This window comes from Melopsittacus undulatus, chromosome 3 (assembly GCF_012275295.1).
Source record: "Melopsittacus undulatus isolate bMelUnd1 chromosome 3, bMelUnd1.mat.Z, whole genome shotgun sequence".
NCBI classification, from domain to species: domain Eukaryota; kingdom Metazoa; phylum Chordata; class Aves; order Psittaciformes; family Psittaculidae; genus Melopsittacus; species Melopsittacus undulatus.
In genome coordinates, this window is record NC_047529.1 from 77,862,077 (window position 1) to 77,933,951 (window position 71,875).

General features: G+C 40.4%; 1 protein-coding gene across 1 annotated transcript; it reads left to right on the top strand.

The window, feature by feature from the left end:
* The first annotated feature begins 741 nt into the window (after nt 1-741).
* Nucleotides 742-59,946, top strand: CNKSR3 (CNKSR family member 3). The gene is made up of 13 exons (XM_005150072.3): nt 742-902; nt 30,317-30,480; nt 37,933-38,135; nt 39,837-39,924; nt 42,078-42,119; nt 44,036-44,155; nt 45,892-45,951; nt 48,595-48,663; nt 49,385-49,531; nt 52,411-52,544; nt 54,903-55,111; nt 55,586-55,675; nt 57,150-59,946. Exons 1-13 carry the CDS (start codon nt 851-853, stop codon nt 57,446-57,448), a joined length of 1,677 nt encoding a protein of 558 aa, XP_005150129.2. The 5' UTR covers nt 742-850; the 3' UTR covers nt 57,449-59,946.
* The last annotated feature ends 11,929 nt before the right edge of the window (nt 59,947-71,875 follow it).

A 71,875-nucleotide genomic window follows, 5' to 3' on the forward strand; every position in this document is an offset into this window, starting at 1 on the left:
GTAGGGGTAATACAACCAGTAGCAATTCCTGTTTCTGGTGATAATTACTGTTTCTCCTTGCTTGCTCTCTGCTTGGGTTCTCTATATTTTCCAGACTAGTCTTCACACCTAGGAAAGCTGCAATTGCATCTTGGTCTAAAGAAAAGAGAGATTTGTGTCACTGCATCATAGAATCATAGAATGGTTAGCGTTGAAAAGATGAGATCATCTAGTTCCAACCCCCTGTCATCGGCAGGGACACCTCACTCTAGACTATGTAGCCCATAGCCCTGTCCAATCTGGCCTTGAACACTGCCAGGGATGGAGCATTCACAACATCGTTGGGCAGCCTCTTACAGTGCCTCACCATCCTCACAGTAAAGAACTTCTTCCTTATATCTAACCTGAACTCCGCTTGTTCAAGTTTAAACCCATTCAACTTTGTCCTATCCCTACAGTCCCTGATGAAGAGCCCCTCACCGGTATCCCAAGACACCATCCCAAGAGCAGTGGCTTTCAGACATGAAACGCGTAAGGGGTCTCGTAGCGTGATCTCATCTACTGTGCTGGTACCAAGCACAGGGCCCGGGCCAGACCCGGAGCAGCCCTTACGGACGGTTCAGCCGCCACCGCCCGCCCTGGAACCGTCCATAACGCCTACGCCGGGCCCGGTCCGGGACAGCACCTGGAGGCGGGGCAGCCCCGGGGCGGGGCCTGCCGCTGCCGGCGGGAGGAGCCAGGCCGGGGAAGGGGAGGCCCGGAGCGGCGCTGCCGGGACGGCAGCGTGAGAGGGGACTAGTCCGCGTCCGGAGGAGCGCGGCTGCGTTCTGCAGTGGGGGCTGGTGTTGGCGCCGGCGGGGTTGATCTCACCATGGAGCCGGTGACCCGGTGGAGCCCGAAGCAAGTGGTGGACTGGACTAAGGGTAAGAGAGCGCCGGGTGGTCTCCGCGGGAACTTTCCGGTGTCTTGCTACGGGGTGACCCGCCGCCCGGAGGGGTAGCGCTGGCCCCCGCCGCTCCTCTCCCCGGAGCCGGGCTCCTCGGCGGGGCGACCGCGTGGCCGGAGGGGCCTTAGCCAGCGCCGCGGCGGTGCCGGCCCCAGTCTCGGCTCCGTGGGACACTTGCGGCTTGGTGTATGTGAGGAGGCGGCGGCTTACCGCGCCCTCCTGACTTGTCTGCTTACCTGCTAGTGCACTTGTGCGTGTGTCGGTCGTGTTTGTTTTGGTTTGGTTTTGGGACACAGGGAAAGGGGGAGGTGAGTTTTCCGCCGGCCTGTGTGAGGGTGGCTGGCTCGAGGCACATATATGTGTGTATATATATATATGTACATATATACAGTGGGGTCTCCCCAGCTCTCGATCCCCTTCTACTGTTGTGCTTGCATATCTGTATCGCATCTATATGCTCACACAGAGATAGTAACTGTTCTTCTTCAGGTAGTTGGTCCATGTGAGTTTACTTCTAGCTTTTCAAAGAAACCTACTCACTGGTCGAAGAAACTTTCGATGTTGTAAGTTAAGCAAAAGCTGTATGAACTAGTTCAAGTAAGCCAGGACTCTTGATCCTGTTTAACGGTGATGGGATTAAAACGCAGGGCTCCCGCTCGGAGAGTTGAATGTCCCCTTCATCCGTCTGTTTGTCCATCCATCCCCCCCACCCCTCATTTCTCGTCTCTGTGCTTGTTTCTCTCTCTCTCCCGCCTATCAAAACTTCCTGCTCTGCTTCGAGGTTTGTTCTCGATGTTGACAGAGGTGTGTAAAGCATCAGCTGGACTGATGGGCGAAGAAGGCACTTGGAAACTTGCACCCAGCTTTGGGAAGACCTTTTTGGTGGGAGAGAGAAGGTGGGGACAACTCAGGCACTGTGTCACGGGCTGCGCCTGTGAGGTGCCCCTGCCCTGCTGTGGGGAACCTCTGCAGTGACGGGTATCGTCGGGGTTTTTTGAAGGCAGATTAAACTTCAGGTTTGTCAACTCTAGTTGGACCCTGTGTTTTCTGAGTGCCCAGTGGGATATTGCTCTTGCAGTTCCCTCTCCACCGGGAATAAATTGAAAGGGAAATCACTTTGAGTTAGGTGGCGGATTTATGACTTTGGAAGGGTACTTCTGTTTTTTCGTAGGACTATGTTTTAGTGTGATTACCTTTTGTTACATAAAGTATTTTCACAGGCTTTGCTGGAGTTGAGGTCGATGTGAAGTTAGGAATGTTTTCAGAGGGGAAAGTTTCCCTGGATTAGAAGCGGCACTTACTTATAGCAGCCATTACTCCTCTGTCTCAGGACCATAATGCTGATTAGACTGCGTGCCTGTGGTCAGTACTTGGCAGTAGTTCGGCTCAAGACCGAGGCAAATTTGGAAAGCAGGCTCATGTTTTCACACAGAGTGAGATGGATACTCCCAGCCCTCCTGAGCGTGAACATGTACGTGAAGGGGCTGTGCCAGTAAGGTACCATCCAAGCAGCCTTTGTGAGAAGAGAATTCCACACAAACGTGCTGTGAAGTTATGCGTTAACATATAAATAACTTCTCCAGAAAGATCTCTTTTCCCTGATTGGTGTTGGTTTAAACAGGAGTGCATTGTTCCAGTGAAATAAGCTTTTTGCTGTGGCATGTGGAATATTTATATAATGCTTTTCCTTCATTGTGTTTTTTCTCTTGGACGCTGAAAGTTTGTTACCTTGCCAGATTAAAGACTAAACCTGCTAATCATTTTAAAAGGTTTTATTATACTTCAGCATGCTTGGCTTGCTCTCTTGCATAATTTATTTTACTTGCAGGTTCCTTGAACAGGTAACTCTTTAGCTGGACCCTCAATTAGTGTTATGCAGAATAATTTGAGGGCTGACTAGTTGGGAGGTGGATCTTCTGACTAATGCAAACACGTGTCCTTTGAAATGCAAAGGAATAAATTAAAGGCTGCTGGTGACTTTCGTTTCTGCTCCTGTTTGTCAGTTTCTAGGTAAGCTTTTGACCTCTGGTGTACAGTGTCATTTTATGTCACTCCCTGCATGACAAGACTGTAATAAAGAAATGAGATGTGGAAACTTTTTCTTTATGGTTATACTTTCATCTCTGCACGTTAAAATTGACACTTTAATAGCTAGCTAACAGCTTGGTTAGCATAATGTTTCATAGTTTATTTTTAATCTGAAATGGTTATTAACTGTGTAGTTCACAATCACCGGATCTTATGTTTGACCAAAACCTAACATTCTGTATTTTGTCTTATGAGTATTAATTCTCAAGGTTAATTTCGTAAAACAAGTTTTTAGAGGAGAGCTTATACCATTTGTTTTCTTACATGTGCCATATAGGAAGGGGGTGATACCATGATCTTCACTGAACCAGCCAAGCTCTGGGAGAAAGTATTTGACTAGTGGTATTTGCTGCCTGTAGTAAGTGCTGTGGTGCCATGGAGATGTATTCTAGAAGAATGACATAAATAACTGGTGGGAGATGCCAGTTCTCAGTGGGGAGATTGGTTTTGCAGATAATGATTCATGCTTATCATACAACAATAACAACATCTTGGAAAATGCAGAGTGGCAGAAATAGGTGGTCTGACTTAATCCATTTTAATGTTCAATGTAAAGCTGAGATATTTCTCTAGGGTTTTTCTTTTTCCTTACAAATCTTTGTATAATCAAGCAACTGTAAAATGATTTATAAATATATATAACTTTTCCTAGCCACAAGAAGCATGAAAACTCCCTGCTATTCCATGAAACAAGCCCCCAGAAGCAAAGTCCAAAAGTAAGCTGCTAACTGCCGTAGAGTTGGCTTATTTGCTCTTGGTGAACTTGGCTTTTTTTATTTTTAAAGTAGCTTTTGAACTAACTTTTTTAACAAGGTAACTCTTATCCTGAAGAGTGGTGCCCTGGGATTTTTTTTTTTTGAGCTGTTCACTCCTAGGTAAATAAATACCATTTATCTATAATTTAAAACAGAACATATCAAGGAGTAGTAAGCTGAATGTGAATGTTTTTAGATTTTTGTAGTCAAGTTTTAAATAAAAAGTGCTCTGTTTGTTGCTACCAACAACAGCTGGTACAAAATGCAGTTGCTTGTCCTCTCTTGCTAATTCAGACTAGAATGCTGCTATTTTTTGTGAACAAGGGTGTTTTTTCTGGCAGAGTGCTGTGTACCAACAGTAGCAGGCTATGTAGCTAGTAAGAGTTGGACTAGCTAAACCAAAGCTACTGAGGAAGAGTTGTGCTTTTACTTGCTACCAGTTTTGTGTGTAGATTAAGCATTTCTCAAGCTTTGACCAAGGATGTAATAACTTTTTAGCTATAGCATCAGGTTTTGAAAACTGTATCTTATATTTTTATACGTACCTCCTTGATTTCTGTCTGGAAGAAGTGATGGTGTAGTTATTGGTTTCTCTTACAGCATGGCACAAATTGAAATAGCGTTTAGGAGCCATATTTGGCCATGAAAGGTGGTACTTTGGCTAGGATGCTATGTTGATTTGACTTGTGGTTCTGCTGGCATGGAGTTTATGTTCTTTGAATAATATAGCCTGCACTGTTTTCCTGACTACACTGGCAAGATATTTTTTTTTTTTTTTTTTTATCATTCTATGGTTAACCTGTGGTCTTGGTCCATTGCAGGCTGAGATTCTTACAAGCTCATAATCCTCACCTGTATCTCACAGCACTCCCTTGTGAGCCTGTGAAACTGAATTCCCCTAGAGGCCCTCGAGAGATTCCTGGAGTTATTCAGGTTATTGTGGGACAGATGTATGCGTATGGAAGTTGTAGCATATTTGCAGTACACTGACAGTATATGTTTGCGAGCTTGCAGGTTTTTTGGCTGTCCTGAATGCAGAAGTGAACAAGAACCTGTGTACTTCCATAGGGCTGTGCAAATGGAAAAACATCTAGCACAGAAGTGATTTACTTTTACTGGCATAGCAACAGTTTGAAGGGAACAGTGTTATGATGTGGAGGAGCCTTCTCTGGTCTCAGAAAACCCTGGCTACTGAAAACCCTGCAGCTAAGGTCATTCCTCAAAAGATGTGAGGTGGGAGGAAAGCTGTGTATGGGATAGTCTCCTGTGTGAGAAATGTCACTGTCTTATTGGAGAACATTGATGTGCTTTGTTTGCCGTAGCCTGATCCGTTTCTTTCCCCACCCCCAGGCCTCACATACTTACGTGAGTTGTGTCTTCAAGCCAAATTTTACACGGTAAAGACAGTTTGATGCACTTGTGATTAGAAGCGTCTGTTGTTGTGAGGCTCTGTTACAATTTGGCCTTTGTAGCTGTAGGCTCAGCTTACTGGGGTTCTCATGTCTGCTTTGGCCTCTTTACTGCACTCCAGGTACAGTTATTCCCTTCCTCTGTACTTCATGGATATCACTCCTGTGCCTATTATATAATGAAATACTCAGATTTCCATTCCTGCTAAAGCTTTCAGGCAACCATATTTATTTATAGGGATGCTTGGGAGAAGATGGGGATATATGCTAATTTATTAACAGTTAGCAATTAACTGTGAAAGCCTGGTCTTCCTTTTTTTTAGAGCTATCTTTCTCACCCAGAGAGATTAACTGTGTGTGCTGGCAGCTGCAAACTAGCTGGAATTTAGGAAGGGTGATGGGTAATGCATAGCACTGGAGTTATTTTTTAGCCTTTTCTTTTTGGGTACCCTCAAATGAATGTTTTGTTCAAACTTTTTTTGGAAAATAACGGTAAGAACCCCCTGATTGTTTCTTCAGGCAGAGTACTTTGATTTCAGTGAAGAAGAGTAGAAAGCTGCCTATAACTGGAGCTGCAGAAGAATCTCTTTCCTCTGTTTACCTGGATGGCTAAAAATACTTGTGTAGAGTATTTGTTAAATAGGTTAGAAAGTGACATTGAATAATCAGTCTTTGTAGACCTCAGCTGAAATTCTCCATATAGCTGTCCTGTAATGATTTACAAGAGAAACCTGTATATACTAAATAGATCTATTTATATTTGTGGAAACAGAGTAAAAAAACTGCACAAGTTTGCGTTACTGCAGTCTTAAAATTATTCATACATTGTTGTCGAGATCAGTGAATGTAAACCAAAATTTGCCTCCATGTTCATGTGTTTAGATTCTGTTATCCTGTTTTTTGCTGCATTGCACTTGAGCTGCTTGTGGGTTCTGTGGATTTTTTTCTTCCCCCTGATCTTTTCATGTTCACAGTCAGCTCTATTTATTTGCCATTAAGTTTCTGTTTAAACTATTTTAACCAAACATCAGAAAGCCTAGGAGTTGAATGCTGTCAGCATAATATCTGGAAAAGCAACATTTTAAATGCTAAAATCACAATGGGTGTTGGTGGAAAGTTGACTGTAGCCTTTGTGGAGGAATGCAGTGTAACTCTGCATTTTAGGCATATGATGTATATTTAGGTAGTACTTGTACCTAGGTTGTAGTGTTAAAAGCAAGTATGTTTGCTTGGTGTTACCCAACTAGACATGTAAAGTGGTATACTTATTAAGAGAAATTTCTTCGAACTGCTCAGTAGAAGGTACAGAGGTTGGCCAGTGGGTTAGTTGCTTTTTTCCTTTTACCTTATAAAGCTTTTCCTTCCTTGAATGACAGGAAGTCATTGGTATCTGATATCTATCGGAGACTTCTGTAGGAAAAACCTCACTTTAGATGAAATGTATGTGTGTATCAGAGTCTCATAACTCTTGTTATGGATACATTCTTTTCCTTGCACTTCTGCTTGGGAGCCCATATTTTCAGCATGTACATCCTCTTGGCTGAGGATCATGCCTCTCTAGCTCACTGCAAGAGCTAAGGGAAGACACAGTACAGGGCACCGGATAAAATGCATGTTGAAATTTGTCATGATGTTTTTTTTCTTAAGTAAAAGACCCTGACAAAAAGCTGTTATCCAACACAGGCTACTAGATGAATGGCAGTTATGAGGGATGCGTGCATACAGCCTGTTAGCAAGTATTCAAAAGTATGTGGGGGTTTTTGGGTGGTGTTTGTTCTTTCCTTTTGATTTTTTTTTTTTTTTTAATCTAAACGTTGGGATTGCCTGGTGTCAATTATAGTCTAACAGATGAGCTCCTTTCAGGCACTTCAGAGAACGACTAGTGACAGTTATGATTTGCAGGAGAGGTGGTGAGACTACTCAGTTTTTTGTTTTGCTGTATCATCCTAGGACAGGATTTTCACTTAGAGGCAAGCATCACACAGAAGGTATGTTAGTAAGTCTAAACAATGCCTCTGTGAATTTAGTGGAAAAAGTTTTTTACTGTTGCATTTTTTCCATAAAAGTGATACTGGCCTTAATTTGTACCCTAGAGTTTTCTGAGAGCACCAGTTAGGTCTCACCTCCCTAGAGGAGTCGTGTTTCCACAGTGTCTCCTCATTCTGCCCTGCACATACCCCAAATATGTAAGCCCTGTCAAAAGGAGGAGGTTGTGAGGTACTCACATTTTTAAGGCTAACCTGGAGAAAGGAAAGGAAGGGGGAACAGGAGTTAGTGGAGCTGAGGCCTCTGTAGCAGCCTCTCATGTGTTTGTGGTAGTTCTTCAGGACTCGGCTTATTGCGACTGCAGGATTGCTTATAGATTTTAGTGTTTGTCCACAGGGCTGCAGTAAGAGATAAGGAATTCAAATAAAAATGCTGCTTGACTGTGGTTTGCTGTCTGATGTTAGGCAGAGTAGACAGTCCTTTTGTCATTTGGGCTCTCCTTACCAGTGTGAGGTGACTTTGTAGTCTGAAGCTATTATCCAGATCCCTGGGCCAAGCTTCCTTTGCACAAGGAAATTGCCTGTGGGTTTCCATATGCCTGTCCCCATTTTGCAGGGTACAAGCAATAACATTTCACAGCTTGGGGGATCTGTGGGAGGTCCAGTGAATCAGACTGATCTGTTTCACTGGATTTAAACATTAATTACCTTTTAAAATAGATATTTATGATATTATGAAATGTAGGTAATTTTTATCAAACGTCACACATGCTGGGCAAACCCAAGCGTCTGTGTTTGATTTGGTGAGGTCAGATCACAGACCTCTGTAGCTTTGGTCTACAGGGATGCATTCAGTATCTGGCCAAATTATAATATTGCATCAGTGCCAAGTTAATATAATTTCTTGTATGTGCTTCTTTCATATCCTTTAACATAAAGGTTGTTCTTTGTCACTGTAATGACAAAATCTCTAGGTTTTTTTTTTTTGACTGTTTCTTATACTGGTAGTTAAGTGTAGGTAAGCAAAGCATCTGGTGTGCTGTTGCAATCAAAGCTTTGTGGTATAAATATGATCTTATCTTGCTCTTTGATCAAAGGAAAGAACTCCATTTAAAACTTAATTGCTACTTATCCAGGGGTAAGGCTTCTGCTAAAGCAAGTGTTGGTACACGCTTCTAGGCTAATGATCCTGATGTCTCTGTCTTGTGTTTGCAAAATGAATGTTGCTTAGGTTGCCATCTTGTTATCATTAATACCTTATCTCACAGTCTTGTATTACTGGAATGAAGCTTGCTGGGTGAATGCTTTATGAAAAGCTCTGCAATATGCCCATTTTGTCATTAAATGAAAGATGTCTATCTGGTAGAGATGCTTTCATAGCCAGAAGAGAATGAAAGGGCTCAAAGAGTTACCTCCTATGGATATATTAGTGAGTCTAGTTGGGCAGACTGGTTAAGGGCTTCTGTTGGGTTTTGTAGTTTATAAAACAGCCTTATCTAATAAGAGAGAGGATTTCTGCTTTCAGTTGTGATACTACTGCTGTTGCTTGTTCTGAAGAAGCTTTATTCTAAGCTACAGGTCTTTGCAGTTTCTTCTCCTGACCTAGCATTGTGAAAGAGCTGTGTCCTTGCTGTGGTGGCCAGGTGAATGTGTAAATAGAAGAATGAAAATCTTACCAGTCTGTTTAATTGGGACAGCAATATCCTAACTCCAGTACTTTGAGAATTTAATTTTGAGTTGGCTGCTATCCCACTGCTGCAGGAGGCAGAGACTTACCTGAGCAGGTATTGGCACTGCACTTCTGAGGAGATGTGTGGTTGGTGATGGGGGCAGGGAAGGAGAAAGGAACAATAAGGGATGAAGGATTTTACTTCCCCCCCCCCCCCCCCCCCCCCCCCCCCCCCTCCTATGTAGGACTTTCCCTGAGCAAGGAGGGCTATAAGAACAAGTTCAGACATGCCTGAAGAATGTGGACTGAAAAAACATGTGCAGGGACCAGGGGATGGAGCCATGCCTGGAGAGTGTTGTACAGGAAAAGTGGGAACCTAGTGAAATACAAATACCTACCCTGACATGAGTGGTTTTGGTGTGTGGTGTTTTTTCTTTTTTGGGTGTACTTGTGTGCTTTCTTTTTTCTTTCTTTTCTCCCCTGAACAGTTCTAGTGCTGATGTGTATGCACTACTTCACTCACCCATCCTTTGCAAGGTGCAGGAGTCTTGATGTTAGTATGCTGTTAGCTTCATCAAACAGAATTTTAAAAGGATTATGGCAAAGCATGAAACTGTTGTCATTCCTAGTGCAAGCTGTAATGGAAACTTTGGAAGAAAGAGGAGACAAAAGATAAATATGCTGTAAGTTCTGTGTGATTGTATTGTTTTTCTTTAAAATTTGTAGCATTCCGTGTAGTGTTTGGATGTAGGCAGTACTCACCAGAAGATGTAATATTATATGTCTTGTGAAATGTAATCCTTGTGTAAACATAAAAGCATCATATTTTCTTGAATTTGAAAACAATCTTTCATCTTTTCTCTGACTATACATACTTCACACTATTTCAGACAATAACACTACATAGATAAATCTGTATGTGATCAAAACAAGAATCTGGAAATCAAACTCCCCCTAACATTTTTCTTTCTTGCTGTTTTTGGTTGTATATTAGAACAACATGTGTTAGACATCACTGGACCAGATTAAAATGGACTGGATTAAAAAAAAATAAAGAACATGGTTTGCGCTCAGTTGTGATTAGGATTTAACAATGATGTTGGAGGAACATCTAATGTTGGCCTTTGACTGAGGAAGAGATTCACTGCTTATTTGGGAGAGTGGGTGTGGGTTTGATGCAGCAGTGCAAAGCTGAAGCATTAAAATAGGTGGATGCTGTGCTTCCATAGCAGGTACCCCCTGGCAGTGGAGGATCTGTTTTTTATGGCTGCTCTTAAGATAGTAATCAGAAATTCTTAAATGTTTTGCAGCTTACTTTATTAGGGCATGTATACCAGACTGATGCTGGCCAGTAGGATTCTGTTGAGTTATGGACCTCTTGATTCAGGCTTTAAAAGTATTAAGAGAAGATTATTGGAGTAGAGCCTTGAAAAACAGTCTATGGAGGCTGTTGAAATGTTCTTTTGGTGCAGTTCTTGCCTTGATTTAACCTTAATGCATCATTATTACAGTGTCCCTGGTGCTTTGCAGTCTTGATTCTTTTAGCACCCTTCTCAATAGGAATTTGCTGTTATTTTCATTTTAAAGATAGGGAGTTAACATTCTGAAGAATTTGGGGTGTGCCTACCTTACATAGTGCAGGTCCAACTAACCTCTGAAGTAGGTTATTTATGTAGTAGAAACAGCATTAGCATGATTGTCTTGGCTATTTTCCAACCCTAACAATTTTGTGATTCTATAATTTTCATCCCCTAATGTAGTTATATTACTTATAAACTGAAATGTCTCTCTGGGCTACTTCAAGTATCCATTCATGGCTCTGCATTATGGAGCATATGGTGAAAGTAAGTGATTTGCCTCTGGTCATACAGTGGGTGGTATTGAAGTCAGGATTAAGACATGATTAATTTAGATGTGCATATTCCTGTTACAGTCCTTAAAGCCTAGAGAGTAGCTCAGAAGATCTTTTACTTGGTGTCTGTTTCAGAGCAAGTTGAATCATGATCTGGTCTCCATTGAGTACTGAGTATCCCATTATTGAGTACCATGGGAGTTCAAGCATGTCAGCCTCCAACCACTTCCATCCCATTATGTTTGCAGCAGAGGAAGAAAACTTGCAGGCCCTGGTTCAGGGTTGTACTGACTGGGTTCTCCTTTCTCCATTGGTCATCTGAGAACTGCTGGGGTGCAGGAAGTCATAATGACAAATGCAGGGTCATGCTCATTTAAAAATGTGTGTGCTTGCTTAAAGTAGAGCATGGCTGCATTTAACATTGTTGGAATGCTACCAGTCAATAGGCATCTGATGTACAGAGTTGACTCTTGTCAGTTGGTTGTGATCTGTACTGGGAGAGCTGTAACTGTATCTTGTGCTATTCAGCATCTGGTGAAAAGTTTGGTGTATTTCAGCTCACAGTCTTAAAATATTGCATATGAGGGTAATAACAGATGCAAGAGTGATAATAACCAACCTCTTTTGTCCTACCTTGTAAAGCTCTGCAGAGAGGTTAGCAGCACCACAGTATATTGCATGAAAAGATATTATGTAACAAGTGTACCTGAATCAGAGATAGCTGATACTTTTTGGATCTCTGTGATACACTTAGAAACACTTGGACAGCCTTCTGGGACTTGTTCGGATCCTTTTTACAGCAGAAAATAATCCAATATTAGGTGCTATCCATGGTGGGAAACCAATTGTTTGTTGAAACAAGGCAATTGACAATTGAATACAGGGATGTGGCCATAGTACCACTAGCAACATTGTGTGTCAGCTTTTAGTGTAGTAAGGTTAGTACTGGCTTCTCAAGGTTGTATATTTGGAGAGGAATTCCAGCTCCCAGTAGAGCCAGTCCTGTGCCATTCATGCCTGGAGACTTTTGTTGGGCTGTCATTCACAAATTCTCAGATTGTCAACTTGTATGTATCCTTACAGGTTTTTCTCAAATTAACATGTCTTGACTGCTGAGAAACATCGAATGGGTTGTGTGGTTTCTAACCCATGTGTAATTGAGCATAATACATGCAAATTTATTGTCCAGTATCATCCTCAATTTTCCAAGGGTTAAGAGTGTGTAGAAATGACAGTTGGAAACTTTAATTATCTCCTGTGGCTCTACTGAATTATATTTTGCTCTTGAATATGCCTCCCTCTCTTTGGCTGCTCTCAAAAATCTGTTAACTTAAAAAACTAGTTTCCTATTTAGATTTTAACTATTTTCCATTCTGCCTGCAGCAGCTCCTTGCAGCTTTGCTAGCTGTATATGTAAGAGCCCTCCCTAGAGATGCTTCTGGCACCTAGGAATTACGCCTTTGCCCAGAAGCTCCACCAATAAAGATGTATTCTGTAACAGATCTTTCAAAAAAACCTCCAAACCCAAATTAGCTGAAATGTGGAGAGAAAGAAGCAAATAGCCATCAGCTGAATTGCTTGACTTCCTTACAAATATCTGGTGGTGTCTTGCTGTGCCTTAAGAGTATCAAGAAGACTTGTTTGGAGCTTCAGCAAAAGATCAGAAGTATCTTGTCACTACCCTATGTAGAGAGTGGAATATCTGCTCATGCTTTTGCCTCTTCATAATCACAAAGTATTGTGTGAGGATGTCAGATAGGATGGCTGAAATAGCTATAAGGCTTTTTCCTGCCCTCCTTGATCCACTTTTTGTCCATCTCGGAAGGAGGTAGGGCTCCTGGTCAGGTTGGTGGTATTTTGGATGTAAATGATTCAGAGCCCTCAGTCAGCTTGGCCACCACTGATCCTATGCCTTTGGCTTTCTGATAGTTGGGGTGTTGCACTTGAACTGTGATGAGGTCTCTGCTATTTTAGGAAGTGGCATCATCACTGCACACCTAACTAGGACTGTAAGATGATGTGGAGCAATGAAAATGTGTCAGGCAACTAACTGAAGCAATTGCTTTAGATGTTTAAAACAATTGCAAAAATATGGGGAAGCTGAGACATTTGGTGATTGATTGCTCAGTTAACAAACCTTGTTTTTTTGGCAGGGCCTGGTTCAAAGAAAGCTGAGATGCTTCAGCAGTATGTTTTAAAATGCCTATTGTGTTTGATGCCTCAAGGCAGGTCTCTCCTGTCACTGGGACACTATCAGCAAGTTTTAGTGCTGCAAAGTATTTGTGTGTGGTTTTCTTTTTTTGTTTTTTACTAGCTAGGTGAGCTAACTGTACCAGTCTTTTCTTCCCCTCTCTTTGCAGCCACCTGTATTGCTTCAGATGTATGCTGGCTGAATTTGAACTCAAAGGTCCTTGTGGCCAGGCCTTCTCCTGCACATCTTCCCTCATCTGTTGCTAGGAACCCAATGGCTTTACATGAACACCCTTTAAGCTTTCTAATCCTTCTCACATGGCTGTGAAGCTCTCCTCAAAGCTGTCAGCTGTGACTGGCATCAAGCTTCTGAGCCTTTTGCAGGTGAAGGGTGATGTCTAGTTCAGTGAAATAGTTGCCTGTCTCATGGGAGACATTCTTCCTCCTATGTTCCTCTCTGTTTCAAGCTCCCTGTAGACAGGGGTTGAGATTTTTGGTTTCTGGTTTTCAGGATCCATTTGTAGAACACACCTGGCTCATGGAAGGAAGCACTGTGATACACTATTTAAAACAATGCAAACAAAAACTTTAGGGAATCTAGAATTCCTGATGTAAATGCTGTGGGGATTTTAAACATGAAATAATGTGTGCATCCAAGTCATGACAGCATCATGTAGGAGAATTCAGTAGTGACCCCATGGGATCTGTTCATGATGGAAAAAGGAGGCATGCCCCATCAGCATTTTTCTGCTAATGTCATTCAACTTGCTGGGACATATTGATGTGATTAGCAGGTGCTGATGATGGCCAGTGACTCTCATGTGCCTGTATTTACACCTCCCTGGTGACTGTAAGGTGCTGGCATAAATGTTTCGTAATAGTGTAGGAGGTTGTCATCTAAAAGGCTGACTATCTGGCAACTACATCAGCTGTTGCCTTACAGCAAACTGCTCCTTGACTAGATCATGGGTGTAACAGTAATCACAGTGTTAGCAAGGGTGCATACACAAAGGAGAGGCAGATGTGAGTAATGTACCTTGCTGCAATCAGCCAAAACAGTTCCACATGGTGTTTTGAGAAGGTAGCCAAACCAAATTAAAAGGATCACCCCATTTCTTCTTGGGAGCCAAGAGGCGGGCAGTTTTGTAATGTTGCTTCTTGTTTTCACTGTGGGAACAGGCATCACTGTTAATTATCAGAGTTCAAGAAAAGGAGCTCTTGTGACTAATGAACTACTCCTTCAACCACAAAAACCTTGAAACTTTTAAAAGGCAAGCTCTTAATTGCATGTTTGAGATGAAGGCCCTAGGGCAGGGGGTTGTTGCGCTGTATTAACCACATAAAGTTGTCAGGCACACAAGCTTCATGTCTTCATGTGCTAGAGACACAAACAAGTAATGTGGAATATACTATAACTGAGTTTTTAGAAAACAAAATGTCTTTGTGCTTGACCTGTTTGCTGAAGGATAGTACTCATTTTTAGGGCAAGCAAAGGCTTATTATTATTATTTCACCCCATTTGATAAGGAATGTAAAAATGTCACTTACTGCAAAGATATTCATCTGTTTTCCCCATGGAAGGGACCTAACTTATTAAAGTTGATAAGCCATGGTAGCAGCCAAATTATCTGAGAATGCTTCGAAAGGAACAATGCTTTTGTGTTGCCTTACTCCATGTGTAATTACTGTGATTAATATTCATATTGCATATGATTGAGTTCTGTGCTTATACTTACTCCCATTTTATTCCTTTGGAAGAGAATTGTACAGAAGTTGTTAGCAACAGTAAACCAGATGTGCACAGGCTTGGTGATGGGATGTGTGGGCTGATGGAAGTCCAGCTCTGGTTAAAGTGGGCTGACATTTAGATTTTTGTCTTTGAGTGGAATAGGTTGGTTGTTTTTTAGCTTGGGTTCTTGCTTTGCCAGGGAGTTTTGCTATGCAGTTGTCTCTAAAGACTTCCCTCGCTGGAGGTTTCAACATGGAGGTGAAGTGAGGCTGGGTGGGGGTCTGGTTCTTCCCCTCTGTCCCACAGCTCTCCAAACTCTGCCAGTTCCCCCTCTAGGAAAAGCTGTCACCTCTGGTCTACAGGTAAATGCATATTTTCAGTTTGTGGCTTTCATTCCAGCGTCTTTCAGCATGTGTGCATGACAGGGGGAAGCAGTAGTTGAAGTTTAGTGTCTGCAGACCAAGATGTTGATGACAGTTTTATATCTATTAAAAATGTGGGGGGTGGGGGAGGGAGGACAGGGGAATAAATATCTGTCTTATTTCACATGAGTGGGATGGAATGTCTAGAGAGACTAAGTTTGTGGATAAGAAGGTTTTCATGTCACCTTGTTTGTTGTAGGACTACAATGCTCTTCTGTTTATTGCTTGCCTTTGAGACACTGCTACTTCTGTCAGTTTGAAATAAACACAGCTAGGAAAATAATGCAAAAAAAAAAAAGTGTTTCTTGCTGAAGCAGTGTGACTGTTTGAAGGTCAGTTAAATGGTCTCTGTTGGGGGAATGTCTCAGTTGAAATTTTCAGTAGCAATTTCTCTTCATCTTTCCTCCTGTGGCTATATTTCCTTTTATTCCTGGTATTTTCCTGTTATGTGGTCTTCTTTCCCAGGTGGTATTATGTTACGTGGGTCTTACTTGGATAGGAGCAGCAGCACTGTTTCCTGGCTTTTTTATAACTGTTTATCAGAGGATTTGGGACTTTTTCCCTCAGTAATGAAGATGCTTATAGAAGTGATGAAGTGCAGTAAATATTTTGGTGAATTGCATTATTCTTTGTGTGGGGAGCCCTCATTCTTTTCTAGCTAGTGGCAAGCAGAAGACAGGAGTGCCTGGTAGCCTTTGTGGTGACAGTCTGGAAATAAGTTTGTACTTCACAGCTCTCTGCTGAGGAGTCTCCATAACTTGTGGAGAGGGCATTTCTGGAGTTGGTGTTTTTCTGGAGGCTTTGGTATAGAGCACTTGTGGCTGGTGCCATCCTCTTGGTAGCAGTCTCTTGATTGGGGATGTGAAGCCAAGTCTGCATAATGAAAAAGTATTTGTGTGAGATATTGTTTCTTTGCTGCTGTTTTGATAACTTATAAAATCACCCTCCTTTCTCTATCTCCTCCCACTCTTTGCCCTCCCTTGCTATTCCTCACCTTCTGTAAGACCTAATGATTAACTTGGGTGTAAATAAGGTCACTACAGTGACTGTAAGGGAAGAACAAAGATGAATAGTGATCAAACAGGCTTCCATAAATAACCATCTTAAAAGGCCATCACTGCATAATTAACAAACAGGAGTATCTTAGGGGTTGAAGAAGATCAATCTGGCTGCGTGTTCTTTCTCCACTTACAAAATAGCACACTGAGTACTACTTCTGAATTCACATGTCCAACTATGTCCTTGGGCACAAAAAGCAATTTGACATGATTTGGAAGTCTGAAAATTTGATCACCAACTGGAGACTGCTACACAGTATTAACCATGCAGCACCTCAACTTGCAGAAGTCCAAGCTGTGGAAATACACTCTAGCTTCAAGAGAGTATTTGCTCTCGTTCGGTGGCTTGGAGATCAGGGTCTATAATACTTGAGATTAAGTATGCATCCAGGAGAGAAGCTCCTCAGGCAGCTTTAATTTGGTCAAAACAAGCTAATAACTTGTGTTAGTTTTTGTAACTACAAATGTATTTAACAAGTGTATTTAAATAAAACTGATTTAAATTTAAATTAAAATAAAATCTTATTTTAAATTATATTTAAATAAAACTTATGATATTTCTCGATTGAATGTAATAGCGTTTTTTCGGTAGGTGAACTGCTTCTAATTTTCTTGCTTTTCAGTTTTATACAGCCTTTATGCTCATCAGAAGCTCTTTTTAAAAGTTGCACCATTTTTGTAAGATGGGAAAGGGAGAGGGGGGAGATAGAAAAGAAAGTATTTTTTTTTTTTACAGAAATTTTGTAACCTTTTGTATGTTTTGAATGAATGGCTCTAGTAAGTCCATTCTGTGATTACAGTAATTATAACTCCTTCAAAAGGTCAGGGGAAGAGGAGTGGATATCATATTTCAATTTTCCACTGGACAGTTATGTTGAGGACAAGATAGGTATGTGTTAGAATAAAGTGGGTAGGCTTCTTCCAAATTTGGATTTCAAGGACCAGCAAAGCTCTGAGAATTTTACAGTGCTTATGAATTATAACTTAAGTTCTTCTTTCTACCCCATTCTTCTCTTCAAATAATGACATAAATCACTCAGTTTCACATGAAACTTTGCATTTATTATTTTTCATTATTTCTACTCTTTTTACTGATTTGCAAAAAACACTAAAATTTATAATAGCTGGTAGTGGACAGCATAAAACCTCTGAGCACCAACAGGATTGCTGCTGTTTAAAAAATTTAGTGCTATTAGGCAGGTAAATAGAGGAGCAGTAAGTAGAAGAAAAGTAAGAAATGTGTAAATCACCCTAGAAATAGAAATTGGGAGGGGATTATATTTGATATAAACAGATGCAAAAATTATTGCACCCACTGACTTTAGGACAGTATTTGCATTTGTTTGTTTCTAGCCTGTTTCCAAGATTTCTTTGTAATAAACTACTATGTTAACAATAAGTGCAGTCATCCCTCTTCTGCTCTTGCAGTTTCTCTAGTGCATCTTCATAACTAAGGCTAGTGGTGTTATGTTGGAGAGTTTTGTTTGTAAGATTTTATTGTTAACAGGTGTCTCCTGTTGTTGTCCAAATAAACAGCCATATCCTTCTGAATATGTACTTGGGGTAGCTAAAGCAGGGTCTACTGCAATATGCTCTGAATCAACATAAGTATGCAAGAAGTATCTATGGAGTTTATTGGTTTATTAAAAAGAGCAACCAAGAAGAGTGAGGAAAAGCAACCTTATTATATAATGTGATGCAAAAGTTTAATAGGGGACATTTTGATCACTGCTCTTAATACAGCAGCAGGACTGTAGGTTATTTTTGGTGCTTAAAGTACTGTTACAGGTTCAGGGCCCCATTGTAAAAGATTATGTGCAATCTCCCGCATACACACACGTAGACAAGTAGCACATGCTCCCCAGGGACTAAATTATGTCAGACATTAAGAATGCAAACCATTTATAGGATTTTCATCCCTCCATGCATCTGTTTTGCAAATACAGAACTTAGAGCCTTAAGGGGAGATTGTCCGCTTCATACTTTTATAGAAGTAGGGCTGCTAAATGGCTAGTTTATCACTTTATTTAAGACATAAAGAATGGATAGTAACAAAAAAACTCAGCATGAGGAAACTGTTTACAGGGCATCACTGGTATTTTTATGTGTAGCCAGAGAATTGTTAAATGTATGAGAATAACGAACTGAAGAAGCATTGCTTTGAAGTGTCAGTAGGCAAAAAGGTAATACGGATGGAAATACAGGTGGCTGTGTTTTACTGAGGCTAACTCTCTGAAGCAGAAATATTTCCTTGTTCAGACAGCTTTGATTTTTTGACACCTTGCAGTTTCATCATTGCAATGGGGCTGATGTAAACTGTGTGTCACTCTGAATACATTAACATTACAATAGAAATTACAAGACTTTATAAAGGGAATGCCTTATTAAATTGTCCAGGAGCGCTCCCATATCTGGTGCTGCTGTGCAAATTGTTTTTAAATTTGGCTGTGAATTACTTTGTAGTAATAATGAAGTTAGGTGAGCTAGTAAAGTACAGTGATGGGGAGCTGCCTGTTGGCAAGTTTAACTTCAAATGCCTGCTGCTTGGAAAACTGGAGCAAGGAGATGAGGGATGGGATGGAACCTGCCAAAGGACATACTCCTGAGTAAGAAGTGAAATGTTGCTTTACTTTAAGCAATATTATACAAAATGACTGATGGTAATAGCACTTGGGACCCAGAAGACCAGTGTGACTAGCAGCCTGGGACACTGATGTGACACAGCATAAGCCAGTTTTGAAAGCTTGGGCAGTATATGCACTTGGTGAGTTCTGAGTATTTTGTACGGAGAGAGAAGTGTCTTGTGGGAGGGATTTCATTGTTAGGTCAAGTACAAATGGTGCAGAGGCCTTGTCCATCTATGTCCCATCTTCTCCGCCCTCACTGCCCCTGGCCCAATACTTCGGAGACAAATAGAATTCTCACCTACACCTTGTAGGACCATGTATTAACATGCTAGCTGTATAAGCATCCATCCGACACCAGTGTCACTGTCCTCTGTTTTGTGATGTAAACTGCTTCTTGTCCAACATGCCATAAGTCATTAAAGTGCCTTTTTGTATTCATTAAGTTCATGGATCCAAATACAGCCCTGCAGCACTGGTTCCTCCTAAATTGCACCTAGATTGTGTGTTTCCCATATCCTGTTCCTTGCATGGTGTTGTTTGCTGCCAGGCTGTGAATTAGTGCCTTGGGAGTGGTGTATGTTGGTCCACTACAAAGCCTGTCCAGGCTGTGGTTTGCAGTGTTTCTCTGGTGCACTGGTGTGAGTCCCAGAAGATACCCAGACACAGCTAGGGCACTCAGTGGGGCCCCTCATCACCTCTGTTTTGGCTTTCTGTCAACCCTTTTGCTGTAGATAGGTCCTGGAAGGTTTTCAGGCAAGGGGGTTGTAGTATGGTGAAGGTGAGAAAGAAAGGGGTTTAGGGATGCTGGAGTGAGAAGTAGGATGGATGATGGGAAGAATGACATGAGAGAGGTGGTCTTCATCTGTATGTGACTTCCGAATTGTGTCCTAATTATGTAATTTCCACAGCTTCCAGAGTTTTTGCCTCATGAGGCTTAAATGATTCCATATTCCTGCTATGGATTAAGCTGTAATATGCATTTCACATGAACAATAAAACAAAATTAAATTTTTTCATTTAAAAAAAAAAGTCTGGTTCCTGAAATATTGTGGATGACACCACAGCTAGCATTAAGACTATTTTAGGTTCAGTACTATTATACTTTCGTAAGCGAAATGGTGAAGTGTTTTAAAGGCATGTTTTGAGTAGAAGTTGTCCTGTAAAATGAGTGTGCTAGAATAACGGTATAAAAAAGAAACCACCCAGCAAATTCAGCATGGTTTTGTGAGATGGAAAATTCTGGGAAATGTATTCCTCTGTGGTTGCATTGATTTAGTGAAAACATCTGCTTCTGTTAGTAGCAGAAATGAGATATCTTTCAGGCTTCTTTTTGGAGCTGTTTAATGGGTGTGAGGAAATACACCTTTCTGTAACTGGGGTCTGCAGTCAGTCCAGTGTGGAATAGCATGGGGGTCTCACTAAGTACAAGTCATGTTTCTGACAGATGACCTCTGCTGGCCATAGTTGTGCCACTTCCTGCTGTTCTTCTCCCATCCCTCTCCAACTTTTTGCCCTAGTCCTTTGCGACAATTCCACAGCAAAGGCAGCAGACCAGGTTGTGTCCTCCCCACATATTTTCCCAATTTACAGCCCACTATACTAGCTGAAGATATGGCTGCTGCTGTTGAGCTAATAAAGGTCCTATTGCAGTGGCTGGGGCACAGGCAGTTCTGCAGCTTGCCTTCTCCTGTCAAGATATTAAGTGACTGGGACAAATTAGTTTCTGGTGGTGCTTTACCTCAGTTTTGGATAAAAGTGCATTGACAGTAACCAGTTATTCATCTCTCTATGCCATATGGGATCTAAGGAAGTGAATGTTCTAAGGTCATGCTGTCTACCTGCTTGTGCCCTCTTTACTGAGAGTAAGGGTGTTGGACCAGCCTGAAGATGATGAAATGGCATTTGTTCTTCCACCTCAGATCTTGTTGCCACCTAGCTGCAGAAGAGACTAAGTCTGTGATATACCCATGACTGGTTTGTTTCCAAGGTAGTTACCCCATGTGCTCTGTACAGGAGAGGGCATATGGTGAGGTAGATTGATTTCTTACAAAGCCCAGCACTGTACACTGCGAGGGACAAAGGTCTTGTCTGTATATCTTTCTCAACTGCAGCTTTCAGGGGCTCTGCTTTCATTCCTGCCAAAATTATACTGTGCCTGGGCAAATCTGTTGCTTACATCAATAGAAAAAGCTAGTTTTTCAGAGGGAGAGAAAAGCAGACCTACCTTGACTACAGAAACTGCAAAATCCTGTTTGAGGATAATTTGAAACGTATTGGCCAGCATGTCTTAAAATGTATTTAGTATGAACAAAAAGCCTTAGTGGGGTGAGGAAAAGGAATCTTGGAATCATCCATTTTTCTCCAATTACGATTTTACCACTTGCTTTTGTTTCCTGCTGGAGAAAGAGTTAGTGGTTCTTTGAGCCCATGTGCATTGGGAAACAACTTCTGAGCATCCAAGAGGAGTGAGGTTTTCAAGCCCAGGATAGAACAGAGTCTGCACACTGAAACTTCAGTAAAAACTGGTTATGAGTTTTGACACAGTATGTGAGAATGATGTCACTAACAGCCTGTAGGACACACTAATTTATTTTGATGTATATGGAAGAATTCTACAGTCATTGCTTGAATGAAGTTAATGAAGCCACTCTATGCTGGTGTAATGAAGTAACTTCTGTTGCTGCTCTGTTTAAGCAATACCTTTTGATTAGTCATCGAGATCAGCTGCAAGCAACAAAATGAGATAAAAGAGAATTTTCAAGGGTGTAGGAAAGAGCTGTCAGTGTTTTTAGACCTTTTAAGTAATTTCTCACCACAGCCATTTGATCGTCTTTCTTGCCTCCTCTAATGGGTGCTTGTGACTTTAAAATCACATCGAATGATAACTTTTCTGCTGTACTGAAAGATCTGTATTTACTGATATTGTCAGTCATGTCTTCACCAGCAAAATGATTTTGTTAGGTTGTGACAAACGTGAATGTATGCTCATTGGACACAGTGGCTGTCAAAAGAGTTTGAGCAAATCAGTTAAAGAACAATCCTTTTTAGTAGCAATTGAGTGTAAATGTTTCTGACATGCAGTAGTCCACTACAATATGCAGTATCAGGCTGTGTGGCTTTAAAATAATTTAGATATAATAGCAAAAACTTAAAGTGAAGAAGAATAACAAGATGTGGGTCATACTTGCTGGAAGTGATTCTATGGCAGTGGAGAGCCATTCTAAATCCATTTAATTATAGCTATTTTAAATGCAAGCAACAGACAAATAGGCACACCTTTGCATGTATTACTATATTGGGCAAAGAGATGTTTTCTTGTTTCAATTTGGAGTTTATAGTAGTTGCTGGGTGCTACTTGAGCAATAAATGTTGATTGAATAAGTGCCTCATTACAGCTACAATATAGATTCGTGTTGCCTTGCTCATGTGGCAGTATACCCAGGGGATGAATGTGAGTTGTATTTGCCACAGGCAGGATATTGTTTTTACTGTGAAGTCAGGGAGGATATTGTCAGCAGTGTCCCTGAAGACATCTTGTGGTATTGGCTGGGAAGCTATTTGGGCTTGTCTGCCCCAGGCAGGTGTGTTGTCTATTTTAATGTGTTTAGCATACATTTACTGAATGTTGGCTTTCATCACATGTTCTGTTGAAACTTAGGGTGCCAGGTCTATCTGCAGAGAACATATGGATATTCTCTGCTTCAATCTCACTTATTTAGTTTGCCAAATAAAATCTGTTAAAGTACAGAAGGATTGCTTTTGCCAAACGTAGCTGGTCAGTGAGTGATGCAGTTGTGCTTTGGTTTTCTCTTTTAAGAATAAGTGTTGTATTTTGTGAAGCTACTTCATGATGTGTGGATTAATCCTTACAGGCAGAGAATGTACATAAAAGTTGGCAGGAAAGAACTATGTGCATCGATTATATGTTTCCCATCCTTTATATGTCTCTGGTCATCAGTCCTCTTCTGGTGGTGGTTCTGTTTGTTTTTTTTTTTTTTTTTCCCCCTCTAGAAATGCCAACACAGCTCACTTGTCAATTTCTAAAGCATTAAGTTTTAATTTTGCCTTTAATTTGCAGCCTTGCAGCTATGCCATAATAAGAAGCCCCTACAGAGAATAGGAGAAATAGGTTTGCCTTCCCCCACCCTTTTTTTTTTTTTTTTTTAATTTCAGAGTTCACTGGAAAAGAGTTGTGAAAAAGAAAGAAAACTCAACTTTGAGTTCTGGCTGAAAAGCTTTTGGAATGAAATAGCATTAATATTTCATTTATTATAGATGACTTTTCTTTTTCAGTCTATTGTATGCTGCCATTTACTTATGACTTATTTTGCAGTCCTGATATAAGTTCACTCATTGTTAACTGAAGGTACAATTTCTAAATTAACTCTCTTGTAATTTCCCACTCACTGTTAATATCTCAAGTTGTATTGCAACCCATAACAGCAGCTGTGTGATTCATTGTGATCTGTTTCCTAGTATTGCTAGAACTTTGGTTATAGCTTTGGTGTATATTGATATCACAATTCAAGTATTAGTGTTCAACCTTTTCCTTCACCCCACACCCACCACCTTCTATTTGTCTGTATAGAATTTTTGCATTTGGGGAAAAATCTTGTGTCACTATTACAGTGAATACCAACACCACTGGTAGCTTTCACTACCAAAGAGGTAATAATTTTCTTAAGTCTTAGGATAAAAGTAATTAAAAAGGAGTTGCTGTATACATTTTGGTGCTGTGTATGGTGTAGCTGTGGAAATCCTGTGTCCTGTGCTGTCTACCTGAGTATCCCATCCTGAATGTTTGCGAAAAAGGGATACATTAAGGAGGATTGTAGGAAAGATGTTTGTTTTCTTCTGTAGGCTTCCTCAACCCTTCAACCATTTCTGTTTGAGTATTCCAGAGTCAGACATGACTTCTGTGATGCTGTCTTTCATGAACCTTCCCCTGAACTCCAATAGATGTTGAACATTTGTTGCATACTGCTGTGTGAAGAATCACTCTTGTATTGCTTGTTTGGGCCTGTTACATGCTAGCTTCATTGGCTCTCCCTAATTCCTTTATTCAAAGAGATGATGTACAGTCAGTGTTCTTTCTGTTTTTCTGGGCTGCTTCTGGCTGTGTAGGCCTTCATTGTGTCCTCCTCCTCCCTGTAGTCTCTTTTTCTGTAATGACTCTTATCTTACTCCATGTCTGCTTAGTTTCCTGAAAAAATTATGTGAGGGAAACCTGAGTGGGTTTTTCTGTCTTCTCTAGAGAGAGGTCTTGCCTTGCAAAGTTCTTGGAAGGGTTCAGCAAGTGTGTGGATGATAATGATTTTGATTTTCTTAACATACTTCATTATTGACTTTGTGAAGTGTTGAAGCTTATAGCTGTCCTCAAATTTACAGTCTTGGAACACGATAATGGGTGCTGTTGGAATGGTCGAAGTCAATAGCTTTGTAGGGAGGACTGGTAAAAAGTACAGCACAGCATAAGTCCTGTCAGTCTGAGATTGCGTCTATATGGAACAACAAAAGGTTAAACACAGTTTCCATCACCCTCTGGTCAAGATGGTTTACAACTCAAATTTACCCACCAGTTCTTTTATTACAAGGCAAAGCTTTCAGTTTTGCATTCAAAAAGGATCTAAGAGAATTATGGGTGGATTTGAATGGAATGAATTGATTTATTTTGAGGTAGTGTGAACGCATGTGTATGTAGTCTGTTTTTCCAGGCTAAATATGTTAGTTGGAAATACTGAAAATAGGAACATGTAGCAAAAAGATCTCTGTGCAACTGTCAGTCAGAGGGGATTACAGAGGGGACAGTAAAGCATTCATCAAAGTTGAAAGCTTTGCCCTTTCCCTCTGTCCTGCTGTGACCTTCAAGAGGGAGCTGCCCTTTGCATCCCTGATGGCAAGCAGAGGCGAGCAATTTTTGTGGTTCCATCCGTGTATGAGCTGGGGGACAGACAAGAAACTTGTACCTTTCTGGGAGTTCTAAGCAATGCTCATCTTCAGCAAAACTAGCCCTAATGCCTGGTGAGGCAATAGGTTGTGCCTGCTTGGTTAGGATGCAGATGATTAAACAGAAAAGTGAGGAGTTGCGTACAATTGACTACCTGAGAATTTATTTTATAAATAAGCTGGCTCATGCAGGAAATGTTTTGTGCTGTTAATAAGCAGCTCTTGCTCTTCAATTCTGCAGTGGTTTTTTTGTTTTTTAATGATTGATATTTCAGATGGTGGCACTGTTATAAGTGATTGTGAAACCACTTGGATTAAGGAATTGAAGGAGGAAAGTTGTTTTACAGTAATTCAAAGATTTCTTGAAAGCTTTTATTTTCTCTTGGCAAACTTGAGCTCTTTTCCGGCCCCTACATGTGGCTCAAACCACCTGATAACTAAACTTTTGTTTTGAAAACTTGTAGAAAGATAAGTGCAAAATCAGTCATGATAGCTAAAAAACATTTAGGCATGTGGGTCCTAGAAAGTCAGTTCTTACCTAGGCTCAGATTATTACTGGATTAAGCTTCCACTGACTGTTCTAGATTTAGTTTTATCATCTTTTTAAAGGATTTTTAAATTCCTGTCTCTGTCTGTAATATTGCAGGAGTAGTATGGCATCTGTGGTGTTACAATAGAACAACCTTCCCACTGTGTTCTGTATTAAAGAAAACTGCATGTTTGATTTTTTCTCTTTGAACTTTTCATTTTCTTCGTTTTCACCCTGTACCTGTCTGATGGAAATGCTTCAGCTTTTCCCAGCTGTTTTGCAGATCCTTTCCCCCTACTTTAATTTGCCTTCTTAGGTGCTGGTTCTTCACTTATGAAGAACCATTTTCTTTTTAGTGTTCATTTGCTGCCTTGATTCCCTCATGCTTTTTCTTGTTTAATTTCTTCCAGTCCTGAAATAAACGGAGGAAATGAAGGAAGCTATCGCAATAAATTATAAAATCATGTGGAATACGAATGATAATACAATAGCACATACCATAGGGTATGTTAAAGGTTCTACTAGAATAGATATTTCAAAGCTTAGGGGGATAAATTGAAGGTGGTGTGTGCAAGGAGTCTTTGGAGACTAGAAGTGGTAACTGAATAGATCCGGGAGACCAGAATTAGAGTGACTTTCTTAGGAAGGTCAGATTCTTGAAATATTTGAATGTGTATTTCTTAATGTGATGAGGCAAAAAAGGCTTCAGCAGTCCTGCCTAGCAAGCTGTCCAGGGGAGCTCCTTGAATGGATGGGGGTTGTAATTGAACCTCGGTGCTACCTCAAGGCACAAGGTGCTTGCAGTTTGTTAGAGACACCCAACAGAGAAAAGTACATATTCATAAAAGAAGGCCGTATTTCATTGAGACAGTGAGAGATGATCCCCATGGTGGTGCTATGTGAAACAGGTCTTGTACTTATGAATTATTCTGTACAAGTGGCTTGTGCTCCTCTTGCTGCCTCACGACAGCTTTGGTGTTTCACAAGCTAACCTGAGACTCTGTTCAAGTTCCTGAACTAAAGGAAAATGATCCCTATCACCTTCCAGTTCCCTTTAAATGTTCCTTCCTTAGTTCCTTGCCCTGTTTATCTCTTTTCTCTTCCTTGCTTCCAGCCCTTCCCTGCCTTGCCATGTTGGAGTGTATAGACTCTAGTTTCACAAGAGGAGAGATTGGGGTGGTAGGAGGAAGGAAGAGGTGGCAAATCAGCTGGTTTTGGACCTGTGGCTGTAATACATTGGTTAACTGTTTTTACTGTTTTATGGTAGGTGAATTATCTGGTAATGTCCTGCACAGAAGTGAGAAAAAAAACATGGAGCTACTTAATGACTCAGCTTATAAAACACACATTTCTAGTACTTTGGGATATGTCATTGCCGGATGGCTGACATCTATCAACAGTAGAAATGTTCTCTCTGAATAGTAAACTGATAGTTATGGCTTGGACCCAGGCCTCGCCCTTAATACCCTCAAAGTGTTTTTTTTCCTCCCCAATTCTTATTCAAAATAACTTTCTTAATCTTGGAAACAGACTGAGATAGGTATCAGTGGAAATCTGTAAGCGTAAGCCCTGTCTTAGTGCTTTTGCATGAATGCAAGGTATTGAATGTCTTCTGGGGTGCTTTGCATAGTTGTGGAAGGTTATTTTAGACACAAAAGTCTAGACAGTTCTTAGTATCTATTGCACATCTCTACACCTGCCAAAATTTGGGAGTTTTTTTCAACTTGCACTGCAGTTTCTCGGAAGGGTTTCCATGATAGGAATAACACTAACTAGACTATTCTTTCTCTCTCCCTTCCCAAAAAATCAATGCTGCTATCATTGTAAAACTTCAGTAACATTCTGCAATTGCTATTTGTCTTCCCTCATTCTTGAAAAATTATGTAAGTAGGAAGGATGTTATCTTTTGTGCTTGGTTTTGAGATATGTGCAAGTAATATTTCTCGTATGCAGTTGAGACAATTGCTTTTTAAACGTACTTTGAGCATAAAATTAATGGATTGGACTTCAGAAGGGCTCCTGAGTGGGTAAAGGACAAATATGGACATCTTTTCCAATGTCAGTCTTAACTGTGGTGTTAAAAAATAAAAGAGAGAGAGAAAGCTCTTTTTCTTGCCTGAACCTCTGAATATTGCACTGTTGACGGTGACCCTGCGTGTAAGAAAGTGTCTTTCTGAGTAATGTGGGCTTTTCAAGTCACCTAAGTTTCTCAAAAATATCCAGATTTTGTTAAAGGGTAATAGCAAATCTGTATGAGGCTCTGAAGCTCAGAGAAAATACATGGAAAGAACTAAGATGTTTTGATGAAGGAAAAAAAAATGACCAGTGGCATTTGAATGATAACGTTAAAAATGTAAACATTCTTTTATTTAATTTATTGAACTGATTTACGAGGGTTTTTTCCTCCCTTTTTCTTTCTTAACAAAATAGGAATTTTCTGGTTTGTATATGATGTCTAACCATTTTGTTGATATGAGAGAAAATTAAACAATAGACCATACATGTGGTTACAATCTCAATTAAAATGTTTAAGATTTTTCCAAGTGTTTCCTAGTAAAAATAATAACACTGATGTTAGTAAGCTCATCTTAAACCGTTAGTGAATGCTTGCTATGAGTGTGTGGGTCTGTCCTCACTTCCTGCTTTGCATAGTTTTTGGTCATTTTAATATATTTCTAGCTGAGCTGCTGTGCATGTGTGTTGGCTGTTTTGAATTAACATTTGTGTGATTTTTTTTGTGTTATTTTATGTAATATAGTTGTATGGTGTGAATGCAAAAGTGCTTTTTGTAAGGTCTCATTAAAAATATTTGAGGTAGCTGTTCAAGTTGTAAGAGACTTTCAAGGAACAGGCAAGCATGAATTAAAAAAAGCAAGCTGAAAGCCATACTTTTATTTCTTGGGTGTGTGTGTGTGTAATCTAACTCTGAGTCTTGTGTTTTAGTATGGAATGAGGATCTAGAAAGTTGAGTCAATACACAGAAAGGATAGCAGGCAAAAGCAACCCTGCATCCAGAAAACCTTAAAGCAGAAAACTTCATTGCATGCTGAAGTGTTTTATTTTAGGTGTTTGTGTAATTCTTAATGGAAACTACAGGCTTACAATGGCAAATGGTGGGAAACAGGGGTCTGCAAGACAGCAATAAAAATTGGGAATGCCAAATATGTGCACTGTATGTCAGCCCTCGTTGAGAATTTGTTTTGAAAAAAATAAATTGTTAAATAATGAAGGCCGGAGCTTTTTATTATTTTTCCTGGGAAAAGAGTTTGTATAGCCTAAGGGGGGACTTGGTGCCTGTGGGAAAGAGAACACTGGGCTCAATTTTCAAAATTTATGTGGCCTTGCCAAGACAGATGGGAAGAAACAAGAGTGAACCCCAAACAACTGTAGCCCTGGGAGACTCTGCTCATCTTGCATGCGAGTTTTCCCATTCATAATTATGCTTGAAAATCAAGCTGTGCACACTAGTAGCTCTGCATGTGGACAAGTCAAGCTTGTTCAGCCAGATTTTGATGTACTGTAATAATTATGCTTGCCCGAGTCATGTAAAGAGGTGACTGTTAAGTGCCAGGGTGTCTGGTTTTATTAATTTCTGAGTGAGAGTTAAAAGGCAAATGATGTGTGTTAACTAAGCCTGTGGCTTTGAAAATCCTTAATCTACAGATCTGCTGGGACCAGACAGTGCAAGGCAGTGGTGACTGCTCGTGCTGCTGTTATGAAACGAGATTATTTCATGCTGCTTCTGGAAGCCCCTTGTGATTTGTCTTGAGTGTTTTCTTGGCAGTAGCATGTGCAGTGAGTGCTTGTTTTCCAAGCTGCTACTGTGGCTGCATGAGTGGAATTGGGTGCCAGTCTTCTAGCTCTAATTTCCTTGTAGATCAGGATGCTGTTCATGTTTCTCATCTGCACAATTCAACATCCTGTCCATGTTAGTGGCTTCCTTTTAAACCAGCATCATAGATAAACATCCTTTATACAGCTGAAGGTTCAGTTTTTGAAGAACTGAATGGTCAAGCAAACATAGCTGTTGTGAATGCTACAAAGTAGATGTTGAATGTGTATTCTGAATTTTTGCTTGTCAACTATTTACAGTGACCATAGTGTATTTCTATAAAACAGGCCTGATTAGATTTGTTCCTCTTGCTCAAGCTAATACGTTGAAATGCAACAGGGCATCAAGAGCCCTGTATCATCTTAAAATAACACATCCATCCAATTTTTTTTTCTTAGATTGTTGCTGCTCACGAGATCTTTAAGAACAGAGGAAATAAGAATACACAAAAAAACAGGATTAACACATGAAGTTCAGTTAAATAAAACAAAACAAAAACCAGAAATACTTTCTTTAAGCACTGGGGGGAGGATACTATAGAGAGCAGGATTATAGAATCACAATTTAAAGTGAGGATTTGAGGGATATTGCTGGGACAAAATACTCTAACCTGTTTTAAAAATACTTCATAGATACAAAAGGATAAGATTTCTTATTAGTGAGTGCCATTAATCCTTAGTGAGGAGAAGGAGGAATGGCTGATTCAGGAAGCTGAAGAGTCTCGTAAATTGTGGGACTAATGAGGCTTGAGCCAAACATAATTTTGATTGCTTTGCCTTTGATTGTTCCATTTTCCTCTCATCATTCATTCAGCCCTTTTATGTATAAGTGGATGGGGAATTGTGGGGTTTTGTGCTTTTGTTTGTTTACTTGTCCAACTAGAATTTGGGCAAGATCTTTGTTCTTGCCTTGCCCTGTTGGATTCTTTTTTTTTTTTTTTTTTTTTTGCTGTTGTTGCTTTGCTTGCCCCTCAGGGTTCTGGGTTACCCTATGCAGAAACCAAAAGGACATTCTTACCTGATAACATTGATCCAGAAGGAGCAGGCAGCTTGTGACCCAAAGATCCACATAACCTGCGTGCTTTGTTTTTTCTGCCCCTGTGGTATAACTTCAGTTGCACTGCAAGTTTATTTCATCGTTTGGCATCACATATTATATGAACTTGCGATCTGTGCCTTTTGCAGGGTTTGTTTTTGTTTTTGTGGGGTTGCGATTTGGTGGTGTTTTCTTCCCCCTCTCCCACAATTAGAAAAAAAGACAAATCTGTAATCGCATTTCCTTCTCTCTTGTGTTTTGGTAGGCCTGGATGATTGCCTGCAGCAGTATGTCCATAAATTTGAACGGGAGAAGATAAATGGTGAACAGCTGTTACAGATTTCTCACCAGGACCTTGAAGACTTGGGCATCTCAAGAATTGGACACCAGGAACTGGTTCTAGAGGCTGTGGATCTCCTGTGTGCACTGGTTAGTTAAGTGGTGAACAGATATGCAAAGAATTTCTTAAAGAGCTCTTTTGGGTGAATAACAAAGGCGAGTCTGATAAAACTGGAATACTTGTCTTTTGCTTTCTGTTACACATCACGGTAAAAGAAAACATTAAAATTTGTTTAATTCTCACAAGCTTTATATTAATGGCTCTTTAACTTTTTCCTCATAAAAAACAATGCTAATTAATTTGATTTCTCATGTAAAGATAAAGAAATTAGTTATCTGAGTAGCACTGTTAGATCTTCTGTCTTCTGTTAGTGAACAGAATGATTAAAATTTCTCTTGAGTTGAGTGAATTTGTCAAAGAAAACGGAATATATACTGTTGAAATGACAGCTGTTAATGATTCCTTGTATCAGGTGAAATGGATTTAGGACAATGCTGTAATCTGAATACAAAGCGAAGAAAATGTAAGATGAGGGAAGTTTTACTAACTCAGTTACAGTTGTAATGAGTTCAACTCCCATTGGATTCAGAAGTTAAACTGTTCCTCTGTCTTACTCCTGATATATAACTGCACAGATACTTTTAAAACAAACACTCTGGAAAGAATAAATACATTTCAGATTGTTTTGCTAGTGCAGGCTTTATTTAAAAGCTGTAGTTTGGAGACAGTCTTGAAGATATGTTTGATGTAAGACAGCGAATGAGAGCCAGAGGTATATATGATTACATCAGTGAGAAGGGTGGGAAAGGCTGCCTGATGATTCCTTGGCCAGCACTGGCCTGCCTGCCCTTCATTAGGCAAGATCTGCAATGCCTCAACATACTCTTCTTAAAATGGAGATTCCTTATTGCCTTTGTAATATGTGCTTTATTTGCTGCAGAGGTGCTACAGGGATCATTTGTACTCCATAACCAGAAAAAAAATTGGAAAGCCTGAAAGGAGTGTATTTAAGGAAATCGCTTCATACAGCCTGAAATGTTTCCCAAGGAGTTGCTCTTATATTTGAAAAACACTGTATTTCCTTTCAATATTTAATCTATAACAAAATTTTAACATTTAACTTGAAAATCTAACAGAAGAATGGAGTTCGCCTGAAATGCGGTTCATGTTGTGGGAAGATGGAATCATCTATCAGGCAGTTGAGGGGATCTGTACCATGCTGTACACAGTCCTGACTCAAGTAATGTATGTGGCAGCCCCCAAAGGCACTTTTTTTTCTCTGACTTTTAAAAAAATATTAGCATAAAATGAACAAAAGCTGGATGAATGCCAGAACCTAAAGCTGGGTTTTATCTCCTACAATTTCCTTCTAATTTCCTTTGTAGACAAAAGTTCTGACCTCAGACTCATTTCTGGAAATCCTCTGTGAAAAGCAGCTCAAGTTAATGTATTAGACAGAATTCATGTATTGCAGCTGCAATGTCCTTGTTCCCTATTAAGAGGTGGAGGAAGAATTCCTGTGTGTTAGACATGCCCTTTTTCATCTTCTTGATGCCCCTTCCCTCGAGTTTTTGGGATTGTTATATAAATTCATCATTGATATTGTTCCTGAGGGGATGGTTTGTTTTAAGGTCTAATGACAGCCATTTTCTTACTTTGCTGTCTCTTTGTGTGAGGGAGAAAAGGCTTCCCTGTTCCGTCTGTATTAGTTCTTTGAAAGTGGGTGTGTGTATTGACATAATTTAGTGTTTTGTTTTTTTCTTTTTTTTATGTGTGTGTGTGTATATGGTAACATTTGCCTAAATTTTGGAGCCTTGAAAGCAAAGGAACTATTTTTTGGGATTTATTTTTCTGCTTCTCCAGTCATGGAGTCCTTAAGAAGAATTTCCCTTTATCATCTAGTTTTGCCTTGGCAGTTTCCTAGCTGAACTTCCTTCAGATCAGTGCTTTGGTTCCCTTACACAACAAGAATGGTTACAGCTATAAATGCAGTGAAGCAGCAGTCTTGGAACACCTTTCTCCTGCAGTTAACTCTTTCCAAGCATTGACCATACAGACCTTTTTCCCAGCCTTCAGTAGATCAGCTGTCAAAACACGGTGTGAAGGTTCTCCTTTCCTGGAGAAAAACCACCCAATACTCATTTTTAATTTTTTTTTGTTATTATTTTTTGGCAGTTACTCTGCCAAGCTGAAAATATGTCTGCAGTTATGGTGTCTGGTGCTCTAGTAAGTAAACTCTAGAACCAGGATAGCTGAAAGAGAAATTAATGCATTTTTCTCTGCTGCTTTGTTTGATGAGGTAGTGTTCCCTCATGTCCTCATAGCAGTGGCTGCATGTGCAACAAAGCTGCAGCTGAAGAGGCAGTGGGATAGTGTGTGAACAGGGATGAAAAGTGAAGATTTCATGTGAACGCACATGTGTGTAAATCTTGAGCTGGTCTGCTAATTTTCTGAACAGGTGTTGAAGGCTTATTTAAGGAATTTAGAGGATGTATCAAAGAAACTGAATTCCTCAGAGGGTAAAAGGAAACATGAACTTGAGGATCTCCATCTTTTTATTGACAGTATTTGTTCTGGGGGAGAAAAAGGGTAGGAGGAAGACATTTCTTAGTTGACTGAGGTATTTGGGGAAGGGGAAACAAACATACATAAGCATGCTTATTAAACTCGTGCAAAACCACAAAAGCAGTGGCAGGGATCCAGAAAATATGCTTTCTCAGCCAAAAACTGGGACAAGAAGCATCTAGAGTGGTGGTGAAAACTGAATATTATTCCCTGATGAGTAGTCTTGCCTGTTTGGGCTTAATAAATATAAAACAATGCAAGCATTAACAGGAAACTGTATGCAAATATTTTCCCTTTTAATGTGTTGTTTGGATTAGGGTTGTGAATCTTTATTGACGCTATATGATGGGAGAATTTGGAAGCATAAAAGCAGCTGATTTTTCTTGAGGTTAGAATTAAGAGATACCAGTTTTAAGCAGTCTTATAAACAAAAACAAACAACCAAAAGAAGAAAAAACTCCAAGGCCAAGAACAAAACAACAACAAATCCCAAACCACCCCCCCCCCCCAAAACAAAAAAAACCAAACAACAAAACCCATAGTTTTTAGTGTTGCACCTTTGATAATTTCACTGGCAGTAATGCACTGCAAATATGCTGACAGAACAAAAAATCCCTTCAAAGCATAAAATAGAACATGCATGCATGAAGACTTTATTAGTGGCTAATCATTGTCAAAATCACCTCATCTCTGCACCACCTCATAATATTTCAGCTTTCTAGAGGTCTCAGCTTCAAACTTAGTGATGTTTGTTGGGCAGTTTGTGACTCCAAAGGATTCTTTAGAATGCATTTTTGTTATAAGGGAGAGAGCAAGAACTGGGCGACTGTGACAGTGCCTTGTGTTAACTCTGGTGTTTAGTACAAAGGCATGCAGTGAGACAGATCAGCTTTTGAGCGGGCATTCAGTCTGTTCTTCATTTTTTCTTCCCCCAGAGCTGGTTTTCAGTTGGGTGAGCCAGCAGATCCAGCTCATCACACTGTGGCATATGCACACGGCAGTGAAGGGGAAGGGGATGTTGCCCCTGGGCAGTAGTAGAGCCTGTCACAACTGCTGTGCTCTTTTGACTTCAGTTAGCCACGCTATTTATTTATTTATTTATTTAAAATAGTTGGCTGCTTGACCTTAAGCAATTATTTGGTCAGTGCTTTTTCTCATTAAATGGAATGGTGTTCAGAAAGAGCATGCTCTTGTGTACCTGCACTCCCTTGTGCATGTGTGCATTCTGTCTCTCCCTCCAAGCCCCACATGCGGCTCCGTAGGTTAATGAGTAACAAGCTGGGAATGTTTGACATAAGGCGCTCTTGACCGCTGGCTTCAGCCTGTGTTTTGATGAAAGAAACTTTGATGTCTGAAATTGGGAGTGATATGAAAACGTAACCTTCAGTTCATGAACAACATCTAAAACCTTTTGGCTGCTTAAATAATCTGTTAAATATTGTAGCCTCAGTCCTCTAGAGGTATTTCAAAAAAGCCTGCTAAGTTCTGAACTTCAACTGTGTGCTGCTGAGAAGGCTGCTTAGTGTGCTGCTGTGCTATCAGCGTGCCTATCTGTCCTGAACTGGGGCTACTGCTCCACAGCAAGCCAAATTAATTCAAGTCAGCTGCTGCCTTCTATTAGTGATCTTTTGTGCTTGCACCTACCTGACCCTGAAGTGAGCTATTTCAGGGAGCTAAACCAGGTGAGAGCACACTGCAGTAAAAAAGGGAATAGATGGTTTTGAATGGTTTAGTTCCCCAGACCAGCCCTCCCAACAGACTGCACACTGCAAGGGAAGGAGCAGAATAACAGCAGGGATAAGCAGATAGTGTCAATTTGCATGGAGATATTGCTATATCTGCTGAAGGTGCATAATGCTTACTGTGTATTACTTCAAGCAGGTTAGAAGACCGGCTTACCTCTGGGAGCAATGTGTTTTGGGTTGTGATGATCCTTTGTTTTGGGAAAGTTCATTCCTCAGGGTTGATCTTGTAGTTGAAGAATTCAGTCATCTGTACTGAAGAGCTGCATGCTTCCTGTTGTGCTGGATAAGCACAGTGCTTAGCCAGGACTTTTCCTAGAGTACAGACCGCCAGTTTAGATATGTCTGGTGCACTCTGCAAAGTCTCTGGGGGAAGCTGTAGGAAAGCTTAGCACAGTGACTGGGGAGCTTGGCTGTTGGGGAGGCCAGTTGCAGTCTGAAGCTGGAGCCCGTATATCTCCAGAGGCAACATCTGTGTTGCTAAAGTCCACCTCGAAACAGAACTACTTGCTAGAATTATTTAAAAACTAGCTGAACTGGAAAAGTCACACTGGTTTGACCTGCTGTATAAATAAGGTGAAAGAGTTATGATAACAAGAATGTGAATGGTTTAGGGCCAAAGCCAAAATCTGATGTGGTATATTAACATATGCCCATTTAAATGCTGGGGCCATCTCTAATTGCAGATGCCCACAGGTGCTGAGCATAATTTCTGCATCTGAATAACAGAAAGAAAGACCTGGGGATACTTAAATATATCAAGATTCCCTCAAGTTCTGATGGGAATCATTACGTGGCAATACCACTGTACAGAAAACAGAATCTGTTGTATTTTCTGTCCCTTTATGGAAGGAAGGGGGATCAGCATTCTCTAATTCCCTTGCCTAAAGCATGAGATTTCTGGCACATGGCTACTTTCAGAGTTTTGTGGCCACAGGAACTTATCCCAACTCCTTCCTCAGAAAACATATTAACATGCAGTGTCCTGTGAGGAGGAGAAAAGTAACTGTAAGAGATGCATCTGAATAATGGTCTTGTGTGTGTGTGGTGGGTTGGTTTTTTTTTCTCTGTTTTTTTTTTTTTTTAAAGATAAAGTCACACATGACAGTATGCAAGTACTTTAACATTGTTTAGTAATCCAAATCTTTCCCTCTCTGTGATCCTGGAAAATTTAAGGATATCCTTTGCTGTTAGAGCAGTGGCATTTTTTTTAATTGGATATATCCTCTCAACCTCTGTTCCTGGCTGCACTTTAAGGGTGCTTCCTTGCCAAGAGTCCTCAGGGGCAGGAGGGCAGGCATTTGTGTAACTTACACCCCCTGGGATTTTATCCATAGAAGCTGGTGGATTTCTTTTGCAGAATAGCTGAAACCTCTCCTTACACTGGTGGGTTTCTTTCGGGTGAGGGCTCTGTTTCATCTTTTGTAAATGACTTGGTCTAAGACCCTGTTTTATGGGTGCTTGACTGGAGGGAATGGAGCCACAAGCCAGCAGTGTGCCCTGGCAGCAAGGCGGTCAGCAGCATCTTGGGTTGCGTTATTGGAAGAGGGAGGGAAGTGATTATCATCCTTTACTTGGCACTCATTAGTCTATGTATGACCCTTCTCCCAAGTACAGTAAAGAGGTACACAAACTAGTGCAGTCTCAGTAGAGGGCTACCAGGTTGGTCAGGGCTGGGGTTACTTGCCCATGAGGAGAGGCTGAGGGCCTGGAACTTCTTTAGCATGCAGAAGAGAAGGTTTCAGGGAGGCCTTAACAGCAAATTCCCAGCACCTACTGTGATGGGGAACACAGTTGACAGGATGACAGAGCTGGGCTGTCCATGGTGTTGCATGGCGAGAGGATGAGGGACTTTGGGCAGAAGCTGAAATCAGAGGTTCAGGCTGGGTGTAAGGAAACCCTTTTTCACCCTAGATACAGTCAGATGATGGATCAGGTTGCCCAGAAGGGTTCTGCAGTCTCCATCCTTGGAGGTTTTCAAGACCTGACTGGAACAAGCTGGTTTGAGCTCACAGCTGAGCCTGCTGTGAGCAGGAGGTTGGACTGAAACCTCCTGAGCTCCCATTCAGCCTGGAGATGCTGTGATTGTGAGTGGAGGCATCAGAAACCCCTTGGAAGCTTGGAACTGAGTAGAATTAAGATTTGCTTTAGTTTTTTGAGAAGGAAAGGAGAAAGAGTATAGTATAGCTGACTAAGCTATGGAACTTTGAGATTTGTAGTAAGTCTGTAGCAGCAAGAGAATGGAGAAAGGCATGGTTGTCTTGTATTTTTGGGTGGTGATTTTCACTCTCAGAGCTAAGCATTGTCTGAGACTTTGGTAAGATATCCACCGAGGTTTTACAAGGTGAGATAACTCAAAAATGAACATGGCAACATGTTGCTACCTAATTCACACATTTGCAAGCTGACAGCACAAAGAATATAATCTTTATTACAAAACTGAGTTGTCTTTAGAACAGATATAGCATTTCTGACATGTCTAGCATGAGATGATCAATGTGTTCCATAAAGCCAATTGGGTTTTAATCTTGGGGATTGTGGTTTGGTTGTATTTGAATTTGCAAAGTTGAAGTTGCAGGCAGCCCTTACAGATTTTTTTAGGTTTCAAATATTTATAAAGATGCTGTTGAATGGAAAATACAGCATTGAAGGATGGTTTTAATTACTATGTATAGTGTTAACACAGTCCTCAAACTTGCCAATCATTGCACTGCTATAATCAAGGAGCACAGTTACTGAAAACTTGTGATCCAAATATTTATTCAAGCTTGTGACTGTGAAATTACGTTTGCTTCCTGTTGATGCTTTTATCTCTTGCCAGATTAAGTTTATATTTAGTTGTGAATGAAATGTTATTCCAGTGTTTATGGAATGTATAGAGAATATTTTAAGAAAAACAGCATTTGCTTTCCTTTAGCAAAAAGAGAAGTAACACAATCATGTTATTCCAGCCACATTTTAAAAGGTAAATGCCACCTTGTAGGACACTGCAACTTCATTCTGACTGCAAAGTGTTCTCAAATCTCAATGTCAGAAACTGAGGGGGTTTGGCATGAACAAAACTGTTCTTAAGGGGCTGTTGTGTAGAAAAGTCTTAGAAGGCATTTTTGAGGAAAAAAAGAAAAAGATCCCCCATCCTCAGAACTTTCATCCCATATAAGTTTGTAACTTGCAGAATAATAAATAGGAGGACTCGATAAGGAGATTTATCAAGCTTAATAATATTCCTTGCAGAACTATGGCCTTGAAACAGACAATATGAAGAATCTGGTTCTCAAACTACGAGCATCATCCAACAATCTGCAGAATTACATCAGCAGCCGTAGGAAAAGCTCAAATTATGATGGAAACACCTCTCGCAAGCCCCCCAATGAATTCCTTACTTCTGTGGTAGAGCTTATTGGTGCTGCCAAAGCCTTGCTTGCATGGTTGGACAGGTAAGAGTAGAATCTTTATATCTTGTTTTACTGCCATAATGACTTGCTTCTCCTTGTAGGGCAGTTTCTAGATGTTTGGGTGTAAAGATCTTTATTCAGTTATGCTATTATTCTATATAGAGAGAACTAGAGGCGACATCTTTAAGTTTCTAGTCCAGACATTCTGTTGTGGTGAGACACTGAAAGATGCTGCCCAGAGGAGCTGTGGCTGCTTCATCTCTGGAAGTGTTCAAAGCCAGGTTGGATGGAGTTTTGAGCAACCTGGTCTAGTGGAAGGTGTCCCTGTCCATGGCAGGGGGGGTTGGAACTAGATGATGTTTAAGGTCTCTTCCAGCGCAAACCAGTCAGTGACTCTATGATCTCACCCCTTCTTCGGTGTTGCCAGAAGTGCTCTAGTGGACAAATTTTAATCTAGGGTATCTACTTTTGTGCTTCCAGTTTTCCTAAAACCAATGAAACTGCTAACATTGTACCCAAACCAGTATTTATAAAAGTAAGAGCCTTTCTGTTCAGGTCAGTTTTTCATACACGTGATTTCCCCTGCTCCCGTCCTACCTTCTAAATTACTTGTCATTGGCAGGTCCTTTCATAAAAAATTGTTAGCATTCTGTTCAAACTGTGGCCTTAGCTCTGTGAGTTGACAGACTCCCTCTGCCATATTTTTTTCTTGGGGGGAGGACAGGAATTGGGATAGATGTGTGTTTTGTTTAATTATTTCTTTGTTCAGTTTGGTGTTTGTGTGGTTTTATTTTCCCTGACAAGAGCCAGAGTTGTTCTGTGACAGCTGCAGAGGAAGCGAACAGGCACTAGAGCCATTGCTTGCTGGCAGGGATGCTGTCCATGATAGCAGATGAATGTAAATTCTCAAGACTCTTGGCCAGCTTTCCCAAGAAGAAGGGTTAGGAGGAAAACTGCCTGGGGACCAGCAGCAAGGAGCCCTTTTATCCTTCAGTATCTTTGCCCTTCACCTAGCAGTTGGTTCTGTGTCCAGGCAGTGATGTTAACAGCGTGCTTCTCACTTGGTCCTCTCACCCTGTTGCTGGCAGCTTGCCCTAAATTTCTTCTGCATCTCAGCAAGATGTTTGGGGTTGCTTCTCAACCCCCCCTTCTAGCTCTTTCAGCTGTCTGGAATGTCTGTGGTGAGATTCTATAGGCTCTAAAGCTGCCCTACCTATAATGATCCTTTCCCAAGATTTACGCACAGAGGTGCAGTGAGGCTCAATGTGGAAATCTGTTTTTCTTTCATTTAGAGATTCCCCTCCACCCCTGAGTTTAGTAATCATAGATGTGGGAGTTAGAAGTCTACTCACTGGCAGGCCCACAGGTGGGATTTTTACAACAGTCAGTGTGATTCGACAGGAGTGTGCAGCTGAGAGAACTGCAGTTTGGAAAATGGACCTTTCCTTCTGGTTTTGCTTTCTGAACTTGCTCACCCCAGGACTAGACATTCACCAATTTTGGTGCAAGGACGGAGTAGGACTCTGCAGTCAGGAATATGCAGGAATGCTTGTATTATAAAACTGTACCCTCAAACTTGCGTGGGGGGTTGGAACTAGATGATCTTAAGGTCCTTTCAAACCCTAACTATTCTATGATTCTATGTCAGAATTGTAACACTTGCTCTTATTTGCTGTTCCTCACTGGTAAGGTAGGGTGGGAGAAGACAGGTCCTTTTTCTCTAAAGGGAATTTTCTCTTGCAGGACTCCATTTACGGGTATTGCTGACTTTTCATCAATGAAGAACAGAATCATTCAGCTCTGCTTGGATCTCACTACTACTGTTCAGAAGGTCAGCTGGTTTCTTTTCCACTTTGCTTTCCAAAAGGGAAGGAAGGGGGGGCGTTCAGAGAAGTAATGTTCTCACTGTGTGCAGAGTGCTAATTGGAAGGCAGATCTGGAAATGACAGCTTACTTGAACAGTTCATGAAGGTCAGTTTCAGTTGTGTGTTGTCCCCCAACTCGATTTCCAATTTTGCTATTGCTGGCTGTCTTAAATGACTGTGGTTTAAAGGCTACTCACTTTCTTGAGCTTTAATGAGAAGAAGTTTAGTTTTTAAAGTGGTTGGTCTACATTTAAAGATTTTCAAGCTCTGAACATGTTGAAAAACAGATTCCCTAGTTGTTGTCCTATACAGAGTGTTTTATCCATGAGATGGAAAATGATGCATGCAATGGAATGAGCTTCCACCTTTGCAATACAAACCTCGCTAGCCTGGCTTCTTCTATCAGCAGTGCAAGACCACAGTTTTGTTTCAAAACTCTGTTTATCAGCTGTGTGAAGGGTGCTTATAGAAGCTAGAAGGACATACAGCAACTGTGGCAATCTTGGCAAATTATGTAATTTTGCTCTCTGAGTAATACTGCATGTCTTTGAAAGTGTTCTGACAGCAATCTGCTGCTTTGGCTGTGAAGCAGTGTGTGTGCACTTCAGTTCCAGCCCAGCTTGCTCATAGTCATTAGTCTAATGTGCTACTTGTTGTAGTACATTAGTGGCTATATGTTGTTTGAACTCCAAAGGACCATGTCCTGTGACATGGGTGATTCTCTCCCAGTTTTGAGGGGATGACGTCTAGAAATGTCCTGTGAGTTTTGTCAAGCCATAATAACACCCAGTTTTATCAGTTGGATCATTGTGAAAGGACAGTGTCTGGATAGTACAGTGTAAGTTCAAAGAAGCACAAGTTTGGCTTCCTGCTGAATGCCCTTCTTGTTTAGGTGTTGCATGTGCAATTGCAGAAAGTCAGTGATTTACAGCTAGAGATTTGCAGATTGTGAAATAGAACAGTAAGTGTTTCTAGTAGCAGATGGTATTTACCCAAGAGTGCTACAGGAACTGAGATATGAGATTGCTGAACTGTATTCATAAAACTACTAAAAATGGTGTCTAATCTTTCAGTTAAATCAGCCTTTGATGGCAGGGGAATGGAAGTTGGCAAATACATCCCTAGCCTTTTAAAAACTGTCAGAGTACTTCTCTGCCAGCTTGGTATGAGCTATAGTAAAGAACAGGATTGGTGCATATGAGAAAAAACATTAATGGGAGAGGAATCAATGAAATTTTGTACTGGGACACTGCAGATACATTGGAAAGGGTCTGAATGAATGCACTGGTGTGGAAAAGGGAGAGACAGCTGAGAAATATTTAGGTGATTTAGGCTCCAGCAGTCAGGGCAGGCTTCTAGTAGCTTCACACAGAAGCCACCCTGTAGCTCCCCTGCTACCAAAACCTTGCTGTGCAAACCCAGTATGGATGTCAAGGGCAAGTATCTTGGATTTTAAGCTTGCTTAAATGCTTGGAGTTTGGGGATTTTCTCCTTAGAGAAACTATAGATCTTGTTTCATTATTTACTTGCTGTTTTAACTTTTGAATCTGAGAATGTTACCATTCTCTAGCTTGTCCTGCAGGAAACGATGACTTCTGTAGCTTGTTACATGCACTTGTTTCAGTTCAAAGACCTGTAGCTGGGCTGTGTAAATAATGCTTTCTGTGCAATCCTCTGGCTCTCAGGAATGTCATCAATAGCATATTTTAAAAACCCCACTATTTTTAACAAAATAGGTGTTTTGGATACTTTTTGGTGCCTGTGACACAGCAGCTCTTAAATTGGTCTTTATCAGAGTAAGGCAAGCTCATGTGCCCTGCCTCCTGAGAGTCTAGTTTTATTGTGCAGGGTTCTGTTTTTCTGGAAAAGTCTGTTGGCTGTAATTGAATCCCATGTTCTCTTAGCTTTCAAGGTTTATTATTGGTTTCTGCCAGGGCCAGAAAATAGTTGTTTAACAGTACATTTGAGCCCTACTGGGTGAAACTAATCTGATTAATCCCTTGCAGCATGAATAACTATTTCAGGTCGAGGTTAAAGTGGTGGTTTTGCAGTTTTCAGAGATGGTGTGTTTACGTGTTTATTGGTTAACGTAGGCCTTTTGTTCTTGTTTTGTTTTTAGGACTGCACTGTGGCTGACATGGAAGATAAAGTTCAGACTGTAGTAAGTACACGTTTCTGTTGAAACTCAGCTGCCTGCATTCACATCTATTTTGGTGGCTTTTACTCTGTACTGACAACAGCTTTCCAATCCCACACATACGGATGTATTATGCAAGTAAACATTGTTATGGGCCGTTTTGTGAATATTCTTTGCTCTAGAGGAAATTAATGAAGTTTGAACAGACTGGTAGTCTATGTAGTAGAACAGAGTAAAGTATTCATTGAAGTTTCATTGCAGAGCTATTTTTATATAAATATATATATTTTTTAAGAGAATTTAGGCCTCAAATTTTCTTGTGAGGGGTAGTACTTTAAAATATAATAGTGGCCCAAACAAACCAACTATGCCTGCGATATGTCTGTTTATGAAAGGCCTAAATGCACTATGGCTTATTAAACTTCTTCACATAAAAGAACAGCCCTGTCACATAACTGAAGTTCTGTCTCTGATTGTGCTTGAGTTAGAGTTTTCAGGGTTGTTTGAAACAGCCTTGTGACCAAACGAGGAGCGTAATGGAATGCTTTTTATATTTTGTAACAGTTAATCATTGCTTCCTGCTTTTGACATGAACCAGGCTGTGCTCTTTGATAAGGCCTTCCGCTAGCTCATAGATGCTTAGGAATTTAGTAGCACAATAACTAAAAATAATTATGTCCATAAATAATGAAACAACGTAAAAGCTTTTTTTTTTTTTTTGCATCTTTCTTTTTCCATTTGTGCACACCCACTCTGGAAGTAGGTATTGTTGTTTGAAGTTCCCTTGTTTGAGCAGTTCCTCGCATTCACACTTAAGCATTGTTTTGATTTATTTTATTGCTGCTCTATAAATCTGATGTAAAGCAAAAGAATAAAGGTTGGAACTATTGTTTCCAGGGGCCATTGTAATCCGAACCAATGTCTTCCTACAAGGCAGCTCCCCCTGTCCTGTAATTATATGTCTACTCTGAAGGATTCAAAGCCCCTGTGAAATACAGCTTACTCTGCTGGTTTCCAAATTGTGTATAACTAACTGTTGTACTGTGTACTAATCCTCTTTCCCCTCACCTTTAAGCTGTTGTAACCCACTTTAAGTTTCAGTATTGTTTCAATTAACCCAAACCACACTGTGGGACATTAAGGAAATTTCTGAGTGTAGGGAAAGCACAGATATTTGGATTATGACTTTTTATTGTTTTGGGATTAATTAGCCATTCTTCTAGTTACAAGTTGTACAAGACAAAGCTGTTCTGCCTCTGACTTTAGTGACACACACATATGAGGTCAGAATTTGCCTTTCATTACAATGTTGGCTTAGGTTCAGTTATGTTTTGGTCAAAAGGAAATATGAACCTTGCCTGCGTAAGCATTCCGCAAGAGGTCAGTTCAGAGACATGGTGGAGAGAAGTAATGCTGAAAGGCATAAGTGCTGGATGTCCTGCCTTGTGCTGTAAAAGTCTGTGCGTTTAAGTTGGTGGCCAGTACCTCACTTTTTCTGACACATGGCCAATTTTATTCTCATAGCAGAAACAAACTACAGAATGAAAACCTGTCAATTGTTCCCACAAAGATTCATTAAAATGTTTCAATATTTTAATGGGTTATATTTTGGTTAAAGCAAGCAAACTCCAAACATGTTTTTTTGCTATTATTTATATATATATATGCTTTTTTTTTTTTATAAACTGAAGATGTGTTGGCATATGTTAGCAGTGATGAGGTGGCACCAGTGGAAATGGTTTGGTTGTACTATGTTACAGTAAGAAGATAAACATGCTATAGAATATATCTGTACAAATGAATCTTCTATTTGAATGATTCTTAACTATGACTTATTAGTTGACCAAGTTCCAGAACTTATTTATTTTCTCTTTGAAAACTGAAAGAGGAAGAAGCCAGGAGAGAAATTTTGTAACTGTTTCTGTATGTTCTCATCATAGGCCAAGACTTTAAATGGCATTTGTGATAAAGCCATCCGATCAACAACAGATCCATTGATGAGCCAGTGTGCATGTCTAGAGGAGGTTCATTTAACTAACATTAAACCTGGGGAAGGCCTGGTAAGAACCAATCCTGGAATGTCCTGATGATCCCAGTGCTTAATAGGTATTCTTATGATCACTGTGTGTGGGTGTATAGCACGATATTTCAAAACGGTAATATCCTATTGGAAATAGAAAGAGGCATGGTGAGGAACTCTGAAGGTTAATTGTCAGGTAGTGTGCTGGAGTGGCTGCCAGAGATGAGTATACACATTAATAGGTGTCATCCCAAGTATTTTTTCATGCTAAATTGCTTCAGATTTGTACCTTAGCCAGGATACTGAGGAATTTACTGGTGCTTGTGAAATCAGTCATTTTATTTTTGCAGATTGCCTTAACCAGCTGTTTTTATGGCAGGGTTGGAGGATGGAAAAGGTGATGAGACATTACATTTATGTTTTTAAAGGCACATTTTATGCTTGTTTATAACAAGTTTGAGAATGATATGAGGATTTTTCAGACTAGCAGGAGTATGAGAAATCCTTTTAAAATTTCAGTGGCTGTGTAACGTTACTGAATCTTATTCAATGGATGCTGCTTAACTGAGTGCTGGTTATGAGAAACTGACTTTGAAATCTTGGTAAATTTTCTGGCTGGGGAACAGACATGTTAGAATGAGTTAGAGGGAATTTAAATTCTTAAGTGCATTTGTATTCCCTCCACCCCAGCCCCGAAGGCAGAAGAGATGAACACTTTTATAGGAAGCTTTACAGTGTTACTCTGCTATATAGTTTTACCTAGGCCACTGAATTAGACTGTATCAGTCATGCATTCTTGAAATTATGGGGACCTCTTTGTTAATGCACAAGCTACAGTGAAGCAGAGTCAGCCTATCTTGGACTAAGTAAGAAATGAGGAGGTGGGTGCGCACAATGGGATACTAACAGGCAAGCATGGAAGGGAATTGTCTGGAGAGGAAGGTGCAAAAAAACCCAAACCATCTTGTATTTAAGCAAGTGTGGTAACTTCAGGCAGATAAGCTGCCTACAACTCCTGAATAACATATAGTTCTGTACAGCTCAGTGAGTGCTTCTAACAGCACATGTAGACAGGAGAAGTAGAAACTTACTTGTTCATAAATGTACTGGTCACCTCTTGTGGGGAAAGCTAGACAATTACTAGTAATATCCTGTTGGTGATTTTTTCATTTGGTGTTCACAAGGTCAACACCCACTTCATCTGTGTTTGTCCTTGCTTTCACACTCAGCTTTAATATATAGAGCCACAAGTACTTAGTTCTGCTGGAGCTCTTATTGCTGATGTCAGCACTGTGGTTACAAGGCCATCTGTATATTGACTTGCCAAGGGAAACTGTAAAAGAACATGTAGGCAATATTTGTAGCCCACCTGTTTAAGTGTGCTTCATATGGAGAGAGCTAGTGGCCATCTAGGAAAACCTGTAATTTTCTAGTGCAGACTGGGCAATAAGGAAATAAAGTTTTGTTCAAGACAAAAGGCAGACAAGGCAGCAAACCCAGCAGTGCTTGGTGTTATGAACCAGATGATATTTCTATATTGCCTTCCACATATTAGGTGTTTGAAGTCATCCTATTCTATTATAATTAATTGCAGTAAAAGTGATCTGTGAAGAGGTTTAGAATGTTGTAATATTAGACCATGCACTTTTCTAGGGAAAATATGTGAATTGTCTTCTTAATAATGTTTTGAGTCTATTGCCAACAGTTGTTTAATCAGATAAGTTAATGTTAGTTGTTTGCCTTTAAACTTGTTTTTCATTTTCTACTTACGTTTAGGGAATGTACATCAAATCAACTTATGATGGATTACATGTAATTACTGGAACTACAGAAAACGTAAGTGAAGTAAATGTAGATTAACTCAGGCTCTGATTTGAATGAGTTTGGTTTTTTTGCTTTTTCCTCTTTTACATATGACTTTTATGATATTACTGCTTTAAATACCCTGTGATGCATCATTTTGTTTATCCACAATTTGTAAATATTTGTGTCTGCGTGTTTCGCTGTTAGTCTAATTAAACCAGTTTCTACAAGTACATGAGTTAGTTCAAATACTTGGCATGAAAGTAATTGCTTTAATAAGTTACTCTATCTGCTGTTCTGAGTGCTTATGGTATCATGCTTAACAAAGCCTTGAATGTATTTTCTTGCTGCTGGCAAAGGCAGTCGCTCCTAATGGGAACATTTAGGTGGCAGTGTGCTTAATTCAGTAATGAGTAATGAAATCAATGAGCTGTCCAGTGACAAAATTACCTTGCAGAATAAAAAGACCAAGAGAAAGTAAGACTTTAAGTGGTCTGCTGGAAGGAAATGATTGAGGCAGATGGCTGCTTATTTTATTCTTACTCTGGGAGTTCTCTGTAGCTGAGACTTTATTAAAGGTTTCTGGGCAGTCATTGCAGTGGACCTCTGGCTAGCAGCTGAGACTGGTGGGTGATGCTGTGGTGTTGTCAGACATGCCACTCTACAGGAGCAGTGGTTGAAAGAAACAAGAGTGAGAGATCTTGGCTTTTGCAGCAGTGCCTTTGTTTTTTCTTTCTTTTTTTTTTCTTCTTTTATTTCTTTTTTTTTTCTGAATATGAAAGAAGCAGTGGTTCTGGTTGTATCCCTGCCAGGTCCAGGGGCCAGGGAGGAGCGAGTGGAAGTCTGTGCTTGCAGCTTAGACTGAAAATGGAAAGCTTTTCCAGCTTTTGCCCTTGCATAACTATAGGATCTTCAACAGACACAAAGTCCACTTTGACAGCAATTTCAACATCTGAATTCATGTAATATTGACTGCTGACAAGCTGCTTGTGCATATAGATCTCATTTTGGAGGCCAGGAGTTGGGCTGTGCTGTTTCTATAGCTATGAGTGTTGACCTAAATATCTGCCTTCTTATCAGTCCTGGTTCTTCCTTCAGGGAAGCTCATTACTTTGAGACAAAAAATTTGACAAGTGGCTGAGATCTGCAAACAACTGATGTCCTTCTGGTGCCATGCAATTGTTTAGATGTGCTAGGATGGGTCTTAGTTCAATTTTCTTGCTAAATTTGGAGTGGTATTTTAGTAGCAATTACCAGGGACCAGTGTGCTGGAAGGCAGTGGAACTGCACCCCAAAATTAACAGTAGTGTACATTGGAAGGACTGGGAAAGTCCATGTGTTTAATACCAATCAGCCAACAGGATTCCTGAGTTGTGCTGTTCTACTTGTAACTTCCTGTGTCATGTTGCCTTAGATGTAAACTTTGCTCTTTCCTCTGTTGTCACAATGTGATTACAGTGTCTGCTGTGCTAGCTAGTGCTTGTTCTAGGAGTCCCCTGTGTAAGGGTCCCCTACCCTCTGCAGACAGGCTGTTGATCACCCAAAGGACAGCTTGAAATGAGCTTTGTTTTTCATGAGTTTGACTTTGGCCCAGCATTTTTTCATGATCTTGTTTGACTCATATATATGCACGCTTCGACAGAGGCATTTCCTCTCAGAGGAAGCAAGAAGACAATGAAGAAATGGGGTTACTCATGATGGCTGGAGCCTCCCACAAATTTCTCCATGTTTTCTTCCCTAGTTTCACTGTTTATTCCAAAGGTCCTTCTAATAAAAATGTTACTTGAGCTCTGAAGGTATGATGACAAGGAGAAGGAAGTACATAACCCAAGTGCTTAGTGCTGGAATCACTAGGAAGAGCTGGCCTGCTGCCATGTGGTTACTCATGGGGTGGGGGAAATGGGAGGAGAAGTTGTCCTCTGACCAGGGTACAATATACCCAGGTAGTATTCCTGTGCACTTTGGGTGTTGTCAAGGCTGATCAGAGTTGGTGTGTTGTATTGACATATTTAGCTGTTCCTCACTAATGGTTCCCTAGGGTGTGGTTTTTATTCACAGGAAATTATATTTTAAGGTGTATTATTATTACTAGATAGGTATTTTTAAAATATGTGCCTATGCACATTTGATGTGAATGAACACATATTTTTATCTGTTGACCTTGATGCAGACAAGTAATTTCACATATAAACTTGGTAGCTCTTTTTACATTGGGGAACAAAAAGGGAAAGTGTAATGGATCTATTTTGTGTCTTGGAGGATTTTGGTCCTTTGTATCTTCAAAGTCTTACTGTATTTTTTTTTTTAATCGGTATACATTTATTTGAAAGCTAAAGTTTAAGATAGCTGCTGTGTTATGGCAGAAGTCTTCTGTCCTCTCCCACTGCTGTCTCAAACTACAGTACAAACTGGAGACTAAAGGACAGTGCAGACAATCTCATGACTCCATGCAATTTGGCCTGTGGTAGATACAGGCTATGCCTTTTCCCTTTCCCTGTAGCTTTCTCAGTATAAAAAATAAATCAGAAGTTGAATTCATTTGCAACTCTTAAGTTATCAACAGATCTAATGTGTGATATTTGTTATTGATACAACCTTTGACTTTGCTTGGTGGGGAGGGTGTTATGGGAGGGAAAAAACCTTGCTGAAGCACACATCTCTTGTTTTCCTCTGTAGTCCCCTGCTGATCGATCTCAGAAGATTCATGCTGGTGATGAAGTGATCCAGGTTAATCGGCAAACTGTGGTTAGTAACAGCCTTACCAACCTTCCCTTATTCTTGCTCTGGAAAGCTTGCTTCCTGCAGGTTCTGAATGGATGGGGTTAGGAGGTGGTTCTGGTGTTTTCCTGTTGAAATCTTTGAGGCTTTTTAACACTCTGTTTTCAAGACAGATTTTATTCTTTGCAATACTTTGCTAAAATAAATGTGCCGTATTTAATGTTTAAATGATGTGTGCATCATAATAAAATAATTCATGTTTTATTTAAGGCCTGTTTTAAAAATACAGTTACAATCTACTGAAGTGCAGATAAAAACAGCTTTTAAAAAAACTCAAGGATTTGTAAAATTGTTTGTATCTGGGAACTTATATAAAATGATTACTTTTTTTACTTCGCAAAGGTAAGGAATGCCTTTCAATGTGAGAAAAAAATGTGACAGTTCACTGTGATTGCTGTGTTACTCAATCTGAGCACATCCATGCATCCTTCTATGACTGGAACTGAGATGTAAAGAACATTGCTTGATATCTCAGTGTTTAATTTACAGCTTAAGCAGAGGTCTCCTTTGAAAAAAAGAACCTTTGAAAAAAAGAAAAAAGAAGCTTTCCAATTATTTTTTTATTCTGGCTCTTTTGGATGTTTTTCTCTTTAAGTTCATGTTAAAAGATAGTGTGACTTGGGAGATTTGGGGTTATTTGCCTTCAGAAAAGCAATGCAAAACAAAACATGACTTTGATTCTTTCCAGGTTGGATGGCAACTAAAAAATCTGGTGGCAAAGTTGCGAGAGAATCCTGCTGGAGTTAGGCTGCTGCTTAAGAAACGTCCTACTGGCTCTTTCCATTTCACTCCTGCTCCGTTAAAGAACCTGCGTTGGAAACCACCCTTGGTGCAGGTGAGAAGCTGATGGTTCAATTCTGATACTGGGGGAGGAATGCCTTGGTTGCAATTTGAAAAAAGAGAAATACTTGAAATTCTCTCAGATACACATGTTTAACTACAGGTCAAGGAAGGTTAGGTGAAATGGCTGTCCTCTTCTGGCCCCTAGGTAAAAGGGAGAAAGGTCTTGCCTCCTCCCTTCTCTTTTTATTTGTTTTTTTAAACCCAGGTAATGCCTTCTTGATACACAAAGCAAGTAGGTGTGTTGAACATTTTAATCAATCTGTGCCACTGAGAGAACTTCTATGAGACAAAACTGTTGAAGCCATTGATAAGTATGGAATTCATCAGCATGGACTAATAAATGCTTCATTTGTTTAGCAGAGGTTAATATGTTTTTGCAGAAATAACTTAGCTTATTCTATATATTCGTCCTCTTTTTAGTCTGGGTGGGAAATTGTTTTTCAAGAAGTTAAATTACTTTTTTAAATAAGATCTGATTGTTGGGCAATTCACAGATTGGATAATAAGCAGGCAGAGAAAGTGACATTAATAACTCTTAACCATGCTGAGGAATGGCTTGGTGTATTAGGAAGCTTAGGGCTTAATGCTTACAGAAGGAAATGACCTAATTGAATCTAAGCTGATTACCTGAAGAAAACCAGGGAGAGTTCCTATTCCTACTTCTGTTCTGACAAAGGTCTTCCCTGCCACTGAGAGGATAATTTATCAACCTGTGAAATGCCAATGGCTATCACAAGTGTTGATGCAGGCAGATTTCTCTTACTGGGTAGAAGATGCTCACTTGACTTCTTTTTTCATCCTTCTTTTCACCAATGCCTGTGTCTTGTGTTTATAGAATCATAGAATAGTTAGGATTGGAAAGGACTTCAAGATCATCTAGTTCCAACCCCCCTGCCATGGGCAGGGACACCTCACACTAAACCATATCACCCAAGGCTTCATCCAACCTGGTCTTGAACACTGCCAGGGATGGAGCATTCACAACCTCCCTGGGCAACCCATTCCAGTGCCTCAGCACCCTAACAGTAAAGAATTTCTTCCTTATATCCAGTCTAAACCCCTGCTGTTTAAGTTTCAACCCGTTACCCGTTGTCCTATCACTACAGTCCCTAATGAAGAGTCCTTCCCCAGCATCCCTGTAGGCCCCCTTCAGATACTGGAAGGCTGCTATGAAGTCTCCACGCAGCCTTATCTTCTCCAGGCTGAACAGTTCCAACTTTCTCAGCCTGTCTTCATATGAGAGGTGCTCCAGTCCCCTGATCATCCTCGTGGCCCTCCTCTGGACTTATTCTAACAGTACCATGTCCTTTTTATGTTGAGGACACCAGAACTGCACACAGTACTCCAAGTGAGGTCTCACGAGAGCAGAGTAGAGGGGCAGGATCACCTTCTTTGACCTGCTGGTCACGCTCCTCTTGATGCAGTCCAGGATATGTTTGGCTTTCTGGGCTGTGAGTGCACACTGAAGATGGCTCATGTTCATTTTCTCATTGACTAACACCCCCAAGTCCTTCTCCGCAGGACTACCATGAATTTCCTTTTTGCCCAACCTGTAGCTGTGCCTGGGATTGCTCTGACCCAGGTGTAGGACCTTGCACTTGTCATGGTTAAACTTCATGAGGTTGACATCAGCCCACCTCACAAGTGTGTCAAGGTCCCTCTGGATGGCATTCCTTCCCTCTAGTGTATCAACAGAACCACACAGCTTGGTGTCATCAGCAAACTTGCTGAGGGCACAGTCAATTCCATTGTCCATGTCAGCGACAAAGATATTAAACAAGACCGGTCCCAACACTGATCCCTGAGGGACACCACTTGTTACTGGTCTCCAGCCGGACATTGAACCGTTGACCACAACTCTTTGAGTGTGACCATCCAGCCAGTTCTTTATCCACCGAGTGGTCCACCTATCAAATTGATGACACTCCAATTTAGAGACAAGTTTCTGGGATTGTCTGTCGTTTAATCAGAGCCAAAGCTAAAAAAGCACCACCTTCTGAGTTTTCAAGGGTTACTCAAAGCAAGGACTGTTTTCCCTGTGTGGAAAGCTGAGGCGCACTGGGGCATAGGCTGTGCTCAGCAGCGTTGCCCTGGGAGAATGAGTGATTGGTTGAAGCCTGTTGACAGTTCTGGACTCCAAAGTACTGATCAGTAAAAAGCAGATGCTTGTGCAGGGGTGCCATTAATTGAGTGGCCAGCGTGGAATCCTGGGCAGCTCCTTGACAAAAAGGGGAGAGTGTAATTTTCTTGCCAAACAAAGGTGAAAGGGTCCTTCAAGACTTTTCTCTCCTAGAAGCAAACAAGAGTCTGGTAAGATGCTAGAGACATGGAAGTGAGCTACAAATAGCAAAATGGCAAATGTGCTCAGATGACCAATACTGAATATATTTTTACTTTGCCTCCCTTACCCTGATTATATCCCTTGATGAAAATCGTGATGAAATTTACCGTGTTCCTGCCTGTGCCCCAGTTATTAGGACTGTTTGGAATAAGAGTAGTGTGAGTTGGCTTTGTAAGTGTTGTGGATCATATCTGTGTTTAACAAACTGCATTCTTCTAATGAATCTAAAAATATAAGAAGGGATTTTGTCTTTGTTGCTTTTTCTGTCTATGGAATTTACAAGAAAAATAGGACTGAAAGAGCAAAATACTCTTGAGCAATGCATTATCCGTGATCGGATTTCTGTAGGAGAAACTGCAAAGCTAGCCAAAACTGAGGGTGGAGGAAAATGAAAATGCTAAGAGTTTTTTATGCACTTCTTAAGCATAGAAACAGTAGTTCTTCACTAGGAGATAAAATGGTACTATTGGTTATTGAATTATCTTTGATAAATCAGTGCTCAGATGTTTGACAGCTGTCTCACATTTCAGACCAGTCCTCTGCCAATCACGAGTCCTTCACCCCAGTCCCCAGAAAGCACTGCGGATACCTCACTGAAGAAAGAGAAGCCAGCCATTTTGGATCTGTACATACCACCTCCCCCAGCTGTTCCGTATTCTCCTCGGTATGCAAATAAACATGTACCACTGAACAAAAAACTCCTTTGTTACACTTGTTTCTGAGCTGGCTTGCTGCTTGAGTTCTGTGCAGATGAGCTTGAGGAAACTGCAGATCTCCCAGACTTCTAGGTGTTTAAATGCATAAACTACCAGGATTGTAATAGATTTTATTATTAGAAGATCGTGTGCCTTGTGGATCAGAGTTGTTCCCAAATCATGAATGGATGTCATCCTTGGTTGTGGGGTTATGTTTTTGATTTTGTTTAAATCCAATTGCACATAGCAAGAATTAATTTTTGTCTGTAACTTTTTCCAATGTGGTTTGTATGTTTGGTTTTCTTTTTTTTCTTTTTTTTTTTTTTTAGCAAGTTAAGTAACTGTTCTGGGAATTAGGAGAGAAAAGTTTTACATTGTTAAACTTGCAAGCTGTATAAACCAGGAATGTTCCCACTGAAGGGAAGTGAGGGTCAGTTCATTCAGCTTTTATTTGTTTTTATCCTTCAGTGTAAGCTATAAAAACACAGACCTGTGTACACAGAAGGCAAAAAGGCAGGGTGAGGGGTGTGTGGCATGTGTATGCTATGGCTAGCTGTTGTTTGTTCTCAAGTCCTTGTTGAATCATGCCAGAACCCTGCCAGCTGACACGGAAAGGTGATGAACAAAAGCGTTTTGTCTCTCTCTTGCTTCCTGGCCTGTGCCTGACATTACATGTAGGTAGCCCAACAGAGAAACTATGACCCTTCAGGATTCCTATGGAAGGAGAGCTTGCCTCCTGTCATTTAAGGGCTGGTACAGTGTCAGAGGTTGTATTACTGTAGTCTTTGAGGCAGTGCTGGCACTGTGGGGTTCTCCAGGGTAAGGTCTCCTTGCTGAAGTTGGACCCACCTTGACCTGCTGTCTCCTTGTTTTCCAAGTTTATGCGTGCTCAGTTCTTAAAAAAACAAAACCAACCAACCAGAGTCTTGGCATAAATTCAAGCATATAGCTTTAGCAGCTGAGTTGAGCATATCTTGGTCTTCATATTGTTATATTTCAAGGTCATTGGTGAATTAAATAAGACACAAAATTAAATGTAGCTTCAGATGCCTTTAGATCTGAACAGCTGTTGACAAGGAAAAAAGTAGTAATGCAAGATAAAACTTGTCCTGGATGTTGTGTGGAAAGGGGGAGGCTTCTTGACTTAGGCTTTAAAAAAAAGCAAATGTGGGGAAGCTGTGGCAGCAAAGGGCAGATCTTCTGTTTGGCTGTTTAATTTCACCTCTTCATGTTTTGCTCTTCTCTTGAAATTCTGATGCATTCATGTGGCAGTTTCTCACCATTTTCCCTGTCATTGTCTTCTTCTGCTCTCTTCCATTCCTTGCATGGTTCTTCTTTGGTTCACACTGGGAAGTCAGAGAGCAGTGGCTGGTTTTCACTCCCTGTGGCACAGTCTCCACATGGTGGTGGTGTAGGAGAACTCTCGTAGTACATAGGGTTGTGATGTAACATTTCTGTGCAATTTTCAGTCCCTGAATCTCCAGAAATAGCTCCTTCCCTTTCACTGAGCTCTAGCATTGTTACTGATGGAGAGCTGGAGTATGCAGTGCCAAGGGGGCTGTAGCGAATAGCAGGGCATGCATGTGCTTAGACAGTCAGCTGTGTATTTTTATGCCTGACTTGGCTGGTGACTGCTTTAAGCAGTAAGGTTGTAACATGCACAGGCAACAGGGGAAAAAATCTAAAGCAAATGCTAATTTGGAGGGCAGTTTTTTTTTTCCAAAAGTACTCGGAGGTACTGGTTCTAACATTGGCTGTTCTTGGCCTTTGGAATGCAGGATTGCTCTGGGAAAGGAGCCCCTGCAGAAATTGCTTGAAATACAGGCATAGTGTACATACAGTACGAATTTATTACTGAATCTCTGGAGGGGGTCTTGCTTTTGGATGAAGAGAGGAGGTGATAAATATTCAGTGGCAGTTATTGGCCTCTTACAATGGCTGAAAAGCAGAGTCCCTCAGAGGGAGGCAGTAAGTGTTGCCATTACACAGAGATGAGTAAGTCTATGTATGCACTCTTTTATTGCAACTGTGTACTGAACAGGCAGCGAATTGGGAGCCTTAGTACTCTCAAGGCAGAAAGATCTTATTTTTCAAAAGGTTTTTCTGGCATGGTACCTTGAAACTTCTTTGTGTGTTAAATTACTGGGTCATTAGAAGCGAGTTAGTATGGGGAGGAGCTTTCTTTTCTCCTTGGTAAATGTGCTTATAATGAAGTTATCTATCACCTGACTTGGGTTACTTTATTTTCAGCACAATACCAGTTGTCACCATTTGTGTCTGTAGCGTGATACTTTTAAGCTACTAACTGAAGTGAAATGTCCTTTCAGAGATGAAAAAGGGAGTTTTCTATATGGAGGAGGCAACAAACCTAGTCAGCCACTACCTGGGTCCAAGGGTGCTGAGTCCCCCAATTCTTTTCTGGATCAGGAGAGTCGAAGGCGAAGGTTTACTATTGCTGATTCAAATCAGTTGCCTGTGTATCCCATCGAAACAAATATTCTACCAGCCAAGATGAGGGAAAAAACACAATCCTATGGTGAGTTCATTCCTCTTTTGTCATTGCTGTTATGATAAACACTTTGGTCAGTTTGGAATAGTTTTAGAAAACTGTGTGTTAGGCTTCATGGATGTCAAGGGCAGTCTGTGCAAATTGTGAATGAAATAATGAAACGTCTGAAATAATTTCACTTAGATGCTGTTACTGCTTTAATGAATGTCATTCAGCTGGGATCTGCTGCTGCAGATGGCCATTTCCATGTGTATTTTGAATATAACTTTTGGTTATTACGTTCACTGTTGCTGTAAATGAGCAAGAGTATGGCTGTTCAATCTCAGCACATCACTTTCTTATATTTCAACACTGGAAGTATCCTGATTTTTTTTTCCCCCCTTGCAATTTTAACTCCTTGTTGTTGTATCTCTCCCTTTGCTTAATTGTGAAAAGTATGATTTTAAAACTTGGTTTCCTAAGCTTAATGTAATTCCTCATAACCTTCTATGTTGCCTTCAGGAAAACCTCGTCCTCTGTCAATGCCTGCTGATGGGAGCTGGATAGGAGCTGCAGAGCCCTTCTCTAGGCCACGAGCACCAGGGAGAAAAGGCAAGGTTTTCAGTCTTGTCCCTCTTTCTCTTTCATTCCTCTCCAAAATTTCTTTGGGGTGAATTGGATGGAAGTGTTTAAATTGGGAATGAAGAATTGGTGTTTGCATATTGCTGAACTGATCCAAGGTAACAATTGTTGATTTTAGCAGGAATGCCACATGGTAGCTGTGAAATTTGTGAGACTACCCAGTGCTGGGGCTCAAGCTTTTCTTGTCCTGTCTTAATGTTCTTGTGAGCATTAAGGAATGCTTAAATGACCAAGGAAGATTTGTACTTGTCTCTTTACAGCACAGGTTTACCATTTTGCTCTTGCACACACCCTTTTCCCTTTCTTCTTCATTTAATATTGATCATAAAACTGCTTTGTTGCTAAATCTTTGTTTGTTTAACTCACTGTGGAGGTTGTTGTGGAAGCAAGCTCCTTAAAAGTGAAATGCTTAGGAGTTGCTTTTTTGCTGCAGCTGCTGTTAAATATCAACATGTTCTGCAGATGACACAGAATGGGAGACAGAAGCTCTAACATTGGGTGTAAGGTTGGGTGGCTTTTTTCATTCCCATACTTCCCTTCCCTCCTTGGCTTCCGTTTGCATCTGGAAGTCTACAAGTCCTGTTAGAGTGGGAAATAAGAAAGGATGAGTATTTACTTTATTCTTGAAATCTGTTATGGAAAGCTAATGTGTAATTCTAGGCAATATATAAGCTGAAAACAAGACACATCAACTTGGAGGGATACTGGAAGCAAGCTAAATAACAAGTCTAACAGAATGATCACCAGGTGGCAGGGCTGGGTTTTGTGTGTATGGGTTTGGTATTTTTTTCTTAGTTGGTTTTGCTTTTGGTTTTGTGTTGGCTGTTCTTAGCGCTTGAAATGTACTTAAGTGCTACAGTCTTGTGTGTAAGCTGTACTGGGTCAGAAAAAAAGACCTGTCTAGCCCAGTAGGATGTCTTTAGGAGCTGCTGTGGAGCAGTTGTCTAGGGAAGAGTAAAACCAGAGAAAGCATCACACATCAGTGGTCAAAACCAGGGAAGTGCTTACATCTTTATCTGCAAAATTATTTTCTGTTGTCCAGAGTAATATTTGTAGCTTTTAAGTTAGTAATGAGTAACATACAGGTAAACATAAATAGAACTTTGCTCTATCAGCATATTCAATGACATATCACAAGAAGGTTTATTGGGTCTCACTCAATTATTTGCATGAAGGTAGTCTGCACTAGCAGTCTTGTAGTTTAACAGTCAAATGGTATTGTCTATGTGTGATTTGATTTTGTTGTTCTTTGTGTTGCTTAAAATATGAAAGATGCAAAAAGCCATATATCTCTTCACAGCTGCTTATGTCGAAGTGTGTTTAGAAGGGTAACCAAAATCTAGGTAACTTGAACTGCAACCAAAATCTCTTTATCAAAACAGAAAATGTTAATGGAGGATTTTGAAGTCAGCAGTAATTGGTTTTCTTCCTCCTGTTCATGCAGGTGAAGATGCCCTCTGCAGGTACTTCAGTAATGAAAGGATACCCCCAATCATTGAAGAAAGCCCCTCCACGCAACATCCTCTTTCAAGGCCAGTCTCTGAGAAGCAGTTAATGAGGGGAACAGATTATATTCGAGGCAGCAGATATTTTGTGAACGCAGACCTCCACAACAGCGCAACAATTCCTTTTCAAGAGGAAGGTGCTAAAAAGTCCTCTGTTACATCATCCACAAAATCTTCCTCCACAGAGCCCTCGCTGCTGGTCAGTTGGATCACAAGACTGAAACTGTTGACTCATTGACTGTTGTTTACAGGACTGTTACCAAGTGCCTTTGCTCATTGGTCAGACTTCTCTACTTTTCAGCTTAACTGATGCATAGTGACTAATGTGGTGTTCTTTTCCTGGAGAATCTTACATTTTTGCCTTTTCATTGTTGATTTTAGGTGGATCAGAGAGTTTTGTAGTGCAAGGAGGGAAGAAAGATAAAGATCAAGTTCCTTTTCCTGGCCAAAAGCTGAGGGCATTTATTCCCCTGGAAATGTGTAAAATTTCAGTGATACAGAGGCCATGCGTGACCTGAAACATGCATAATGACTCAGAGGAAATCATTGCATTACTGTAAAGTCCAGTGGCACTTCAGTTGTTGGAATTCTTAGCGGCTGGTGTGACTGGATGGGTGTCAGAGTATGTAGAGCTCAGCAAATGTTGTGTTATTCTCCTGACCAGGAAAGATAAGCAGGAAAACAGCAGTTTCATGCAACTTAGCAATGCTATTGCAAGTACTGTATGAGCTCAGCCTTGTGAGGAAGAAGTAGTAGTGTTGCCATTCTTTCTCTGATATCCAGAGATGTTAGGAAGTCTTAGGAAGAAGGTTCTCTTATATGGAGATCTTAGGAAGTTGGACTAATGGAACTATAAATCAATCCAACTTGATATATAATCCATTTTACTGAAATCACAGTACAAGTGAAGAGCGCTGAGCAGCTGCAGTTCTCATCTGCAAAGATATATGGATTACTACAACATACCAAGGAAATGCATCTGTAGAGGTGGTAAAAGAATATATATTTTTCCTTAATTGTTTAAGAATGATTTGCTGTTAACCAAAGTCAGTTTTAAAGGCAGTCCTGTTGGACTCATGAGAGCTTCTATAGTGGTTCAGATTTTGAATGTTGTATTGTTTATGAAAAAGATGTGCTATGATATATTACAATTGTAAGACCTCTTGCTATTTTCTATATAGCTCAAATTCTCTCCTCTCCAGAATTTTAAAGTAGCATTGGGTATGCTGGGAGGAAAATAAAACTTGTTTAACAAAAAAGGAGGATATTAAAGAGGTATTGTTTAAAACTGAATGTACATAAGATTGTTGGTATGAAACAGTTGTGCTTAATTTAAATGTTAAATATAGTTGTATATATTTTTTACACTTAAAACAGATACCATTTGTACCTTCCTGTACTGCAGGAAGGGTACAGATTAGTTAAATGAAAAAGTCTTTTGCATTCCCTGCTAATAAGACTAACTATTTTCTTAGATGATACATTGCCAACAGCCTTTACTCCTTTGGCCTTACTGAAAAGATGAAGAATATATATTTAATAACTGGGGGGGAAGGGAGTTTAAATGCTAGTTTGGACTGGAGCAGGAATCGTATGTGATAACACAAGTTATTTATGGTATGTTAAAAACATACCATAAATCTGGCTGTGAAGATGAGGGCATTCTGCAACAACCTTGTGAAGTGCTAGACCCCTCAGAGACAGTGTGTTAAATTCAGTTCTCAATTATGTTTGATTGTGACTCACGATTTAGTTGGGGGCTGGCCTGAACTTTTCTCATCAAAGCAGATTATGTCTGTCTTGTGTCACTCTTCCCCACTCCCTGAGATGGCAATCTGTACTAGCGGCACGGACAAATACAGCTGAGGTGCAGTTGAAACCTAGAACAGTTTGCTTCTGCCCCTGAGAAGAGGGCTGAAACTGCCATTGGTGTAGGCACTGTGGTGTAGTACAGATGAGCCCCAAACTGAATGTTTTAAATTAAATCACAATTACCGAACTAGATAAAAGTCAGAGATCTTGCCTAAATAAGACTTTAAAATGGAATTTTTGCTCATCTTTAATGTCTGGTTTTCCATGATTTAAAAATGGAGGTGACCATTAAGCAAGGGTGTTTTTTTTGCCTCAGGTATGTGCAAATAATGTCCAGATGATTTCTTTACCAAAGAAGGAAGCATGTATCTTGTATTTCCTTTCCTTTTGTATTTGTTACAGAATGTTAATAATTCTAGAAAGCTCTTTCCAAAGAGGGCTGATGGAGCAAGTGGGGGAGTCAGGCTCTGATCTAGAGGGAAGCTTGATGTTGTGTTGAGAACAAGTGTGTGTGCTGTTGACACTGGGTGATAATGCAATTGGTTGAATAAGCTGCTGCACATGTGTAGTGGCATCTAATAAAGTCCTATATTTTTGTTTCAGAGAAACACTGAAGTCCCTCACTGCATGAACACCAAATGAGAGGGAAAATACAAACACCCCACATTCTTGATGTCTGTGTACAACATACAATATTAACCAGCTGTTGCTTACCAAATAACAATGTGTCACAGATCATGTAGTACTATTGTTACCATTTGGGAGAAATGCTACTGTTGGTATGGAAGAATGGTTTATGATGCTGGAAATACCCACAGCAGTGCATGTCACAACATTCCAAAGTGTGGGTATTTTTCTTCTTTACAGTAACAGCTCCTGTTAAAAGTTCTACTGGAGAGGTATTAAAAATTCATATTTTTCAAATTGTTCCTTTTGCATTTTAATCTCGGAGAAGGTGAAATCTGCCCCATCTTTGTGGAATATTTTCTCCTACCCATCTCTTATGCTGTCCTTCTTTCTACCATATTAATTGACAGTGAGGGGAAACATCTGAAAAGTCTGAACTCTCAGATCTTTGTCCAAGAGGTTAAGTTTGAAAGATGTTAATTGCTTAATTTTTTACCATGTATAGTGAATATAGAGGGTGTTCTATATTTTGGTGGTTTAAAAGAAAGACCCACAGATCTAGGAACCAATTGCAGATGTTGGTATCTTTCTGGCTTAATCTGAGAAAGATATCTTTTTGGCTTAATCTGTCTTGGCACTGAAGTACATGTATCTGTTATAACAAAAACTATGCCAAGGTTGACTTCCCTAATGAGTACAACATATGTATCCAAATATCCTGCTGTGGTACAGTACTCCATAATACTCTGGACATTCTGTCAAGGTAGCAAAACAACACAATTAGAAAGGATTGTAAATCCCACAAAAATAATAGAAAAGGTACTCTTGCGTATATGTATGGTGATACTTCAGGAATGTGCCCTTCAGAAATATTGATTAGGCTTCCATTTTAGTCTGTAGAGCATTTGCAAGCCAATTCCTTGTGTGTTCCCTTGCATAACCAATTGCCAAGAGGATGCTATTCTAGATGGTAATGAGGAAGAGGAAATAAGACAAAAATGAATAGTGCTGACTTACAGAGACAGAGTTCAAGGTGATTCTTCAAGCAATGCGTTTCCCCTAATGTGGAAAATGATAATATTATGGATAATGACATTATTCAGTGTTTGAATTATGAATGGCCAGCAGAGGTGACAAGAGTACTGTATTATAGTGATTTTATACTAAAAAAATGAACTGATAACCTTTTTTTTTTTTGTTTCCTCTTAAGCAGGGCTTGTTTTAAAAACAACATATTCCATAAGCTGGGTACTCACTTAACAGAAAAGGGGGGAGGGGGAGAGGGGAGTTCTAAAACTTGGCCAAACCAGGAAACTAATGGTGAAGACTAGTTTTATAATTGGAAAGGATAAAAGCATTTCGTTCTTAAAAAAAAATTGGGATTTTTGGTCCCAATCTTATGTCTTGCTTTATTGCATTCCCAACAGGCAGCCTTCATAAACTGCTCTGTAGCTGCAGCCATACCCTGAGTGGATTAAGTTAAATCCCTCCTCAGGCTTAAACTTTGACCTTGATGATAAATTCAGCTCACACGTTTTTTACAGGTTTTACTTCCTCAAGAGCTTTTCTGCATTCATCAGTAAATTTTTGAAGTCTCTTCTGCATGATCTGAGCTGCAAGACTTGTGTGCATGCGTTCTCAGAACTGCCTTTGACAGCAGGACTGCCATTTTGGAGGAGGGTGGGTGCTGGCTTGTGCTTATGGCTTCTGGACTCAGATAACTTCTTTCCCCAGCTTCCACTGCATGTTCTAGTGCCACCCTCTCACAGCTCAAAATGCCTGTGCCCAATTGGAAATAAGTGTTCAGTGTTTTGGAGTAAACTGACTTTGTCCCACTGCAGAGCTGTGGCTCCTTTCATCTCTTTAGTGTGAGTTTTCCTTTGCACATGCTGTGGCTATGGAGCACATGCTCTTTTTGGCCACTGCATAGAAATGCCTTTGTCATCTTGCAGGCTGCAAGGTTTTATAGTGGACAAGAGCTCTCAAGAAAGCCATCTACTTAAACTAAAATGTAGGAAGAGCACTTCAAAAAGGCTCAGTTTGGAGAATGAAGGAAGAGGGGCCAAGCTAAGCTGAATGTATGGGTCTGTGTTGTGTTGAACACTGTTTCAGCTGTGTAGCGGTAACTGCAGAGAAAACAACCCACACAAGTGCTACATTCCCATTTGTTGCTACTGCTACATTTGCGTGGTTCTGGAATATGAAATGAGCAGTCACTCAAAGTAGTTATATATAGTTCCACACATGGAACTTAAGCTGTAGGATGCATGACAAAAGCAGTCAAGAGCTGTTGTCAATATATAATTTCACCAAATTCTACTGCCTACACTGCTGCTGCATCAGTTTAAAATAGTAACCCCTCTTTATCCTGTTGCCTGTGCATTGTAAACCCAGCTCTCTGGCAAGTGCATAACCATCGGTTTTGTCTTCTCTTTTGGTAGTCAGTAACTGCTCGTGAGATTGTGTCATTCCCACAGTGGTCCAGGAGCTTGCTTAGTTTGGGTTACTCACGACTCAATCCAGAAGTGGAAAGTCAAATTTAAAGCCAACATCACTTGGAGTTGGGATTTTTTTCTACATGTGTTAAATGTGAAACAGGCAGGAGTTCTCCGTTGCGCATACTTTGCCAGTAGGAAATAAAATGAGGATTACATATTTGGTGGAGGAAAGAAATCCAGACCTTTGGGTGTTCTCCAGTTCCTGACAGTGGGAGAAATATGTTTGTTTTAGCATGACATAGAGTAGATGTAAACATTTATTTTTAAACCTCCCTGTGTGGCCACCTCATCTGATCAGGGTGATGTAAGCCACCGACTTTCTCCCTTAAGTGGTTATGGAGTTAACCTAATATATTTTTTGAGGACAGGGCAAAGATAACTTTTCTTAGGGGATTATATGATTTGTTGCCTGGGTATGGAGACAATAATTGATCATAAAACAAATAGATAAAACAGTGTTTATTTACAAGCAGAATTGTGATTACAATTTCTGTATGTTCCCTGGGCAGAGGTGAGGATGTAAGTTTACTGAAACAGCCACGGAATCAGGGGACAGCCAAGTCCAAGTTACAGTGCCACTCTCAGCAAAGCTCTTTGGGGTTTTTTGGTTTATTTTTTGTGGGTTTTTTTTCCCTCTCCTGTAAGTGTAACTCTCTTTCAGTATGGATGGGCCAGAACAGGAACCTGTGGAGCAGACCTGATGAGATTGTGATGAAGCAGGGGGCTGTGCTTGCTGCTGGCACTCAGCTACTGTGTGTTTTAATATATTCTGGGAGTGCCTTTGCAGGTAGTGAGCCTCCAGATCCCTGTGACCTTTGCTTAGAGGCTTTTTTGTTTGGGGAAATATTTACTGAGAGCTGTAGAAAACGTCACAGTTTAACATCATACAGGTGTTTAATGGTTTTTCCAAGTAATCCCATGCTTCTCAGTGTTCCTTATTAATGTGTTCCCTCTTTCATCTCACATAGCTGTTTCCAGTGCAAATGCTTCTCATGAAATCCTCATATGCTTACATTGAGAATGTTAATAATGCCAAGTAGTCACAAATGGGCTGTAAAATCTTGTCTAAAGTGTAAAGAAACAAAAAACAAACCCAAACAAACAAAAATGCAGAACAAAAACAAAAAAAAAACCCACCCAAAAAAACAAAATACAAAAAAACCTTTTTCAACCTTATGAAAAAGAACTTTATGAATCATAATGAAAGGAAGGATTTTCACCGTCAAATGATCAGCCAGACTTCACCAGCTGCTAAAAAAAGTTGGTTTCATTACATGATAGTAGGAAGCAGGGGCTGTAGTTCAGGTAGGGCAACTGTGGTGTTTAAATTTCTGCAGAACTTGAACAAAGGCTTTCTTAAGCATAACACAGCTCTAGCTGTGACTCTTCCCCAAGCCCACTCAAGGTCCCATTGAACATGCAGAAGTCTTAATATTTTCTGGCAAAACTCTTGACTGTTTATTTCTTGTGATGAAGTTGGTATAAATTGCTATAAAAGTAAAAAGGATGAGAATGTAATAAATAATCTCCAAAATGAATTATTTCCCTTTCCCTATTTCCTTCTTCCTCTCTGACCTTTTCCTCCCTACATTAAGGTCAAAGGACTTTCCAGGAGTTTATTGCACAAACAAACAGCTATAAAGCTTTTAATATTTATAGCATAATCTAGTTTTGTTTTCTTGTCCAAGATATCTTTGGCCAGAGCTTTCCAGTAAAAATAGTGCTGCTGGCAAGACAGTGTTTCCAAACTCTTGATTCACAAAAGAATTCCTCTCTGCTTAGTAAGTCGTTGGCTTAGACTTTGCTTTGAAGCTGCTTAGACCACCCCAAGCAGTCCTTCACCCTTTAGCTCCAAATACATAAGCTTCGTATCAATGGGGAAGAAGATCTGTTTTTTCTCCTTGCTCTGATCCTTGTAACTCTGGATGCTCAGGCCCTGTTGGAGAGATGGGTGCAGGCCCTTTCCTATCTGCCCCTCTCCTGTTGTCTGTGCAGCTGCTAGGCACAGTGGAGAGATAAGAAGGCATGGAGTAACCCAGAAGCTAAAGCAACAGACCCTCTCTTCCTCCTGCTCAAGAGCTGAGTGACAAGCCTCTGGTTCAGCTCCTAACTTTCTAAAGCTTTTGCTCACAGAAGAGTAGTTGTTCAGGTATTTGGAAGTAATAAGTTCAAAGGCAGGAAGTAAAAATGCTTAGAATTGATTTCATCTAATAGTTTTCCAGTGGAAAAGCTTGCCTGGGATGCTGCTGATGTGGGTGGGCATTAACCCTTAAAGCAGCAGGCCACTGGTGAGCTCCACAGCCCTCTCTCTGCTGTCATGCAGGGGCTGCTCTGTGGCTTTTCTTCAGGGATGGGCTGGACTTTTACTAACAGTATCTGCACTGTCAGCTTCTGTCTGCCCTGTAGACAGGTAGGGGATTTCCTTCCTCCCCCAGTGTAGCATTTCCATGAGCTGTGAGCCAGGGGAGGCTTGCTTGTTGTTAACAGAGAGAAGAGGCGGGTGGGGTGTTCTGGGTCATATACCTGGTCCACATCAGCCATGTAGTGAGCAGCCTGCCCTTGGTTGTGGGTGACTTAGGTACCAATAAGCTGTAGGTCAGAACTGGCTTACGAGTATACCTGAGTAGCAGATGAATGTGGGACTAAACTAAAAACCAGAGTAAAGGGCTAATGTGATAAGATACATGAGTTGTTCTTCAATTAGCAAAGTTTCTTCTCCTGTGGAAGCCTGGGAACAGTTTGTAGGGATGATGTGTCCCACAGCTTAGTGTTAACGCAGAGGTAATGTGAAGGAGCCATTATTCGAAAAACAAAAAAGTTTAGCAGTATATGAGCTTCTCCTAAGGGACAGGCATGATTCATTCATCTAGTGCTGTGAAGAAAGGCCTTCATGGGTGCAAAGTAGGCAAGTAAGCTGGGACTGTTGGGGAGAGACTGCAAAGTGAAGCACTGAGGCAGACGCCTGGGGTGCTCACACGTGGGTGGGCCTTACCACAAGAAATGCAACTACTGACTGGATTTTGCTGTTGTACTGGAGATGGATATGGTCTGGGTATGGGGAATAAGGCCTCTTTTAGCAGGATGTGCAAGAGGCTCAAGTTTCAATATCATGACTTGCTTTCCCAGTGATTGACCGAAGAAGGGGCAGTGTGATGGGAAGTCCCGATGAGAACTACTCCCATTGCTATCAAGAAATGGTGGGAATGAAAAAAAAAAATCACCAGAAATCTGAAGCTCAGAAAAACTGACACCCTCCCCCCCCTCCAGTATCAGGAGCATGTGACATCTTCTACAGCTCACTCCTCCAAATGTGGACATCTGTCATCTAGTTTGCTGTGAAGTATTTGACATGTTTTCAAGACGCAGAAGGTTTCAGGCACCCTCTGGTTTCACACAGTGCTTGTGGCTCACACAGCTGGGTGTGATTGGAGTGGATTAGTCTGGCACTGTTGACTCTGGGCAGCAGTTTCAAGGTGAGAATTGCGCTAGCCTGATTAGCTTGATACAAGTTCATTGGGTCAGATATATATAAAATCTTAAAATGAAGTGAATGTCAGTTATAAAAACACAAAACTTAATAAAAGCCATTAGTGGAAGAAGAGATACTGCCAAAGCATGGTCCTCTGGTTATTTTCCAGTACTCTCATGTACCTTGCAGCCCTAACACAAGATCCCAGGTAGTGTCTTAATGGAAAGGGGGCACACTAGGTGACCCCTGAAGGGTCAAAGCACCATGTCAAGCAATGTTTCTATTATTTTTCTCTAGGTCTTCAGTGACTTCCCATGATGACCAGTCCATTCAATCTGTCACCACCTTCTCCGTTTTCTAAAGTGAGCTGGCCTGTGGTGCTACAGGTGCTGCTTATGTATGTGGGCAGCCGCTGTGTGTTCCTCTAGACAGACCCAATTTGGCTGCCCTCGCTGAGTACCTTGGGCAATCACTGCATTGTTATATTTGTGTGCCTGCAGAAGGCGCTGTTGTGTTCCATATGCTGTGCTGCTTTTATGCTCCAGGATAAAAGAGCATTTCTGCTGAGTAAACTGGCCTTGTCTGGCAAGAGGCTCTGCCCAAGGCAGCAATAGGTTTGATTCTTCTTCTTACTTTTTGTGTCAAATCTGTTTTGTTTATTAGAGCCATTTCTGGTTTATGGCTGCAGGGGTGAAATGAAAATAGGCTTTTGTTGATGAAGAGGATTTGAGTGAACACTTGAACAAATGGGAAATAGATAAAGAAATTAGAGAAGTAAAATCAGGCACTGTTTCTTAAAATGTGAGCAGTAAACTTGTATGTATTTTGCACTATTACATCTTTTCTTCCCCTGCCAGCTGCCCAGCCGACTGTCTGGAAACTGTTAATATTATTATCCTGTGAGTTTCTAGACAATGAGAATATCTCGAGCTTTCAAAATGTAGCTGCTGGTAACTTTGTGGGACATTTACAATCAAGCTACTGCTTATCATGCTGTTTTATCTGAGAGAACAGACTCTAACATCTGGCTTTTCTGCTCCTTCGCAGCCCTCTCACTCTAAAACCAATGCACATCACATCAGGTGGCTTCCAAATTTATCAGTTTTTCACTAGATCCTCTTTTCACTGCCCTGTTTGGTGCAGTTTTTGAGAACAGTAAAATATGGATTTTTAACGGCTGGAGATACTGCAGTATATAAGCATAGGTAGACATAATTATTCATCGGTTTGAGAACTAGAGCCATTGTGAGGTAATGGATATGCTGCTGCATTTTACATGGAAAGTTGCTCTTCAAAGAGAAATTGTGTTGATATGTACATGGACTGTTAATGACACTTTTGATTCAGAAATGCACAAAGAACCATTTATGTGCAACTTCAGCAAGTTCACGTGGAAAAGCTGAATCATCCAAGCCATCTGAATGATGCACACTCTTCGGTGGTTGTTTTCTTCATCAGGCAGCTGGTGATCTCTCTTCCTGTATTTGGAGGGAGGGGGAAGATAAGGAAGGTAGGAAGGAGTCTCCATGGGGGGGCAGTCCTCTTGGTTCATATGTGCAAACCTTACAATTTTCCTGAGATATCTCTAGATTTGTGGTAAGTTAAACTATATTCAGAGGATCGAAGAAGCAATCTATGTTACAACTAGGTTATAAAGTGATTTTATTTTCAAATCGTAATGCTTTATACACTTTTCAGGCATGATTTGCTTAATATAAGTACATTTCAAGCAGTGCTTCATGGGAAGGACATGGGAGTTGTGCTAGGGCTGGGAACCCTTTAAGACTGGGTGGCTGCTCCCCTCTCAAAATCAAGAGGTAAACTGTGAGATTTGGTGCCTCTCAGCCACCAGCAAGAAAATGGTAACTCAACTTGTCTCCTGTGCGGCTGATGTTCTAAACTTAATTTACTTGTTTATGGACATGAGCTCAGTAGTAGTGAAGGGCTGTTTAATGCTAGAAAAAATCCCAGCTGTGGAGTAGGACACACAGGTGATAGGGTTGAGTGGGAGCAGTGGTTTTGTGAACATACCCCCAACCCCTTTGCTGCAGCAACATCATCTTCAGTTTTCCACATGTAAGATCTACCTAGTTTCTTGTGGGATATTTTGTTAACATTGGCAAACAGGCTAGCTGTTTCTTTATGATTTAACCGCTTATTACAGTCTCTTATTTACTTAGATCATATAAGGTCTTTTGTAGCAAGCGGTATCTTACAGTTGTAACTTCCTGAGTATGCTGGGTTGGTGATTCAATTGGTCTCTAGGCTTTTTAGTACTTAATAGTAATAACACAGTTCAAAAGGCCTAATGAACAGCAGAATGGAAAAAGCAACACAAAGAAGCTTTGCTCAGAGATCTTGTTTTGTTTTTTATTTTCTTTTTTATCTCAGAGCTGAAGAGGGACACAACCAGCAGGCATTCACTTCTTTGGAGTCTATACCAAACTGTGACTGTGTTAGTATGAATAATAAACTGCCTAGGAAATGATGGTAAGCTGCTGGTATTTTTAACTAACACAAAACAGAGAAAAGGGTCAGGGCTCTTGTTCACAGCAGGTTCTTCAAGAGAGACTCTCAATTACTGCACTATAGGAGCACTCCTATTCCTTTTGGTGACTGTCATTTTACGGTTGGCAGTGCTTGCCACATAACCTGAAGTACTTGCTCCAGCAGGTAGTTCTAGTGAGGGGGCAACAGTGCCCTTAGAGGGCTCTTTGCTGAGAAAACATTGGCTTTTGAGAAAATATTAAATAAAATAATGTTGTGTAGTCTTAAGAGGTGACTGAATTGGTGTAATAAGAACAAACATGATAAAGATTTTTATAAAAATTTTATAGGACAGATTTTTATAGGGCAAGAGATAATAGGCTTAAATTAAAGCATGGAGCTTGAAGTTGGGTAGAAAAACCTAATGTCAAGGTGAGTTAAGCACTGGTTTAGGCTGCTGAAGGATCCTGTGGAACTTTCATTATTTGATGTCTTTAAGAACAGGTTAGGCAGCCTCTGTCAGGAACAGCCGAAGGACAATTGATCCTGCAGGGAGGGGCAGACTTAATGATCTCTTGATGTCTCTTTCCAACCTTATGAATCTGGAGAGATGTGAGTAGGCTGTATATAATTACCTTCTGGTGGAGGTAATCAAGCACTTGTAGGTCTTTCTGAATAAAAGCCACCATATACACTCCAAATCACTATAACTGTAGTGCTGTTTTGAGATCTAAAGGAGCCTGAAGCAATCGAGTGAATGCATAAGAAGTTTCAGTTCAGTGGCACAAGAAGAAAGGACAGGGAGCAGTAACATATGAAATCAGGTATTTTGCAGTTTTGTAGTTACCTAGAATAAAATTGTCAACTTCTATGATTTCCATTGTCAATCCTTCAGCTGAGGCACTTGCAGAACACTGGACAAACATGGCTATTTTGAGGAACTATGGTGTTTTTTTCCGTCGACAAGAGGGGAATATTAGGGATGGTACTATACTTCGAGTCTTCAAGGAAAAGCATATTGATAGTACTAAAAAACACTTTAGTAATTGAAAACCAAAACAACAGACCTACAGTTTCTACTTTTTCATATTGCTTCATTTAGTATGATAGATTTGAAAGACCTTTGCCCTCCCCCACCAACCTTCTCTATCGTAACCTTTAATTTTTAAGAAGGAAAAGAAGTTGCAGGCAGGCAGGGTAGCTCAGTGCTTATGGAAGTAGCTTGTTTCTGCATGTAAGTTCCTTGTTGAAACAAGCTGTGAAGCTAAAGAGAGCTTACCCTCATCCTCTTTCAAGCAACGGGTGGCCCAGGAATAAGAGCTTTGTGTGGAGACATGGTGATGGTATTAGTGAGAAATAAATTTTGAATGCAGTGCAGTTATCAGTGGCTGGAGAATCCAGAAAGCAGCACAAATGCTCTGAATATTTTGGCATTCAAGTGTCTGTAGAAAACTCCAAAGAGAAGGAAGTGAAAGAGCAGTGGTAAGTCTCTTGTAAGCAATTTTAGAGATGTGGGACTTCATTTGCACATGAGTATGACAGCCCTCTTCAGCAAGAAGCATGGAGGGAAGTGGGATAGACATTTTTTTCTACAAGTCAAAGGACTGAACCATCTGCTTTTCTCTGTCATCACTGAAGACTGTCTGGTCTCTCCCTCTTCTATGGACGATTCATTCTTTCTGTAAGTAACACATATGCTTCTTCAGGCCTGTCACTGTTACCCTCATTGCGATTCAGTGCACATGCAAAGGCAATAGCTATTTTAGGAAACAACAGCTGAGTCTGTGCATCAGATTCGAGGTTATGTTTTTGGGCAAGTTTTCAGATAATCCATGTGTATTCAGTTAAAGTGCTTTGAAGATATCAAGTGCTATGTTACTGATAAAGACTGGTTAGTCATGCAAATAAATGGAAATATTTTAATTAGGGCAATTTCAACGTGACTTGTACTGTGAAAGAGAGCTTATGTAAACATGTTTAATAAATAATTTATTAGTGGGAACAACTGTGGTTAAGGGCGTTTGTTTTAATTTTTTGGGAGGAGGCAATAATATGCATAACAAATTAGGAATGCAAGAGAATAACAATCTGATAAGCTAAAAAACTACCTAGTAACCTCTGTTTTTAAAAATATGCAGAAAGCTACAAATGAGATATCTGTGCCTCTTCATCTCTGAGCCACAACACAACTCCTACTAGGTTGGCAATGCTCTTCCATGTACTGTTTGAAATGCGTCAGCTTTGCCAGCTGGTCACTGAGTCTACCTACATGTCCTGTGGAGCTATAGTAGTTTTGTGCTAGGGTTCACCATTATTCTTCTGCCAAAACCCTTCTTTCCTACATCCTGACTTGGAATAACAGCAAGTGGCTGGAGCATTTGCCATGAGGCCTTTTGGTGTTATGCAGGAGGTGTGTGTCAGATGTGGCTAGGTTATATCTACTTCATACTTATTTTTGTATGTCTGTACAACTATGTGCAAGATGAATAGAAATGGAGGGTGAGAATCAAGGTATCATGCAATGCTGTACATATTCAGGAAGGCTTAGGAGAATTAGAGACAGATCTTTCACATTCCTGAGTGAGGTTGCACCCTACACTTTTGCTTCCCTCGAAAGCAGGGTCAGGTACTACTGTGATGGGGAATGGAGCAGAATATTTGATTATTGTTACTGATATGAGTATGTTTATCACTTCTGGCAGTATACGTGGGCAATGGAAGTGATGAATGTTTATTGGACTATGGGAATACATTCATGAAATCATTCCTTGTCTTTTTGTTTTTAGTGCCAGGACTTGTTTATAGTAGAGTGCAACAGAATTCAATTAACCTCCAATTAAAAATCAGGCGAAGCAACAGTTTACCTCATGGGAAACACCATTTAGTGGCTCAATTTATCATCTGTCAGTCAGTCACATCACCCACAGTCTATTTAATTTGTGAATAAGAGGCAAAGGCTTAACATAAATTGAATCTTCCAGTCTGGCTTCCTAGTTTCAGTGGAATTTGCTTGAGCTTTCTGTGAGCATTTACATGTGTGTATGTCTGTGGGTATGCACATATATACACCCATGTATTTTTGCATCCTGCCCAAAATTAAACTACTTGTCTAAAGTATGTATCGGAGACAGAATGTCAGGACTTGTCCACTGTCCTTCAGAGCTGCTCTTACACCTTTGCTGCACCCTTCCAAAAGAGTTTAGGCTTACAATCTATAGTTGAGACACTGTACTGTGGCAATATAGCCACATTTCCCTGTCACTACAGTAAGTTCCCTTACCGAGAAAGGTGGTAAACTCAGGCTCAAGTGAAAGCTTCAATGATGTAGCTCATATGTAACTTTATGCCTGTATGAGAGGTATATTTCTATTATTTTCTTTTTTTTGTCCTTTAAACTGGGAATATACAATAATAAATCATACCTACTGAGTAGGTATGTAAATATTTTTATGGCTGTCTACACGAAGTTCAATGCAAAACATCTTGTTAATCATTGCTATTCTCTTTCTAACATAAGGGTGCAGCTGCATCTGTCTCTGCTTTTAAAAAGAGGTCAAATTGACATTTAGAGCTGTGTTTTGAAAAAACTGCTGTGACCCCGTGACCTTTCTAAAACTGGTGTTCTCTGCCTTTTAAACAGGGACTTTCACTTGAAAGAATTTACAGCAGATTTTACTCTCAGTCCTTCACACTTAGATCCTGGCTTCATTCCAGATTGTAGAAACAAGATTTGTAATTGCCTTATTTACAAAGTAGGGTTTCCCCCTCCCCT

What these genes read in the sequence shown, in the direction of transcription:
- CNKSR3 (XM_005150072.3), top strand. Translation starts at nt 851, where the DNA reads ATGGAGCCGGTGACCCGGTGGAGCCCGAAGCAAGTGGTGGACTGGACT. An exon ending in TCACTACTACTGTTCAGAAG is followed by an intron (nt 39,925 to 42,077) that starts GTCAGCTGGTTT and finishes TTTTGTTTTTAG; the next exon opens with GACTGCACTGTGGCTGACAT. An exon ending in AGGTTAATCGGCAAACTGTG is followed by an intron (nt 48,664 to 49,384) that starts GTTAGTAACAGC and finishes GATTCTTTCCAG; the next exon opens with GTTGGATGGCAACTAAAAAA.